Below are 72,089 nucleotides of genomic sequence, written 5' to 3'. Positions count from 1 at the left end.
AAGAAGGATGAGAAAGATGAAGAGAAAGAGGAGGAGGAGGAGGAGGAGGAGGAGGAGGAGGAGGAGGAGGAGGAGGAGGAGGAGGAGGAGGAGGAGGAGGAGGAGAGAAAGAAGAAAGAAAGAAAGAAAGAAAGAAAGAAAGAAAGAAAGAAAGAAAGAAAGAAAGAAAGAAAAGAAAAGAAAAGAAAAGAAGAGTCTGTGGCCCTGGATGGGTGGCTCAGTTGGTTGGAGCCTCGTCCTGTACACCAAACATTGATGTCTCTCCCTCTCTCTCTCTAAAATAAAAAATATATAACCTTGGGTGAGGATAAAAAAAAAATGAAGTCTGTGAATTAACGTTCTATGACCCTTTGCGTATTTCCTTAGTAGTTATGATCACACTCACTTTGTTCTTTAAGAAAACTGCCAGAGCAAAGAAATCCTAAATTGATCAGTCTAGTGGATTTTTTAGTGCTTTTCAATACACAGCAAAACCATGGCGTCCTATCAGAACGCTACATGTATCAACACGACTGCATGCATCTTTTCTGTTTTTTATTTTATTTTTAAATATGTTATTATTGATTTCAGAAAGGAAGGGGAGTGAGATAGAAACATCAATAATGAGAGAGAAATATTGATCGGCTACCTCCTGTATGGCCCTCCAGGGGATCGAGTGCAACCCGGGCATGTGCCCTGACCAGGAATTGAACCACGACCTCCTGGCTCCCTGATCCACACCCAACCACTGAGCCATGCTAGCTGGGCTGCGTGCATTTTTAACTTCACATGCTACCTCTCCTCGCAGAGAGCCAAGCACTGACAGAAATCCCGCCCCACCTGAGAAGCCCTAGCTGTGTGCAGCTGTGCGGAGGGGCGAGCGGGAGCTTCACCCCCTCTCCAGGGAACAGAAATGCCTCTGGAGCCTCCTGCCCATGCGCAGTCAGGAATGCTCTTCCCTGGAGAGATGAGTGAGATGTGCTCATGAGGCCACCCCTTTCTCTTCTCCAGGATGTGGCCATTGGTGGTTGGGGCCATAAGGAAGGAAGGAAGAGAGAAGTGGACAAAGGAAGCACCAGACAAGGACACTAAGCTTCCTTTCAGTCAAATCCCTAGAAACCATTTTTTTTAACAGCAGCCGAGGTCCCAGGACAGCCCACGAGATCTGCTTTATTCTAGGATGTATATCCCATACCAGTGTTTCCCAAACTGAGTTCCATGGAACCCAGTATCCTTCAAGCTGTTTATCAGTGATGAGCAATGTTATGCGAAAATAGACAAAAAGGAAAACAAATGGGAGGGGTGAGATTCTGTAGACAATTAAACTTTGCAACACCAACTTACATGGAGTTCAACAGGCTTATTTACTGCAGGCCCTCTCAGAGCCTTTAATATGATGATATACCTGTGAATCACCAAGACAAAGATCTAGTATTTGAAAGTTTCCAAAAAAAAAAAACCTTTATTTTTCAGAACACATAGTTGCAACAATGTTCTGCAGAACATGAAAGCAGAAACCTAATAATGTCATATTGATAAAACACTAGTCCTAATGACACTATTAGTATCATACTTTGGGTATTCTACATGTTGAAGAAGGTTTTTAAGCAGGTCTGAAACTAGTGTATGTCTATGTTTGTATATGTATCTTTTATGCATCATCCCCAGAATAAAGTTTCAAAAATACCATATATATATATAAATATATATATATATATATATATATATATATATATATATATATACACTTATTATTATGGACAATTTCAAACATATACAAAGGTGGGGAGCAGAGTATAACAATTCCCTGAGACTGACACTCAGCTTGGCAACCCTCAGTGCCTGCCAACTTTATTTCGTCTATCCTACTCTCTCTTTCCTCTCCCGCTCCCTACCAACTTTGAAGGAAACCTCAGCCATCTTCCCATTTCATCTGTAAATATTTGAGTGTGTGCGTCTCTAAACTGGATAAGGATTCTCTAAAAACATAGCCATAATATTATCATTACTCAAAAGTTTTGAAATAACCGAAATCATTTTCACTATTTCTTTTCAAGGAAAGTTATAAAACAGAGAACAGTCAAAAGTGTATTTATTGAGCACTTACTAGGTGCCAGTCACTGGGCCAAGAGCATATCGACTTCCTTTTTGTCTCACAGTCTCACAGTCTAACTCGGCAGTAGCTGCTTTAGGGCCTCATTTCACAAGCAAGGAAACTGCCGCTTAGATGCCCGCCCCGGCAGAGTGGTTAAACCTGGGCCATCTGTGCTCTGCGACTTAACCGGCTGTCTGACTTGGGGACAAGGTCACTTCAAGTCTCTTTAGTCTCCTTTTCCTCCATGTTAATGAGGCAAACAACTCTATTAAACACAAATTCATGTATAAGACCCTGAGGGGCACTGCTCTCCTCGGCATGGGCTGGGTACCAGGGGAAACATCTGAATTTCAGTCTGATCTACTGGAGTTAGTCCAATGTAATGGTTCAATCAGTCATCTGAGATCATGCCCAGTCTCCGTAGGTACAGGCGTTTATCTCTTTCATTTTCCTCCTGTCTTCCCCCAAAGACAGCCCCAGGCCACGTGGGGAAGAGGGGTGGCTTATCGTGCGGAAGGCCCACAGAAGTCAGGGGTTAAGCCAGGGCACTCTGAAGAATGGAAAAGAGAGCCAGAAACACATGCAGAAGGACAACAGGCATAAACTGGCACTGTTTCAAGCCAACCCCACCTGAATGGATATCTTCTCAGGCCTTGCCCTCTTCCCTGGCCTTGGTACTCAAAGGCTATGCCCTTGTCCTCACGGTGCCGTTCCCTCTGGTGGCTTAGTCACCCTCTTCGGTGGCTCTGTGCACCCCTGAGGTCTGGCTGTGTCTCCCCCACCCCATGTTCCCTGCCAAGAGGCCCACTCGTGGCCCAGAGCTATGTGACTGTTCTGACAAGGTCCCTAGCTAAACCTTCAATCACTATCTAATGTGTTCTATTTTATAGAATCTTTTGGGGTAGGCCTATTTTCATTCCCATGTCTTTGCTGTGGGTGACGGGTGGGGGTGGGGGGCATGGCAACATGTCCTTACTGATGTTTGCCCAACTCCTTGCATGCATACGGTTCATATAAGTGCTTCCTAAATATTTGTTGAGTGAATGGCTCAAATCCAGCCCTCTCTCTGTTAAGCCATGGATCACCAAGTATACTTCTAAACAGTTACTTCCAGGTTGGTGTGGGAGCAACCTGCTTCTCCCAGAATCCTCACTGAGAAGATAAATGACAAGTATTAGAAACACACTTATTTGATATAAGAAAAGGAAATCTGCTCAAACTAGCTCAAGTGGAAAGGTAGTTTGTTGGAGAACATGGAGGAATCCCACAGAACCCAACTTCTGGAGGTGTGCTGTGCTCAGCACAGCCAGGGGTGAACCTGAGGGGGGTGGTGAAGGATTAAAGAAGACAGACAAGAGAACAAAGTTTGGGCTGGGTAGGACACTGCTTTCGGATGGAGAGACAGTGCCACAGCCTGCAAGCCTAGTCTTTATTTTATAGCCAGATTCCACGAGGCAAAATAAGGGCGTGGTCAAGATGTTTACAATGTTCTCACGGGTTTTGAATCTACTCAATTACATGCACCTGAACTCTATCAAGCTTTGTTTTGGCAGCACTTCCCACAACCTATCACTTAGCCACCTGGGACCACAGGTTTGGACCATAGGGTCAAACTTACAACCATAGCCTTTGGCTATAATTGTGCTGGGAGGGCTTTGCCCTCCAAGCTGGGACTTGCATGTGGCTTTGCCTGAGAGGACCATACCCTCTCATTAGTCTGAGGCTTGAACCTGTCCAAATGCTGTAGCCACTCTCCACATGGAGGGACCGTCCGCCAAGCCACTTGGGAGCTTGAGGTGATCAGGCATCTACCCTCTCCAGCTCTCCCCACCTGGTCTGGCCAGGGAACTATCTGAGACAAGTGGAAGAAGTACGAGCTGGATTGCTTAGCTGCACATAGGTGTGGGTGTGAGGCACGGGGAAGCACCTAGGCTATGCACAGTGATGAAATATGAGAATTATATTTGAAAAAGACAACCTGGACAGCTGTTGGCCTTAGACTGGCTCTTTGGGGCTTTAATATTAGTGGTTCTAACCTAGATGAAGACATGATTCTTTTCATAAAACATGCTTTACTTTATCTTTAGGCATCTATTGGGATGTATCTACTTTTGTTCTGCCACAAAGCATACAGACAAATGTTCATTATGAAGCATACAGGCAGACGTTCATTATGAAGCATACAGACAGACGTTCATTGCCTCTCTCTGCCCGGGAATTCCAACTACTAATCAGCAGGAAAGGGCCCACAATCGTCCTTTAGCTGCTTTCAGAAACTGTGTCAAACACGTATTTGGTTTGGGGATGCTTTAGTGAAATTCATTTCATGGTAGGAATGACATCATGAGATAATACCCTCAGAACAGTGGGGAACAAGCATCAGTTTGGGTATGTTTTTACCAAAGAAGAATATGAACTGCGCCAAAAGCTACTATTTAAAAACTGATTTTGCCTGGCCGGTGTAGCTCAGTGGTTGAGCATTGATCCAGGAAGCAAGAGGTCACTGGTTAGCTTCCTGGTCAAGGCACATGCCCAGGTTGCAGGCTCAATCCCCTGTGGGGGGCATGCAGGAGGCAGCCAACCAATGATGTTTCTCTCTCATCCATGTTTCTATCTCGCTATCCCTCTCCTTTCCTCTTTCTCCAAAAAATCAATAAAAACATTAAAAAACAAACACCCTGCTTTTAAAAGATGCCTCCATACTCATAAAAACCTTTAAAATGGTATTTACATAAATCCAAAGTTAACTGCTTTAGTGTGCCTTTGCTCATTCTCTTGAATCATTATTAACTGAATTAGGGTCTGATTTATGAATTTGCACACTGTCATTATTTGGACAAGTGCCTTTAGAGGTTATGTGACAGCTCTAATAAGATGACAATTAATTCCTACTCTTTCTTTGGAGAAATCACATTTCATTTTGTTTACTTTTCTATCACTTCCAGAAAAGTCTCACTTTTTTGTAATATATTTTTTATTGATTAAGATATTACATATGTGTCCTTATCCCCACATTGCCCCCTACGCCCCCCCTCCCCGCTCATGCCCTCACCCCCCCCCCCCACCCCCCGTTGTCCGTGTCCATTGGTTAGGCCTATATGCTTGCATATAAGTCCTTTGGTTGATCTTTCCCCCTTACCCCCACCCTCCCCTACCTTCCCTCCAAGGCCCAACAGTCCAATCAATGCCTCTCTGTCTCTGGATCAGTCCTTGTTCATCAGTTTATGTTGTTCATTATATTCCACAAATGAGTGAGATCATGTGGTATTTATCCGCTCTCCAGTTCCATCCATGCTGTGGCAAATGGTAAGAGTTCCTTTTTCTTCTTCCTCTTCTTAAAGAATACCTTTCAGCATTTCATATAATGCTGGTTTGGTGGTGATGAACTCCTTTAGCTTTTTCTTATCTGTGAAGCTCTTTATCTGACCTTCTATTCTGAATGATAGCTTTGCTGGATAAAGTAATCTTGGTTGTAGGTTCTTGCTATTCATCACTTTGAATATTTCTTGCCACTCTCTTCTGGCCTGCATGGTTTCTGTTGAGAAATCAGCTGACAGTCGTATGGGTACTCCCTTGTAGGTAACTGACTGTCTTTCTCTTGCTGCTTTTAAGATTCTCTCTTTATCTTTTGCTCTTGGCATTTTAATTATGATGTGTCTTGGTGTGGTCCTCTTTGGGTTCCTTTTGTTTGGGGTTCTCTGCGCTTCCTGGATTTGTAAGTCTATTTCTTTGACCAGGTAGGGGAAGTTTTCTGTCATTATTTCTTCAAATAGGTTTTCAATATCTTTCCCTCTCTCTTCTTCTGGTACCCCTATAATTCTGATGTTGGTACGCTTGAAGTTGTCCCAGAGGCTCCTTACACTATCTTCATATTTTGGGGATCTTTTTTCTTTTTTCTTTTTCAGTTGGGTATTTTTTGTTTCTTCATATTTCAAATCTTTGACTTGATTCTTGGGATCCTCTTGTCTGCTGTTGGATCTCTGTATATTATTCTTTATTTCAGTCAGTGTATGCTTAATTTCTAGTTGGTCTTTTTTCATATCCTCCAGGGTCTCACTACATTTATAGGCAGTTTCCATAAAATTCTTGAAAAACCTTATAAACGTGGTTTTGAACTCTATATCCAGTCCTTTGCTTTCCTCCAGTTCTGTCATTTGTGACCTGTTTCTTTGCCTCCGCATTTTTTATGCTTCCCTGTGTTGGTAGCGTGGTTTTGTGTGCTAGGTGTCCTGTAGGGCCCAGTGGCTCAGCCTCCCCAGTTAACTGAGGTGGATACTCTTGGTGCACCCCCTTGTGGGCTTTGTGCACAGTCTTGTTGTAGTTATGCCTTGATTGTTGTAGGATCACTGGGAGGAATTGACCTCCAGTCCAGTTGGCAGTTGGAATCAGCTGTGTCTGCAGTGGGAGAACTTCTGTGCTGAAGACACCCTTCTGGGGCAAGTCTTGCTTCAGTGGGGCTTTGGTGCTCACTGAGTCTGCACCCTGAGTGTGTCCCTTATGGATCTGAGGAGTTGTAATCTGACCACTGGGTACACTGGCTCTTGGATCTAAGGAGGTGCTAATTTAGCCTCTGCCTGAGGTTACCCAGCAGGAGCTACGAAGAGAACTGCAGATTCCCCTTCCTTTTTTGGAGTTTGGAGGTGCCCAGATGAGGCCCAGCTGTGAAGCAATGCAAGCTGCTGTGGGGCCTTGGGCCTTCTCTTGGAAGTTCTGGATGCAAAAGGCCAGGACATTCATATGCAAAAGCCTCTGCCACAGTCTGGGTCGGGCGGGGTCTCAGGGAATCAAAGGGTGGAGCAAGCAGCTATGGCTGGTCCTCAGCCCTGCCCTAAGGGGCCGCGCGTCTCAGTGTCCTGATAATTGCTGCAAGCATCTCTGAGGGAAAGCCGCCCTCAAGTTCAGAGTTCTGCCTGCTGCCAGACAGTCCAGTTTCTCCCCGTATGAGTCCTGGGTCCCCAGAGACTTCCCGGAACCGAAGTTCAGAGCAGTCGGGAGCTTGCGACTCCCTCCCGATTCAGAAAGACAGCCGTGTCCTCAGGTACCAGCCCCTTTCAGCGTGCGCTCGAGCCTCCGTACCTTTGCACTTTACTTCCGCAGCTCCTCTGAGTCTCAGTGTGCTTTTCTCTTTTCTTCTAGTTGTAGAATTTACACTCAGCCAGCCTTCCTGTAGTTCTGGATGATGTCCGTTTTGTCTTTTCGTTGTATTTTTGAAGTTGTTGTGGGAGGCAGCAATTTCCCGGTGTTTACCTATGCTCCCATCTTAGTTTCCCAAAAGTCTCACTTTTAATGGAACAAAAGAGTTCAAACATGCGACTCTACAAGTGACAATTTCCAGGCATCCTGGGATGAGTGGAGGCTGCTCCCTTCTGTCCCCACATTTTCAGAGCTCCTCTGCAGATCAGACTGTGCATTCTTTCATTTGGATTTATATATTTTTGTGATTTTTTTCTGAGTATAGCTTCCATTAAAATCAAGTATAAAAGCTGAATTTAAGATCAGGTATTTTAAGCATATTCAGTAACAATGCTCACATTAGTAATTTTTAATGAAGTAAAAAATGATTTTGTACTGTTTTAGTAAATGCTGCTTTAAAATACTTTTGAAAATACTGTTTGTTGCACCACATGTGGAAGCCTTTCGTGTGACCTGTGCAAAAAGAGAAAAGGAAGCCTGTGGGCGTGGGAAGCAACCTCCGCAGGAAGGGCATGTCTCCCAAGGCTCCAAATCCTGGGTTTCAGACCCAAGAAATGGTAGAGATGTGCTCTGCATGGAGCCGGGTTTTCCAGTCCACACACACCTGCAGATGTGGTGTTCCCTCCCATTTCACCTAGAGCAGGAGCCAGATGCTCAGAGATGAACCTAGACCCAGGAAAACCTTAACATGTGACAGCCATTTGGAATCTCTCCAATGAGATTGTTTTGCTCTAGCACAGTTTGAAAGCCTCCATAGCTATTGGTTAAGAGCCCAATGATCTTACGGGCTTCTCCAGGTGAAAATGGAACATACAGTTCCATTGCAATGCTATAAATTGTAAATCTGTCCTTTGCAATGCTCTGTCCAGGAGAATGCTTACTATATTCTACATTCTCAGCTGAATGCATTGCACTCATTAGCTTTATTGTAAAATATGTCTATTGTCTGAAGGCATCTGGTACACCCACGGAAAGTGGATAATGGTAAGGATTGAGTAAAATTAAGCACCCCCAACCAGAAATGGTTTTGTACAAGGATACAGCACATCAGTGCCCTTTCAGAAGGTGAAATTAGGTTAATTGGATACTTTCCAGGACAATTAGCTTGAAGTGGGCCAAGTAACTCACTGATCAGTTAAAAGAGATATGTTCTCTGGCAGAGGGAGAAACATCTTTGAGTGCATGTGACACAAAGCATTGAAACTCTACTTGATAAATTAAGATTTCTTTCCCCTTATAAGGGTGTAGTGCATCAAAGGGAAGATGCTGGACCTGAGCTAGGGAGACTGGACTTTTCAGATACAAGAGAGCAAATACACAAAATGATGTTTTAAAATGTCAGTTGTAAACATTCTTTAAAAAGAAAATGGTTTTTATACCTAATTCCACTCAGCAGTCTATGTGGCTATATGCTCATCCCAAATGAAAGCCTTAATTATCTATATACATAAAAGCCTAAGCAACCATTCGACCATTCAACTGTTGAACCAGTAGCTATGACACACACTAACCACCAGGGGGCAGATACTCAATGCACAGGCATGGAAACATGGAACAGACCGATGAATCTCAGAGGGAAGGGGGAAGGGGGAGGGCAGGAACAGATTAACCAAAGATCTTATATGCATACTAGAGGCCTGGTGCATGGATTCATGCACCGGTGGGGTCCCTCGGCCTTTTCTAAGAAACTGAAGACTGTTTTTCAAAATCTGTTTTAGATTTTCTTAGATGTTGTCTCAGTCCCACTGCAGAGTATTCCAAATAAAGAGTTAAAAAGAGACTCTAGCAGTGGTCGGCAAACTGCAGCTCGCGAGCCACATGCGGCTCTTTGGCCCCTTGAGTGTGGCTTTTCCTAAGCCTTAGGAGTACCCTAATTAAGTTAATAACAATGTACCTATCTATATAGTTTAAGTTTAAAAAATTTGGCTCTCAAAAGAAATTTCAATCGTTGTACTGTTGATATTTGGCTCTGTTGACTAATGAGTTTGCCGATCATTGCTCTAGTGTGTGTATGACAAAGGGCACTTCATTAACATTTTCATCTTAATACTCCCTTAGAGTCCATTCCCAAGACACCAACTTGCAGCTCTCATTGGGAATTTGCCTGAAGAATGGGCCAGGCCAGAGGAGCTGGATTGAGAAGGGGCCCTGTGCTGCCTAATCTGTGACTAAACAGAGAAGGGAAAGGATATGGTCCCAAAGCATGTTTACAAAAGAAACAACAAAATACCCAATTCTCACTTCCTCCCCGTCCTCTGGGAATGGGGTCAATTCCAGATGCCACAGCAGTTCCTGTGCAGATGTTGAAATGCTGCTTCTCCCTTTGGCTGTCCTGGGCATATGAAGGGGAACCTCATTCCTGGTCCAAGTGATAATCTTACATGGATGAGGGGATTTCCATAACACTGACTTCCTTTTTAAAAATAACATTTACTCATGTTTTTCTGGTTATAAGAGTAATAATATATTCTCTTTTGAGAAAATGTGGGAATTAAAGAAAAGTGTATAAAAAGAAGAAAATAAATACCAACTATGGCCTCACATCCAGAGATACAGCCCTGTGTGTGGTTCATGTGCATGCTCATGCACACATGTGCACATGCGCACACGTGACCAGCAGGAGCCAGGGAGAAATCACGGTGACTTTGTGTCCGTGTCCCTTTGGACCTGCTCAGGGAGTGGTCCTTCCTTTGCCCTGAATAAGCATCTGAGCAAGCAGCATGACCTCTCCAGAAATCCTTGGTGACACAAAGGCCTGTTGTCACTAATTTACCAGTGTCAGTCTGTTGCTTAGAATGTCGTTTCACATTCTGAACTGGGTTTAAGGTGGAATCTTTTTCCATCTCCTCCGGTATGGTTTCTTGCCAGCAGAGAACGAGTTGTGAGCTTCTTTTTCCCTTCCTCACCCTGCTCCCCCCACCTCACTGGGGGTTGGTTAGACCCAGGAGGGGGAGGTAAAAGTAGCTGGAAAGTTCCTACTGCACAGCTTCCTGCTCTGGGTGCCAGGCAGACTCTTGTCTCCTGTTCCTTTGGCGGCTTCTTCCAAGTAGCCCATGGTAATGTTCTCCTATGCGTCCCTTGCCTTGGTGACTGACTCTTTCTGCAGCCCAACTGCCCATCCTGGGGCCCTGGTTAGGCAGAGTCTGGGTTCTCCCACACGTCAGCTCTTTCTCTCTCGTGGCCAACTTCCGGTCAGGGAAACTCCTCAGCCATTCTTAAATTTAGCAGACTATGGGTGTGCCGGCTAAAACCAGAGCAGTAGCCACTCTCCTCTGCTTGTCCACCAAGGCCACCAGCCAGCCCATCTCTCATCCACGTGGGCTCCTGTGCCACAGCCAGACACCACTTGTAAGGCCTCACAACAGGCCTCTAGTGGATCTGTGCATCACCTGCTCTAGGCCAGCCCACACCCTCTTCGAAGGAAAGAGGTTGGTCTTGCCATAAGAAAACCCTCACACTTCCTCTTCTCTCTTCCTACTTGTGGATGATTTGAGTTGAGGCCTTTTCAGAGTTTTAAAACCAAATATTAGCTAAATGCTTGAGGGTGGGAGCCCCCCCCCTCCACCACCATGTGTGTCTCAGTCAACTTTGCTGTCTGTTGTCTTCATGCCTCATCCTGCTGTAGAGATACTATGGAGATGGGTGGATTGAAAGATTGATGTATGGATGGATGTACAGACAAATGGGTGTGCAGAGACAGGTGGGTTGACAGACAGACAGACAGAGTGCAATATGGCACACTTTTTGACACCACTAAGCCTAGAATCAGACTAATCCTGGGCAAGTTATTTAATTTTTTGTGCCTCAACTTTGTCATCTGTATAATGAGAATATTCGTAATGTTAGCAGTACCTACATCATGAGATGCTTTTAAGAAATTAATAAGAAAGCACATATAAAATGAATTGAATAATCTTGGTGCATAGGAAGCATCCAAGAAATGTTAACGCTTATAGTTACACTAGAGGCCTGATTCACGAATTTCATGCAAGGGGCTCGCCCCCCACAGCCGTGGCGGCTGCCTCTGCCTCAGCCCCCGCCACCAAGGCTTCATCCAGTCTAATTAGCATATTATGCTTTTATTATTATGCTCATTTACACCTAGACTATCATAAACACTTTCACATTAAAATACTTTTCAATGCACATTGTATAATGGCTAAAAATATTATTTGGATATTCATCTAGCCATTGCCTTTATTGGAAATTTAGGTTGTTAGTAATTTTTCTCTATTATAAGTAACATTAATTTCATCTGCATCTGGTCATTGCCCTAGGTGAGACTCTAGACAATTGAAACCAATTCACACCCCTCATGATAGTTCTTGATATTCTTACCCAAATCCATAATATTATTAACCTAGAACACTTGTTGGATAAGAACTGCATTTAGCTGTCTCAACTTGCATTTACTGGGTGATTAGGGAAGGTAAGCACTTTCAAGTGTGTTTTGGTCACATGTGTATTGTGTGTATACAAAATATCACCAGACCACTTTCTATTGGTGGTTTTCCTATCGATTTATGTGAGTTCTCTCTCTCTAGATATATACATTTTTTACTTATTACATTTTTGGAGAGTAATCATCTCAGTTGGTTTTAAATTTTTAACTGTGATGTACCTGATCATAAAATGAAATCGTAGGCTACCCTGGGGTCGGAATTACTCAGTAAAAGAAGCTGTGCAGGTTGTCACACTGCCAGACAGCTAGACAATTCACTTCTGCTTCTCCCTCCAAAAACACCAGATTACTTCCCAGGGCCTTGACTCTAAGCCTGCTGCATACTTTATAATAATTCCATTAGATACCTACTATTTTAAACCTAGGAATATAGGGAAGGTTTTAAGTGATTTTCTTAAGAGGAGATGAAATTTTCAGAATCTGTTGTTGAAAGGAAGAATTTCTGGCTTTTAATTCTGCATTTAGACTTCACTGACTTTTTCTTTTCTCTCTTATCATTTATTTTTCTTCTGTACATTTTGGTTCTCCTTCCCTGAAGAAAGCTGTCAATTTGGCTCATGACCTTGATGTTTAATTGTGCGAGACTTGCCTTCGCTGTTTCTGCATTTGCCGCCCCACATCAGGTGTGACTGGCTCCCTGTGGGAGCCGTGGGGCCTGTAGCAGACAGGAGGGGTGTTTCATGGCCCTGTCAAATCCTGCTGCTCAGAAGCTAAGGAAAACAGGAAGAGGGATGCAGCAGAAACCAAGCGGAAGTGGAGGCTGAGTGATTATGGAGCGGACTGTGGGAAAATAGCAGAAATCATTACTTGACTGTTGGGACACTCTGCCTCCAAGCTCTATGTTTGCAGTGTCACACGCGCCAGGGTTTTCCCTTTCAACTGACATGCACTTGGACAGCATGCGTGCTGTGGCCTCTCATCAGTAGGAAAATGGAACAGACTTCTATTTTTTTTCATGTTTATTGACCCTGAACATAATATCAGTACTATTTAACAATGTGCATTAAATGATAACAGGGGATGAGAAGTTGAGTCAGAAGCAGCTGTGCTTTTCAGCCTTATAATTGCTTTTGCTAACAGAACCTGTGCAAGGAGCAAATTAGAGAAACAAATGAATAATAAAATGTGAAAATGACGCTCACATTGGAAAAAGAGGAAAACAGTAAAATGAGGGACACTCACATGATGGACTAGAATGCAGCTGTCAAAATTCCTGGCTTCAGAGAAATCGTAATGATGAAGGGAAGTGTTTATGGTTCAACGTGCAGGGAAGACAGTGGAAAGCAAGCCCGCAGACATGCTACTGTGTGATGTCAGTGACTTCATGTTACACCCATAGACTATGTACATGGACTGAGATTTTGATAAAAGACTGGAAGGGACTGCATCGAGGTTTAAATGGTAGTTTCCTCTAAGTGTTATGTTTTCTTCTTTATACTTCTCATCTTTTTTCAAATTTTATTTACATATATTTTCTTTATCATTGGAAAAGAGGAAATATAATTCAAACAGTGTAAGAGGAGAAATCGGAAGTTTTATTCCCAAATTTTGGAATTAAGACTTTAATCTGGCTCATTCTTTCAGCTCTTGTGCGTGGTTGTTCCTGGTCTTGGCCCCAGAGGCTGGGCACGAGAGGAGGTGCCAGGTAGGGTATTCAATTTTGTTTTATTTTAAATGTTTAAAACAAACATTGGGGGGGGGGTATCACAAAATAAGTGACCAAAATAGTGTAAAACTAAACAAACTATAAATATCAACTCTTATCAGAGAGTTCCCATAATTCAAATGGAAACCCTAGTGCCTAACAGGGGTCCTCAAACTTTTTAAACAGGGGGCCAGTTCACTGTCCCTCAGACCGTTGGAGGCCCGGACTATAGTTTAAAAAAACACTATGAACAAATTCCTATGCACACTGCACATATCTTATTTTGAAGTAAAGAAACAAAATGGGAACAAATACAATATTTGTATTTGCATGTGGCCCGTGGGCCGTAGTTTGAGGACCCCTGGCCTAAAATAACAGGTAATGCTAGAACCAAATATCAATGTCAATTTTTGAGGAATTTTGTTCAGACACAAAAATCACAATATATCTTTGTGTCTTAAACCTTAAATGTTTGGATATGTAAATGTCCAATTGTTGAAATATTTAAATAATTACACACATAGAATAACAGAGCTGTTTTCATTACTGTTTGAGCTAAATTTCCAAGTATTCATCTAATTAGCATACTTGAATTATATTTAGGAAACTAGGAATCCACGCTATATTTTTAACACCACAAGGAATTACGGTGTTACACTGTTATATGGCACATGTTGTTATAACTGTCACTCAGTTATTATTATTTTACAGGTTGTTGTTTTTTAATTAAGGAAAATCAGTAGAGATCAGGAAATCGGTGGGAAGAAATGGAAGCCAAGTTAGGGAAGGGGCCTGCCAGCCATGAAGGAGTGGGAGACGGTGGGAGAGTTTGCCAAACACTGAGCAGTAGCTCATTTGGGAAGATTGTGCTCCGCTGCTCTGAGCCTGGACGCGTGGCTGCAGGCTCGGCTCGGCAGAGCAGCCTGGGCTGCAGAGAGAGGCAGCGTCCTCGCGGGCTGCGGAGAACCGGCCCAGCCGCGGAGGGGCGCCGTGGTGGGCTTCACTTCACTTCAAAGGGGTGAAGGGCCGGCAGCAGCCGGAGGCTCTCCCTGGTGTGTCCCTCAGACCAGAGGCCCTAAGTCGGAACCGCAGGGTAGAGCGTCCACGGGCCGCTTCAAAGCTGATGCGTTCGAAATGGTATGAAACTGTCTGCCTACCAGAGTGGACAGGCTGTCATTAGCTTTCCCCAAAAACCGAGCCAATGACAACGCCTGGGGAAGAACCCCGAGTCTGTGTTGTGTGTTCTATCAAACATGTCGGTGGTTTGACATAATCTTTAAAGACAACCTTTATTCTTTAGGTATAAATAATTATGATGGAATCTGTATCAAGAAAAGTTCTTTCTTTTATGGCCAGTATTGCTACTTTCTGGATGAAAAAAGGTATTACAGGTTAGTTTCTATCCTTTAAGTATGTTGTTCATCAGTCACAGCCTTATTAATATTAGAACCGTTCCTATTGTTGCTGAATCTAACTGGCTGTTGGCTTTTCTGCCATTCATCCCCTTTCAGGAGGGAAAGACATGCATCACATCAACAGGCCTTTGACATGGGCAGAAATTCAGTGTCTAGTAATAGAACGTGCCAGGGAAATTCATTTCCTTAGATATTTTCCATCTTAATCCGTATCTCAATCACCAAATCCTGGTCTCTTGTCCCTCTCTTCTAGGTCTCCTTGTCCCTCTCTTCCCCATTAAGTGCAGGGGTTTCCCCCAGATCCAATCCCTGATAATCAATGGCTTTTCCTCCTGATTGGCCACAAGACATCTCGTCATTTGTTATCGCTCACCTATTGCTCGCTCCCATGGGTGGCTCCTCCTCTAAATGATGCTTCCTGGCCCTGACCCTCCCGCCCCCTGGGCATTCCTCTCTCACTCTCTATTGGACACTTCCATTCAGATGGCACACCGGTGCCTCATACTTAGTGTGTAAAAATCTAAATGTATCATCTTCGTCCAAATCAGCTCTGCCTCTTGCTTGCTTATCTCCGTCTATGGTATCAGCAGGTAGATGGTACAAAGTGTTACCCCAAAACTAGGCCAGCTCCCCTGGGTCACAAAGTGCTGTCAATTCTACCTTTTCAGCTCTGACTTACTCATTTTGGTTACCGATATTTCCTTTAAATTCCTGTCATCTTACATTGATGTTATTTCCATGGATCCCATGTAGCCTCCCTCTCCTCGGCCTCACCTCTCCCTACACATAGCCATAAGAATAATCTCCCTAAAATGCTACATTTTCTTTGTCTTTTCTCTGCTCAGAAATGCACAGCACTTGCCGCTCTGACCTCCTGCGGTAAAGACCACACTCCTCTATACACACAGCTGGTGCTAGCGCTCTGTTTCTTCCCGCTCCACCCCCCAGCACGCTGCCTCCTTCTTATCAATAGAAGCCATCAGTTTCAGCCATAAAATCTCTCTCTGATAGACCAAATGTGATGCCGTCTTTGCCTCCATCATCCTATCCTCCCATGATGTCATTCCTTCTTCCCTCTGTCTAATTGGACCTTCCTGAATCCTGCTCCTTCCCCCCAGACATACCTCAGGGGCCCCCTGCTCAGCGAACCACCCCAGCAATACCGGCTCTAGGAAAGGGGCCTCCTTCACCCTTTCACGCTGTCCACTGGCTGACTACACTGTAAGCATGGCCACGTAATTCAGAAACCATCCCTGAACCTTCATTTGGCAGAAATAGACCACATGTAGCCCAGCGGCCAGGGACATGCTTAGCTTTACTTGCAGCCCAGCACAATTAATTAGGGGCACCACCTTCACTCTCAAAAGCGTTCTAGTTTGGACAATAAATTATAACAAACTACATGGTCACCTTCTGAAGGTGCCTATGTGTGAGCAGCTGCTGAGGTGGAGCCACCAACGTAGATCAGACATGGGCCCTTCTCTCTGGTCGCTTAATAGCAGAGATCGACACACATTGAACTTGATACCCACTGCAATGTGATGGGTATAGAAGTGTACAAAAGGCCCTGAGAACTCCCAGAGCAGACGTCCTGGGCAGGGGCCAGGAAGGGCCTATGCGAGTCATGCTTTGAGCTAAGCTGTAAAGGGCAGTTTAGAATGTTGACAGGTGGAGGGTGGAGGGGAGAGAGGGCAGGGATGCAGAGGATGTCCACGCTCAGGGAGGAGTGTGAGCAGGACGAGGGACCGAGAAGGCAGCGGTGTCCTGCGGCGCGGGAGTGTGTGGAGGGAGCTGCAGCACAGGCTAAGCCTGGAAGGTGAGTTCAGAGGGCCTTGAATGCCAGGTGAGGGGCCGGGGTCTGGAAGCATTTGAGACTTCCTTTGAGAAATGGGGTGGTGTCACCATGGGAACCTCCACCAGGGCAGGAACCACAGAGTTTTACTTGTTCCTATCCCTGATGTTGCTGGAAGTACAGCGTGGGCACTGAAATAGTTGTTGGAGAACTGAGAAGTCCGAGTTCAGGTGTAAGAAGACCAGACTGAGAAGGAGAAAGTGAGGGCTGGCGGCTGCCCAGTTATTTAGATGAGAGCCTGAACCAAAAGGAGGCAGGTCGGAAAGAGCTCTTGATGCAGGGTCTTCATTGGCTGAGTCCGTGTCAGTAGAAGGAAACAGATGGCTCAGCCCAGCCTGTCCCACAAAAACCTCAACCTCAGCCTCAAAGAGTCACTATGTTCTGCTTCCACCAGCTCTTCCTCTTCCATCTCTTATTCATCCCTCAGTCACAAAGATGGGAAAATTACATAAACCAAAAGAGAGAAGCTGGGGAAGTAAGAGATTTATTTCAGTGACAACTTGTGCAATGTATTCTCTTCCTGGCTGACCCACACACTCCTGGAAGGCTGGGCCTGGAAGCAGCTCTTCATGTTTGTCTCCGAGCACCCATCGGCCGGTGGGCCAGCAGACGGTGTGGGTAGCCCTGCACACACAGCCACCAGAGTAAAGCAATTGACAAGGCTGCCACTCAGCAAGGAGGAGGCCATTAGCATCCTGAGGCCTCTGGGTTGATGTCACAGAAACAGGGCTGGAACTGGCCTTTGTGGGAAAATAGGCTTTATCCTTCGAGAGAAAGAGGAGGGCCAACAAAGATGAGGACACAGGTGTCATTGGCTTATTCATGAGATAAGCCCAGCAGCAAACACTTTACAAATACTCTGTGCTCAGCATGTATTTGATAATTGATAAAGTCTAAAGTCTTGGCCAATTAAGAAAAATTTTTAAAGTATCAAAATTTAAGGGTAACTTCCTTACCAATTCCACATTTTAAGAAATACTAAATATCTATTTTAGAAGGCAGAAACATAATAAGTGATATTCTGTTGTTAATCTATAAACTATACTAATGAAAATGTCTTCTATTTTATTATATACTAGAGGCCCAGTGCACAGTTCCTGCATCGGTGGGATCCCTCAACCTGGCTTGAGGGGATCTGGCTGAAACCAGCTCTCCGACATCCCCCAAGGGGTCCTGGATTGCAAGGGGGTGCAGGCCAGGCCGAGGGACCCCACCGGTGCACGATCGGGGCCAGGGAGGGACCGCAGGAGGGCTCCAGGGCATTGAACTCCTACAATAAGTCAGGCCCTGTTCTGGCTACTGGTGATGAAGCAGTAAACCAGATCGACAAGGCCACCCCTTCTGTCAGTTTTAGTGAAGGAAAAGACAATAAAAAAGAAGCGATACGGAGATTGGTCTGAACAAATTAAATGGAGTCCTGGGAAGGCTTCCCTGAGAAGATGCCTTCTGAGCAGAAAAAGTGAAACAAGGAGCTAGCCAGGTGACGATCTGGGGGAGCCCATTCTAGGCAAAGGAGAGAGCAAGTGCAAAGAGCCCGAGCCGGGTAAGTTCAAAGAGCAGCAAGGCCTGCTGAGGCGGGGTAGGGAGTGAGCAGGAGGATAGGAGGAAAGGAATGTGAAAACACAGGCAGGAAGCCTGCAAGTCTGAGGAAGGAGAAGGGATGCCATTTGGAGTGTGATGGGAGCCTGGGAGATGCATGCTGGGAGTGATGCCATCTGACTAGTCTGAGATGGAGGTCTCCAGGCCAGTCTGCTGGGACAGGGCTGGGAGAGGAGGCGGGCGACCAGCCAGGAGGCTGTGCAACAGCCCTGGCAAAAAGAGCCCACTGAGATTTCTTACTGACAAATATAATCCTCTCAAAAAGGCAGACAAAATATGCGATACTACACATGAATAAGAGCAGAGACTCAGACAAACTGCCTGCCTCTACTATCAGGAAGCTGTCTGACTTCTTTCACTTAGCATGATGCCCTCAAGGTCCATCCATGTTGTTGCAAATGACAATATCTCATTCTTTTTAATGGATAACTAATATTTCATGGTATATACATCGTAAGTCAAGGCCCCACTGTATGTGTAACCGGACAGTCAATGGGTCCATGCTGCCTGTCACTACTTGAGCCAATTCAGCAGAGACAGGGTCGAATCCTGTATGAGCGTTTATTCCAATCCTGCCGGCTGTGTGGGAGAGCAGCAGCTCATTCACAAACATCTGCTCTGCCTCCCATAAGCCAGCTGCTTATATGAGGTAGAAGGACAAGGATTACGTGGGGGAATAGGCAAAGGGGCAAATGTGCAGTCTACAGATATGCAAAAGGGCTGGGGTCTTCAGGGGGCTTAGTGATATGCAAGGGCTGGGGTCTTCAAAAGTCTGGCAGCTCTGGATTCTGGCTCAACAGGTTGCTAACCTTTCCCTGATAATAGGCAGCTCGAAATGGGGAGGATGGGCTGCATTTCCAGGTGAGCTCCCAGGTCCTGTGTGTAACTGCCAGCCAGCTTAGAGTGCGCCTTCTTTAATCAGAACAAATCCATCACGGTTCACAGAGCATGATTAATATTTCTTACAATTTCAGCTGGTTCCCCAACATTCTGTATCTGCCCCTATCATATGTGCCACAATTTCTTTATCCATTCATCTGCTGCAGTACACTTAGTTACTAGAATGGCTACTGTAAATATTGCTGCAATGAACACAGAGTGCATATATTTTTTAAGTTTTTTTCATTCCTTTTGTGTAAATACCCAGCAGTGGAATTGTTGGATCCTATGATAGTTCTATTTTTAATTTTTGAGGAAGTTCCAGACTGTTTTCCATGGTGGCTGCACCAGTTCATATTCCCACCAGCAGTGCGGGAGGGTTCCATTTTCTCCACATCTTTGCCAGTATTTGTTCTCTCTTGTTGTGTTTTAATAGCCACTCTAGCAGGTATGAAGTGATCTTTCACTGTGGTTTAGATTCGCATTTTCCAGATGATGAGTGATGTCGAGCATCCTTTCATGTGCTTGTCCATATGTCTTCTTTGGAAAAATTCTATTGAGATGTTCTGTTATTTATTTATTTATTTATTTATTTATTTATTTATTTATTTGGCTATTGAGCTGTAGAAGTTCTTTATATATTTTGGATATTAATCCCTTACATATGAATTGCAACTGTTTTCTCCCACTCAGTAGTTTTGCCTTTTTATTATATTGATGGTTTCCTTTGCTATGCAGAAGCTTTTTAGTTTGATGTTGTTCCACTTATTTATTTTTTATTTTGTTGCCTATGCTTTTGATGTTAAATCCAAAAAATCATTGTCAAAACCAGTATCAAGGAGCTTACTGCCTATATTTTCTTCTAGGACTTTTATGTGTTCAGGTCTTATATTTAAGTCTTAAAACATGTTGAATTAATTTATGTGGCTGGTGTAAGATAGTGACCCAGTTTCCTCCTTTTGTGTGAGGCTATCCAGTTTTCCCAGCACCATTAATGAGCCTCTGGCTGCAGTCCTCAGCAAGGCATCAGGTCCACAGGGTGGGGCAAGAGGTATACCAATAAGTGGAGCTATTGTTTTCCCACCAGGCTAATGCTACATGAATGGGAAAGCTCTGCCTGGGAAAGATGGCTTCTGCAATATGGGGGAATGACTCAGCACAGGGATCCAGGCAGGGAGGGGTCCTCTCAGCTCTCTCCCCAGAGCCATCAATCCCGGGCTTTCCTCACACAGATCTAGTACACTCTGCACTCCCTCTGCCAAGTCAGTGACTGCAAACAAAATTTTGTGTGTTGGCCCTTTAACACGTTAAGCGCCCAGCCTGTTTGGTCTTCCGGATGGAAAGTATAGTATGCTTACATTTCCAGCTATCTCTCCCTGGTGATAAGAAACCCGGCTGCTTTTCACAGCCAGATGTTATGTGGGCACCTTTCCCAGTTCTGCTGCTCTGGGCTAGCGAGCCTGGCTTGGGGTTTAGACCCAAGACTTATTAGGGGGAACCTCCAAGAGCTGAGATAGCCCACTGAAATTCAGCTCCTGCCTGGGGGAACCCCGCCAGCCGCTGGTACTTCCACCCTTCCTACAGTCTCAGTGTAGCCTCCTCTGTAAGGCCTCGGTTATAAGGCTTCTCTCCAGCTGGTCTTCAGCTGGTTATTCAGGATGAATTTTCCATGTTATACCTGTAATTCCAGTTTGGTCCTGGCAGAAGGTCAGTGTAGCTTCCACCGAATCCAACACCATCTTGGAATCTTGTTATTTTCTGTTGTATGCTGGGCATTTGGGTTATGATGTTAGGATACTTTCAATCCTATTTAAATCAATTTTAGCAGGCAGCCACCTTATTTAGACTTAGTATATAGGCTCTGATGTACTCTTGTGGGCTGTTGTGCCAATGGCAGTTTTGTTTTCCAAGCCCTTGACTGCTATTTTGGTCTGCTTCCTTGTTTTGGCACTGCCGAGACTTCTGATCCGTTCCTTACTGGTGCTACCTGCAGGGACTGAACCCATTCCTTGGGCCACCTTCAGGGAGTGGGGGGAGCCAGAGCAGCTGGGCCTGAGCCCCTTATGCCACTGGTGTAGGGCAGGGAAATACCAGGTTCTTCTGGCATTGCCCCTGTGAGTAGAATGCCTGCCTTTCTGTGTTCCAAGTGTATCTTGGGCATTGAGTTGGCCAGTGGCTTCCATGTGGGTAGACCAGCCCAACTGTTAGTGCCCCAGGTGTGCATTGGGGGAAAGGTGGGTCAGCCCATCAGGATTTTGAAGCTGCCACTGTGGGCAGATCGGGTTGCCAGCCCCATGGCCTGGTTGTGAAGCAAGGGTTGTAGCCCCTCTAGGTCTCCATTGGGCTTCCCTTTCCTAGTCCTTTGGCCACAGAGTGCAGACTTTTCTTGGGATTTATGTCTATGCCTGTTGGCAGTTCTGGAATAAAGGTTTCTGCAGTGCCCAGTGCAGACATATATGGGAGAGAAGAAGAAAACCCAGGAACTCACCATACTGTCACTCTAGAACTGTGTTCCCTCATCAGTCCACCTTCTTGTTTCCAGCATTCAGAGCCCTTTTACCATGGTCTCTGAGGCGTTTATTTGTATCAGAGGGCAGGAGCAAGGAAAAGTGAGTCTACACCATTTTGTTCCCTGTACGTAATTCAAACTGCCTCAGAAACTTCTGAAATCAGACCATACATATATTGTAAATCAGTGTTACCAGTGAGTGGAATGCTTAATTATATGACGGTGCCTAATAAATTTAAATATGATGAATTAAACTAAAATGGTGGTGACTTTTGTTTGTGACATGATGACATAGGCCCACTTCTTTCTGCTCCTCCCTGCTATGTACAACCCTAAACCCTGGAAACAATACAAAAGACAACCAAAGGAAAACTCTGAAAGGTTGTACAAGAAACGGGGCTGTTTGGCACAGGATGGCACAACCAGCACAGTGGCATCCTGGAGCCACCCTGCCCACCCAGGCCCAGTGTCTCCCATCCCTGGCCCAGCAGGAGAAGGCATCTCCGGTAGATTCATTCTTCCTTCAACACGCTCAGTGAGGGCATTCAATGGAGACTTGGTCAAAATAAACGGCCAGGAGAAGCACTCCTCTTCCTTGCTGGGTCTGAGATATCCCTGTTCCCCAGAGATCCCGAGTGTCAGCTAATCTGTCCAGTGAGGCCCAGCTACACTAAGTAACCCGGTCCCAGGACCTTCGTGTGTCCCCACCCCAGCCAAAGGCAGCAGACGGGCACCAGCAGAGGGCCCGCCCTGACAGAGTGGACAGTCCTCTAGTCCCTCAGGCAGCATCAGCAAGGAGCCCCAGGGGCACCAGAGAAGCCAGGCGGACCAAAATAATAGCTGCAGGCCCACGACTGACATGTCCTAACGAGATGTGTAAGGGCACACGGTTGGATCATAAGGGGAGAAAACACAGAGCCTGGGAGAATCCGCGTGCAGGCTGCCCATGCCCTCCCGCTTCCTCAGGGCCTCACAGCACCACCAGCCCCGGCAGCAAAAGTGCAGCAACAGGAGTGTGAGGTTTCTGCCCAGGGAAGCCCATTAGATCCACTTCCAAAGTTTTTATTGGGAGCCGGTCACATTAGTCCTAGCATGCGGCAAAACTACAGATTCCCCCGAAGAAAGCAGGTTATTCAGCATAAATGACTACATTGTTTGCACAAACACTCTAGGAGCAGTGAACCTCTCTTACCGGGGAACGTTGTGGGAACTGAGTTCCCGGAGGCCAGCCAAGGCCGGTCTGCAAGCAGGCTTATCTGCTCACAGCCATCTCAGCACTGCTCCGTCACCTCTTCTCTGCACAGCTGCACAACCCCGGGAATACACTAAGAAAACATTGAATTGCACTCTTTAAATGGGTGAATTGCATGATATGTGAATTGTCTTTCAATTATGTTTAAGAAAAAATCCCAACAAGGTGTTTTTTGTTGTTTGTTAGATATAGATAAGCTTATTATAAAAGGTATGTGGAAAGGCAAGGCCCTAAATAGCTCAATCAATCTTGACAAAGACGAACTAAGTGGGAAGAAACCCTGTCTGACGTGAAGTCTCCCTGTGTAGCTACAGTAATCAAGCTGTGGCTTTGGTGGAGGCACAGAGACATGCACTAATGGCGCAGAGTAGAGAATCCAGGAATATACCCACGCAAATATGCTCAACTGATGTTTCACAAAGATCCCAAAGTAATTCAATGGGACGAGGCTAGCTTCTTAGCAAAATGGCGCTGGGACGACTAGTGGTCCACAAGTAAAAAAAAATTAACCTCACAAATGAGCTTAACTTTAGAAAACAAACATATGGGGAAACCTTTGGTACACAGGGAAAGGCACAAAGTTCTGAGACTTGACACCAACATTACAGTTCATAAAAGGAAAAACTAATAAGCTAGGCCTGTTAATGTAAAAAAACATTCAAACCTGTAAATAATTTTTGTGAGTTTATTTGAGCCAACAATTGCCAGGAAGCAAAATCTCCATGTATTGGGGTAATGCTCCCAAGAATGGCAATTGTTCACCTTGTTTTATACATTCCAATCAAAGAAGACGACGTGAGGGGGTTACATGAAATCCACTGGTGATAGATTAAGGAGGCGGGAGAAAGCCGGGGGGGGGGGGCTCTGGGAATCTGTGCAGAGTGAAATGATAGACACATGCTTCTTTTCCTCAGGCGGGTGCAGGGTAGCTAACAGTCACCAATTAACAGGATGACAATGGCGATGAAGGAATTTGTGGTTTGCTCCGTGGCTCCCTTTGTTGTGCCCCGGGGGGTCCAGAGAAACAGGGAAGTTCCAAGTCACCCTGACCTCCCACAGGTGTGCTCTCTATGTGTGTGCCCCCTGGGGGGCTAATTGGATCTTGCTCGGATGTCTGAAGCTCACCGCTGGGAGTGCCTGTTGCGGGGCCTCCCTGAGATGCTGGTGCAAGTCAATGTCAAATGCTGCCTGTGACCGGCCCTGGGAGACCTGTTTGGAGCTACAGAGAGAACCACAGCTTGTGTCTGCCCCTGCTGGGCCTGGGTGTGCGTGGGTAGCACCTCACTGCAGCAAGGCTGGCTTCCACCAGCACAGCCCAGGGGCAGGTCAGCGCAAGGCCATGGCACCCTGGTCAGCCTTCGCCTGCTGGCTGCCTGTTTGTCTAAGTCACTGAGAGCCTCTGGCAGTACTGGAGTGGTAAGAGGCAGGTTCCAGTGAGTCACCAGGTAGGGGTGGATGGTGTTTACCTGACTAATACAGGTTCAAACGCGGTGACAGTGCTGGCTCTGAGGCCACTCAGCAAAAGTTCCAGGGTACACCAAGCCTAGCTGCCACCCACCCGCTATCCGCAGACCGTTGTGATGATGGCGGCAGCGGGTGAGGGAGGGTGTCAGAGAATTGCCAGGGTGAGGCCATCAGAGGTTATCAGGCCCAAACAGACTGAGCTGGGCCCTGTGAAAGGAGGGCTCTGCACCAGTCGGCAGGTGAGGAAACGGCTCCTCTCCTAGGGCCCCACCATTCAGTCTGACCTGGATTCTGCGGGGCCTCCTAGAGAGCCCGAGCTCGGCAGGGCAAGGCCACTGAGAATCTGGAGGCTGGGGCTGGTGGATCTCCCCTGAGGTGGAGGTGCCAGTCAGGTTCAGCCACACAACTTACTCTGCCCCCGATTCTGCCTGGGGCTCCTGGAGAGCCTGAGCTTGGCTTGGGGGGTGGGGGGTGGGGGCGGTGCTAAGAATCAGGAGGGCGGGGCTGCTGGGAGCTGGAGGGCAGGGCTAGTTCACCTCCCACGAAGGGGAGGCACCAGTCAGGCTCATGGGAAGGTGGGGGGAATGGCCTCCACCCCCAAGTCACACAACTCGGTCACTGGCACCCCCTTATTCTTCCCAGATCTCTACACGCCAGGCCCAGGCAGCTGACTCCTTCACAAGGCATGCGTGCCAAAGTGTGGTGGAACAGGGAGTCCATTGGGCGGGGCTTTTGCAGTTCCCTGGGCTGTGCTCCATACAAGAAAGATGGCATCTGCAGGGTGGGAAAGGGACTCAGCACAGGGATCCTAGGGACTGTCCCTTCAGCTCTCTCTCTGGAGCACAAAACCCAGACTCTTTTCACTCAACTTCAGTCAGCTCCATTTTCCCTCCGCCAGAGCCCAGGGTGAGTGGCTACAAATCAGTTCTTGTGTGCTTGCCCTTTGAAAGGGTGCCTGGGTCTCTAGCAGACTCCCGTCTCTCCCTGGAAGACAGAAACCCCACTGATTTCATAGCCAGATGTTATGTGGGCACCTTTTCCCAGCTCTGGTGCTCTAGGCTGGGGAGCCCGGTGTGGGGCTCAGACCCCAGAGACCTGGGCAGTTAAGATCTCCCCTGGATTGTCAGCCGCAGCACACAGGGGTGGGGCAGCCCATTTGGCTTCTCTCCCCTGCCCACCAGTCTCGATGTGGCTTCTGTAAATCCTGGGTTATAAGACTTCTGTTCAGCTGGTCTTCAGTTGGTTATTCAGGTTGGTTGTTCTATATTTTAGTTGTAATTCCAGTTTGGTCCTGGGAGGAGGTGAGTGTAACTTCCACCTACTCTGCTGCCATCTTGTTTGTCTTTTTTTTTTCTAGACTTTGTGTTAAGAAATGGAAACACCAGTAAGAGCACAGAGAGACCTGGTCTGGAACCAGGGTTGGTAGCAAAGAGGTGAATTTGAGGTACATTTGGAGACTTTGCTTCCTTATACCCACCAGCATGTATTCTAACTAAAATAAATTTAGTCTCAAGCTAAGCCCCTACCGCTCCCTACCTCCCCATATTGCCCCTCCTATACCCCATTAGTATAGAGTTTCTGTGCCGAGGTCTCTAACACCATCTACACCACCACCCTACCTCATGCCAGCAGGAGCAGGGAGGACATGGCCCTGAGCCAGGGACCAAGGTACTAATGATCTCCTTAAACTGGACACCTGCATAGGTGGCCATGGAGAAGATTGGGAGTCCTGCTGTCAACAGCTCATTTTCGCTGGGATGGGGTGGGTGTTATGGCGAATCAGTCTAAAAAGTGCTGAGGCAGTACCTGCCCTAAACCAAGGAGAAACCAAGGCTTGATTTTAAAACAAATGTAAAGCTTGAGGAATAAAAAAATAAAAAAAGGAAAACAACTCTGTGCAGGGTGCACCATATGACAAAGGCCCCTCACGAAATCCAGAATGCACTTGCCTCCCTGCTCCCCTCTGCAGGTAACATCGTTTCACGGGCACAACCCCCTCCCCGCGCCCCCCCCCCCCCCCCCGGATTCCAGCCTTGTGTAGCTGGCAGCCAGATTGAGATTTGGACCCTGGAATAACTGCTGACCTAGAAACTCACTGAGGAACTGAGGCCAAAGTAGAAAGTGCTTTATTATTGTCTGGGAGAAGGGGGAATGGAGAGAGAGAGAGAGAGAGAGAGAGAGAGAGAGAGAGAGAGAGAGAGACATCTGGAGTAGTTCTGCTGAACTCACTTTTATTCTCTACCTCTAGGCAAAATCCCTGCTTAATATGTTTCAAAGAAAACTTGTTTGTCATTTTCCATAGAGATGAATCCCCAGTCTGTCTAATGTAAATTCTGATATCAGTTGTACAGTCTTGTGTTTCTCTCAGGATACAAGGAAAGTAACCCTTACCCTCCTTCCTACCCGCCTCAACACACACACACACACACACACACACACACACACACACACACACACACAGCTTTATCAACTTAGCATATTCCAGGCCTTTAAAAAGCTTCTAAAATTGTGCCTTCAACATTCCTACTTTGTTCTTCTGTTCTTTGTTCTTTTGCCAGCTCATGAGCTCAGGGGGCTTCCTGGGCCTCTGGGGTGTGGGGATCCGGGGCTGCGAAACCAGCTGGCTGGCTGTGCCAACAGAAAGGCACAGGGTTCATCTGCCGGCCGCCCCCAGGGAGGAGAGGGCGACCACAGGGAGTGTCAGCCTGGCCGTGGTGGCCACTCCAGGCCTCCTGATGTCAGAGAGAGCACCAGCATTCCTTCGGAGGTGCTTGTCCACCCCAGGGTGAGTGGCTACAAACGCGTTCTCAGCGTGGGAAGTTAGGAAAGAGCTGCTTTTTCTTCTGTTTGTGCAGCCATGGCACCTGCTCCTTCTTGGGCCTCGGACCCCTGCAAAGGCTCGGATGAACCCCAAGGGGGCCTAACTCTCAGGTATTAGTCATATGTCCAAGTTGCAACCCACGTTTTGGCCCTGTCCACCCTATGTTTTTCAAGGCTTGTTAGAACTTGTTTAGGTTAAAATATATGCATTACTTGGTTGTTTTCTAGCAGCTCAAAAAGCATACGTGTGGAGAATTACACCCTGGACTGAACCCTTGCTTGGGAAAGGTTTAAAAAGCTGGTAACGCTCCTACGCTCCCTAAAACAGATGACCATTGCATTTGTTTAAAGCATCCCTCCCTTGCCTGTCACCCGCCCAGAGATGTCCACTGCGATGCACAGGCTGTTTGTGGTCTGCTGGTGAGCCCTGACTCCCAGTTGCTGAGTTTTGCCTCAAAAAGGTGAATGTGAATGAGTTTGATTTTCAACACTGGCAAAGGGTCCCCGTAGTTGTCATTTTGCAGTTAGGTTGTTCATAAAATTGAAAGGGTTAGGATAGAATTAAACAGTGTAAAAGCACCCACCACAGTGCAGAAAATGACTAATCCTCAATTCCTAGCAAACCAGATTTAAAAATAAGATTGCTCTATTCTATTTTGAGATTGAAAACTGTCTTCCTTTGCCCTTCTTTATACATTACCTTTTACCACAGGTGTGTATTTCACAGGACAAATTAGAGCGGATACTAGAGATCCAGCCATGGAGTCAGGACTGGGTTTCCAGATCCACAGATTCTGTTGTTCTTTTCTTATAGTGAAACTAGTGGCCCGGTGCATGGATTCATGCACATTGAAAGGATATTAATTAAGAGAACCAAGATGTCGGCATAGGTAAACACCGGAAATTGCTGCCTCCCACAACAACTTCAAAAATACAATTAAAGACAAAACGGACATCATCCAGAACTACAGGAAGGCTGGCTGAGTGGAAATTCTACAACTAGAAGGAAAGAGAAAAGTACACTGAGACTCAGAGGAGGTGCCGTGCGGAAGTAAAGTGCAGAGGTACGGAGGCATGCACGGCAAGGGCTGGCAACTGAGGACACGGTTGTCTTTTTGAATTGAGAGGGAGTCACAAGCTCCTGTCTGCTCTGAACTCCAGTTCTGGGAAGTCTCTGGGGACCCAGACTCATATGGGGAGAAACTGGACTGTCTGGCAGCGGGCAGAACTCGGAACTCAAGGGCGGCTTTCTCTTGCAGCGATTACCAGACACTGAGATGTGAAGCCTCTTAGGGCAGGGCTGAGGATCAGCCATAGCCACTTGCTCTGCCCTGTTGATTCCCTGAGACCCTGCCCCACCCAAGCTGCGGCAGAGGCTTTTACATATGAATGCCCTGGCCCTTTGCAATCTGAAAATTACCTAACAAACTGCAGCTGGGCCAGACAGACCCAGAACTTCCAAGAGAAGGCCCAAGGCCCCACAGCAGCTTGCATTGCTTCATAGCTGGGCCTCATCTGAGCACCTCCAAATCCCAAACAAGGAAGGGGAACCTGCAGATCTCTTCATAGCTCCTTCTGGGGAGCCTCAGGCAGAGGCTAAATTAGCACCTCCTTAGATCCAAGAGCCTGTGTACCCAGTGGTCAGAGGGGGACCATCCAGATTACAACTCCTCAGATCCATAAGGGACACATTCAGGGGGCAGACTCAGTGAGCACCAAAGCCCCACTGAAGCAAGTCTTGCCCCATAAGGGTGTCTTCAGCACAGAAGTTCTCCCACTGTAGACACAGCTGATTCTCACAGCCAAATGGCTTAGAGGTAAATTCCTCCCAGTGATACCTACAACAATAAAGGCTTAACTACAACAAGACTGTGCACAAAGCCCACAAAGGGGTGCACAAAGAGTGTCCACCTCAGGTAATTGGAGAGGCTGAGCCACTGGGCCCTATAGGACATTTAGCACACAAAGCCACTTTACCAACCCAGGGAAGCATAAAAAAATGTGGAGACAAAGAAACAGGTCACAAATGACAGAAATGGAGGAAAGCAAATGACTAGATATAGAGTTCAAAACCACAGTTTTAAGGTTTTTCAAGAATTTTCTAGGAACTGCCAATAAATTTAGTGAGACCCTGGAGGATATGAAAAAAGACCAACTAGAAATTAAGCATACACTGACTGAAATAAAGAATAATATACAGAAATCCTACAGCAGACAAGAGGATCTCAAGAATCAAGTCAAAGATTTGAAATACGAAGAAGCAAAAAATACCCAACCAGAAAAGCAAAAAGAAAAAAGAATCCAAAAATATGAAGATAGTGTAAGGAGCCTCTGGGACAACTTCAACCGCACCAACATCCGAATTATAGGGGTGCCAGAAGAAGAGAGCAAGATATTGAAAACGTATTTGAAGAAATAATGACAGAAAACTTCCCCTACCTGGTGAAAGAAATAGACTTACAAGTCCAGGATGCACAGAGAACCCCAAACAAAAGGAATCCAACGAGGACCACACCAAGATACATTATAATTAAAATGCCAAGGGCAAAAGACAAAGAGAGAATCTTAAAAGCGGCAAGAGAAAAACAGTCAGTCACCTACAAGGGAATACCCATACGACTCTCAGCTGATTTCTCAACAGAAACTATGCAGGCCAGAAGGAGTGGCAAGAAATATTCAAAGTGATGAATAGCAAGAACCTACAACCAAGATTACTTTATGCAGCAAAGCTATCATTCAGAATTGAAGGTCAGATAAAGAGCTTCACAGATAAGAAAAAGCTAAAGGAGTTCATCACCACCAAACCAGTATTATATGAAATGCTGAAAGGTATTCTTTAAGAAGAGGAAGAAGAAAAAGGTAACAATAAAAGTTATGAACAGCAAATATATATCAACAAGTGAAACTAAAAATCAAGTGAATAAAAAATCTGATGAACAGAGTAAACTGTTGAATATAATAGAACCAGGGGCATAGAAAGGGAGTGGACTGACAATTCTTGGGGGGAAAGGGGTGTGGGGTGCAGGAAGAGACTGGACAGAAATTGTACACCTATGGATGAGGACAGTGGGAGGGGTAAGGGCAGAGGGTGGGGTGGGAACTGGGTGGAGGAGAGCTATGGGGGGGAAAAAAGAGGAACAACTGTAATAATCTGAACAATAAAGATTTAATTTAAAAAAAAGAAAGGATATTAATTAGAAGGAATATTTTAATATTGCTACTCCCCCTTTCTCTATAATACAATTGTCAGAGATGAAAGAAAATTAGTAAAATGTATATGAAAATAATATATAAATTGATTAATAAAGAATAACAACATGATAGAACAACAACAAAAACATGATATAAAAACAACATTGATAATAACAATGACTGATAAATTGATTAAACTTATTCTAATATCTCCCTGTATACCACAAAGACAGGTCAAAACACACATGTGCGATTGGTGCCAGTGAGAGCTTTATATGTATTGCGCATGCGAGAGTCAACATTTATTTTTAAATTGCCAGTGCGTGTTGGATGTACAGCCAGTCACTTAGTCTTTTATATATACAGATAGATAGGGGTCCCAGAATGCAAGAGGGCACTCTGCAAAGTTGCTGTCACACAGGTTGTGGAACGCAAATGCAAGTGTGCATTAAACCAGATTCAGGGCCCACAGTGCCCCAGCAACAACATAACCCACGGCCGAAGGTGAAATTGCTTGGCCCTGAGAGGAATCGGGCCCCCTCCTCTCTGGTTCTGGGGTGTGTCACCTGAGAAACACCACTGCCAAGTCACCGTAGCTCGGCAGCTCCTGTGTTGAGCGTCTTCCCCCTGGTGGTGAGTGCGTGTCAAATGTACCAGATGATTGAACAGTTGGATGGTCACTTAGTCTTTTATATATATACTAGAGGCCCGGTGCATGAAATTCATGCAAGGGGTTCGGCCCTCCCAACCACAGCAGCTTGCCTTAGCCCTTGCAGCCACGGCTTCATCTGGAAAGTCGTCCAGAAGGATGTCCAGAAGGTCATTTGGCTGTTGGTCTAATTAGCATATTATGCTTTTATTATTATAGACTAGAGGCCGGGTGCACAAAAATTCATGCACTCAGGAGGGGGTCTCTCAGCCCACCCTGCACTCTCTCACAATCCAGGACCCCTCAAGTAGGGTCCAGTCCCATTGCAGCATGGCTCTGGTTCCCCAGTCCTGCAGGCAGGGGGGTAGGGACCAAGAGGCCAGTCTGATGGCAGCATGGCTCTGGTTCCCTGGAGCCTGCGGGCAGGGGGAGGGACCTAGAGACCAGTCTGATGGCAGCATGGCTCTGTTCCCACAGCTCCCTCCCACTGCCATGCCGTGGGCGGCCGGGGCCCACAGCTCCCTCCTGCCGCTGTGCCACGGGACGCTGGGACCCAAGACCGACTCCTGCTGCGCCGGCTGGGACCCAGGACTGACTTCCGTCTTGCCGCCGGGACCCTTGCCTGGTGTTCGGCCATCCATCTGGATGTTTCGGTTGTGATGGACCCTGGCTCTTTATATATGAGGACTAGAGGCACGATGCATGAAATTCATGCAAGAGTAGGCCTTCCTTCCCCCAGCTTCCCTCTGGCACCTGGGACCCGGGCTTCGCTCCGGCCACTGGCAGGTACCCGGGACCCGGGCTTCCCTCAGGCCCCGGCTTCATCCAGAAGGACGTCCGGTCTAATTAGCATATTACCCTTTATTATTATAGATAGATGGGGATAATAACAAATTACTACCTACCTACTTAATGGGTTATTGTGAGAACTAAGATAATCCAAGTAAAACTTTAGCAATGAGTTAGTGCTCAATATATTTTAGTGATTAGTACTAGTATAATCAAGATGATATTAAATACAGTGTTTTGCAATCACAACAACACAGGCCCTTATATGAATACATATATTTACTATTTTAACTTCAGTTATAAAAGTATTCATTAAATTAAGGATATCTTCTCCTATTCAAAACCAAAATAATTAGTGTGGCTTGAGTTAATATTGAAATGAGATTCTTTAATGATTAAAAGACGAAGCACCTTTGTCCTGCAGTCTGACATTTTAAACAAGCCTGGTCCATGAACTAGGTTTTATTACATTTTTATCCTCTTACCTTTATAATTGCTTCAAGTTGTCTCACTGTTGTTAGAGTGAGTTGAGAGGGCAAAATGCAATGCCAAAATGATGTAAATGAAAGTCTGGATTAATGACAAATGATGTCAAAACCTGAGAATGTGAATGCAAATTGTAGTTAGACTAAAACAAAGTTAAATGCCAAATAGCATATCAAGCTAACACCACATTTAAAAGATTTTATGGGGCTCAGCTGGCATGGCTCATTGATTGAGCGTCAACCTATGAACCAGAAGGTCAGGGTTGGATTCCTGGTCAGGGCACATGCCCGGGTTGCAGGCTCGATCCCCAGCATGGGGTGTGCAGGAGGCAGCCGATCAATTATTTTCTCTCATCATTGATGTTTCTAGCTCTCTCTCCCTGTCCATTCCTCTCTAAAATCAGTTTAAAAAAATAAAAAAGATTTTATTGGGTGAAAAAGATGAGTTGTGTGCCATAAAATCATTTTTCAGTTCTCTTTACACTGGACCTTTTTAGCCAAATTGATCATAACACTAATTAAAGTGAGATGTGGCTGTCAGGCTGCCAGCACTGCGCCCAGTGAAGGTCCATTTGCAAGGCTCCTGAAGGAAGGTCTCTGCACCCTCCCTGTGCAAAGCCCAGAAAGCATCTTCCAACCATCATTTAAGCCCTGCAGGGCACTGGAGGCCACCTGTTCACAGGGGACAGGTTCTGCAAGTTAGAAAGTGTCTCAGGAGTCCTTACACCCCACTCCCTCCCTTTAGAGGGATGGAAAACGGGGCCCTCAAAGCCCAGGCAATGTGTGTAAGGCTATATAGCAAAGGAGTGGGGGAGCTGAACAAGGAAGCCTGTTCTGTTCTGGGCCTTTCTTCCCTTTGCCCCTGGGGCTACTCTGCCTCTGCCTTCCTCCCTCCCCCCACTCCCCTGGCCCTTTCTGGAACCTCTGAGCCCATTCCCTTCCTCCCAGTAGTTGAAGCTTAACATCCCCTGCCTGCCTGGCTTGGGCTCTGTGCAGATGCTGAGGGGACAACTCACCTGGAGCCAAGGGACCCTCCGTGCTGACTTGCCTCAAGTCGCGCTGCCCTCTGCCCTGGGCCTTTTCTCTGTCATCATGATTCACACCTTAAAGCACCTCAGGCCCTCAGAGGACCGTGGAGGAAGACTTCTCTTTGGCCTGGAAGTCCTCTGTTCACAGCAAGGCCGATTCTGGATGTTTGCTGTGCTTTTATTAAAGCCGTATTTTAGTAATGACTGCTTTTGATCCTAACTGAATAAATGTTCCATAGGAATGAATCAGAACCACATACGGAAACAACACAGAGGCAGTGACCCCAGAACACGAGGCCATCCTGGCTGGTACCCTGAGAGCTGAAACTGTCACCTCCAGTACTGCTTTGGCCTCCTCACCCTCACTGACCCTCCTCTTGGGGGGTAGTCCCCGGTGTGCAGAAGGGGGCACACTGCCTGCATAGTTCACTTTCTCCCCCAGCCACGCCGTGCCTGCAAGATTAAAGCACAGCCATTGCCTAAAGTGTTCATTCGACCTAGTTGGTCAGAACCTCTAAGAGCTGATGCCTTTAACTTGGCACTTCACAGTCACCCTTTTGCCTGAGGCTGGTCTCCAGCACTGATTCACTGATTCACTGATTCTCTGCTCATCTGCTTTGTAGCCATTGTCTAATATTGCCTCTCACTCACCTTTTAATCATGCATATCTTCATGGAGCTTTGCTTGCATATGTTCTGTAAGACTAGATAATTTTTAAAATAAATAAATAGGCTATCACCAAACCTATATGTTGACCCATGTGATAATCAATTCATTTTAATTAGGGCATTCCAGATGTCATGGCCTGGGCAGGTAGTGATGAGGACCATTTTACAGGTCTCATCTCTCCATGGGGTTGATAAATATTCCTTTTTCCATTATAGTTGTTTCAATGCATAAAATCCCTATGTAGCATTGAAACAACAACTATTGAAACTACAAAAATGACATAGCTCCCCAGTGACTATATTAGGATGGTGCCCCCTTGTCTGCCACACATAGGCCTAATTTCCCTCTCAGTTTTCCTTATAACAGCGAAAGGTTGACACCACTCTCCTTTCAATGGCGATTGAATCAAACTCATTCTGCATTGAACACATGGCAGAAACATGGGAGTTTCATTTAAAAACCCAAAATACGTGATAGCATCACTCAGGCGACTGGCCTCCAAAGCTACCAGGGTCAGGGTTGGGAGGGAGAGGGAAGTGATAGGTGAGGTCTTCCCATGTCATTTATTTAATCAAAAACTAGAACTTCCAGCTTTCCGACTCCTGTTTCTGGGTACAACGGCATGTCTCCTGAAGATTATTGTCAGGGAAAGAGTTTAAGAAGTGCTGTCCAGAGATGGTGTTGTGTAATGTTCCAACCAAAGCACACTAGTTAATCACAAGTGAAGCTCTCTTGAGCTTATCCAGCTGCTAGTTTACAGGGATGTAAACTGTCGAACTAACAAGAGAATAGGATGGTCCCTGAACATATGTTGCCCAAAAACCTATATTTCATCTGTCAAAACCTTCCCTCAATCTCTTTGAAATTATTTGTGTAACATCTTTCCTCCTCTTAAGCTATAACTTCTGTAAGAAGAGACCTTATCTGCCACAGCTATTCCCACTAGGTCTCTAGACAGCGGTTCTCAACCTTCTGGCCCTTTAAATACAGTTCCTCATGTTGTGACCCAACCATAAAATTATTTTCGTTGCTACTGCATAACTGTAATGTTGCTACTGTTATGAATCATAATGTAAATATCTGATATGCAGGATGGTCTTAGGAGACCCCTGTGAAAGGGTCGTTCGACCACCAAGGGGTTCGCGACCCACAGGTTGAGAACCGCTGGTCTAGAACAAAGCCTAACATAGAGTAGGCATTTGATGAATGAATAAGAAATGGACAGTTGGATGAGTGGTTGGATAGATGGATGGGTGGATGGATGCAATTGAATATATTCATTTTCTAAAGAAAACTTATTAGGAATAGCATGTTAACATGTGGAATGATAGAGAAATTGCCCTACTTCCAATTTAGTTGAAGAAAATCTCAAGTGATTTTTAAGACGTCTCTTAAAGGTTGATGACTGCCCTTTATTCAGTTAACTTTCATTTCTGACATTTTCTTCTGTCTTCTTTCATTCAAGATTTTATTAATTGTTTTATTGTTTGTTGTTCTTATTGATATAACGTCCTAGAATCTGTGTGGCAATGGGCTGTTTATAAATTTTACCAAGAGAAACTCCACCATTGTCCATATTTACCCAAGAAGATACCATTGAGACACAAAAAGTAGAATTCTAAAACATTTTAAATTCTTAACCTTGGCTCTCCTTGCATCATCCTATGTGTAGATATATAGTTGATTCAAGCTATATGGGATTCATTTATATGTAGATTTTTCAATTGACCTGCTCAGTTCAATTGACTCACTAAATTAAATTGAAACAGTTCAATTGACCTGAGCAATTCAAGCCCAGTTGTTCAAGGGTCAACTGGTGGTTGGAAAGTCATGTATTCAAAGGGCCAGCTTAAGTTATATACAGATTTTCAACTTCACAGATGTTGGGCAACCAACCCCCACCCCAAATATTTATATATATTCCTTCCAGTTTGAACAATGTCCTGAAACTTTCTTGCCATTGAGCAGTCCAAAGATCAATTCCTGTTGTGATAACAACTTTTATTAAATGATAAAATGGGAGTGACTTTTTAGTGTATTTGCTTCCAGACCCTGGATCTATCTTCCGTATTTTAAATAGAGTGTTACACGGAAACATTGACCAGATGGGTGTCAAGTATTCAGCCCAGTTTTCCATGAGTTGAGTTGGACAATGAACTAACACAAACCTTCAGGAGAGAGCTCCTGGGGCTTTGGAGAGACTGGGAGGGGATGTAGGACCTTTATATGTGAGATAAAAGCTGTTTCCTTTCACCTCCTCTCTGACTCTCACCCACCTCCCAAGCCACCTCTGCCTTGAAGACATTGCTTCCAAAAGTAGTGTTAGTCTGGTGGCTTCCTCTTCTCTTTGTGTGTTTAGGTAGAGTCAGAACAATCAAGTGGGAGGAAATGTGTTGGAGTGGACAGAGCTGCCACAGCTCTGAAGATAGTGAGGAAACTATCTTCTGGCATCTGAAGAATGCACATTCCCTGTGAAAAGTTGAGGTTCCTTTGCTCCCAGTTTCTCAAATGCCCACTATTAAAGGGAAAATGTACCACACCACATGGGTAAAACTGAGTTTGTTCTCCATGACATATACATGTTTCCAGTATAATATATGAATCCAAGAGGCATGGTGAAATGGAACTTAGACTCTCATTTTCCTTGTTCTGTGAAGGTGCTCTGTTATATCCATCAATTCAGAGGGTATCATTGTTTCTGAATTGATCATTTTAAACCTCATGTCAGAAAGTATAAGACTTCATATCCATAATAATTTTTCTTTTCTCACAGGAGTGAGCTCTACCCATAATGACATAATATCCTCCTTCTGTAGTGAATAAACCATTAATATTAATATGTAGTTGTCCCAGTTATAGAAATGGATTTTTTTAATAACTGCAATCAGGAGATAATCACCAGTTTTGGATATAAACTTCAAGAATGGTTTTGAAATAAAAGTTATTCCCCATACAAATTACCTCACTGCAAAAGAAACTTTATTCCTATGCTCAGAAATAAGTGTCTTACTAAAATTATTACTCTGTTATCTGTTCTGTCACAGTGGAGACGTCATTGCCTTTGAAAAATCTACTAATTATGGCAGCATTATCCAACAAGACGGAACTGTGAGTGCTGAATAAAATATATTTTACTATAACAGACCCAGAAATATTCAGTAATTCCTTAATTAGATACATATATTTTCCTGTGTATAATGTTCTTATGTGTAGTCTTAACCACTCATCAATTCAACCAGATTGTTGAGTGTCCACAAAATGTGTCCACACATTATGTGGGGACAGATGAAGTCCTGTCTTCAAGGACCATACTGTGTGGCTGCCCATCTGCTGTTTAATGTTTCTTTCACTGTAATTAAAAAGGTTGTATATTTTGTGAATGATAAATCTGTGTTGGAGTGTTTCTATATTACAATGATAGCTCTTTAAATTGGGACACCAGAGTTATTAATAGCTATGACACCACGAGTTGAATTTTACTTTAGTTGTCCAAAACAACATGATAGCTCTTTGATGCTATCTTGTTGACAATTGTTATTGAATGGACAACTTTTTGAAAACATATTCTGTGACTAGCACTCTTGAAGGCTGATTGAGATATTAAAGAAAACAAAAAATACAAATAAAAAAGCTATACTCTCTATATTTGAATAGAATACAGTTTTGGATACTTCTGGTCAAGATGGCAGCATAGGTAAATGTGGTACTCAAATCATCCCACAACCACATCAAAATTACAACTAATTTATAAAACAAACACCATTCAGAACCACCTGAAATCTAGCTGAATGGAAGTTCTACAACTTGGGATTTAAAGAAGAAGCCACACTGAGACTGCATTGACTTCTACATGGAAGCTCCTCTGCTGTAGTCTCAGCCAGTCCTCACAGCTGATTGGCCTGAGAGTCAATCTCTTTCAGTGATGCCAACAACAATCAACTACAACAAGACAGTGCACACAGTCCACACAGGGGCACACCTGGAGTGCCCAGCTCCCGTGACTGGGGAAGCTGTACCACTGGGCCCCACAGGACACCCATTACACAAGGAGACTCTACCAAGTCAGGGAGATGTAGCAGTTTTACCTAATACATAGAAATAAACACAGGGAAGCAGCCAAAGTGCAGAGACAAAGAAACTAGTTCCAAAGGAATGAACAGGCGAAATCTTCAGAAAAAGAACTAAATGAAATGGAGGCAAGCAAACTATACGATAGAGTTCACAAGAATAGTTATAAGGATGTTCAAAGAACTTAGTGAGAACTTCAACAGCATGAAAAAGAACATAGAAACCAAAAAAAGAACCAGTCAGAAATGAAAGATACACTAATGGAAATGAAGAATAATTTACAGGGAGTTAAGAGTAGAGTAGATGATGCTGAAAATCAAGTCAGTGATTTGGAATATAAAAAACAACAACAGAGAAGAACCAAGATGGCAGCATAGGTAAACACCTGTACTCACTGCTCCCACAAGCAAATCAAAATTACAACTATAATACAGAGCAGCCATCATTAAGAACTGCCTGAAACCTGGCTGAATGGAATTCCTACCACTAGAGAAGTAAAGAAGAAAGCACATTGAGACTGGTAGAAGGGGAGGAGGCACTGAACAGGCTGGTCTAGCACCCATGTGCATTGTTTTTTTGGGTTTTTTTTTTAAGTCAAGAAGGATGTCTTCAAGGCCTCCCATGAGAAGCTGGGAGTCCCAGCCTCACACCAGACCCCCAGCCCAGGGTTCCAGAGCTGGGAAGAGAAGTCCCCACAACTTTGGGCTGTAAAAACTAGCAAGGATTGTGGCTGAGTAATGCAGAGACTGCTGGAGTCCCAGGTGTTCCTCTTAAAGGGCTCACACATGAACTTACACAGTCTTGCTTCCTCTGAGCTCCAGTGCTGGGCGGTGGCTTTGAGGTAATCCATGGACATTTGAAGAGGAGCTGTACTCCCTGGAATTGGGGTGGAAATTCAGGGGCAGCTTTGTCCCACACAGGGGTGCTCTGGGGGCCATTGTTCCTGTACTAGCACCTCCTCCACTGTAGAGATGACTGGCATCCATATCTGAGTTTCCATCAGAGTGACCCACACTGTTCACTCCACCCTGGTGATTTCCTGAGATCTTGCACCATCCAATTTGCAGCCCCACCCAAGCTGTTGGCAGCTGCTTTTAAATATGAATGGCATGTCCTGGATCAGGCTTCAAAGTTTTCTAAAATCTCTCAAACAAGCTGCAGCTGGTGACAGCATGCCCCAAACCTATCAATAAAAGGCCCAAGATCCAGCACTAGCACCAGTCTGCCTTACTTCACAGCTGGGCCTCACCTTGGCACTTCCTAGCCCAATAGAAGTATCAACTATTAGAGATCTCTTTGTAGCTCCTGCCAGGTGGCCCCAGTTAGTGGCTGACTTTGTACCTCCTGGGAGGCCCTAGAGCCAGTGCACCAGTGAACAACTTCAGACCATATCAAAATACAACTCTATGCATCCACAAATGACACTCAAGGGGAAGACTCTGTGAGCACCAAAGCCCCACTGAAGCAAGTCCTCCACCATAAGGGTGTCTCCTGCACAGCAGCTCTCCCACTGTAGTCGCAGCTGGTCCTCACAGCCAGTTGGCTTGGAGGTCAATTCCTCTTAGAGATGCCATTAGCAATCAAGGCTCAACAAAAGACTGCACACAGCCCACACAGATTTATAGTTGGAGAGCTGAGATAGACATGAAACAAATGTGTTCAATAGGCAATGCAAGCCATCAGTGGGGTGGGAACTCCAAGATGGGAGGGAGGAAAAAGGTTGTGGTGGGCTTTCCCAGAAAAGGTAGCCTGTGTTCATTTCCTATTGTTGCTGTAATAAATTAGCACAAATTTGGTGGCTTAAAACAATACAAATTTATTATCTTGTAGTTCTATAGGTCACAAGACCAACACAGTTTCTCCTCTTGTTTAAACTAAGATCAAAGGGTTCACAGGGCTGTGTTCATTCTGGGGGACTTAGGAGAGAACCAATTCTTTGACTTTTCCAGCTTCTAGAGGCTGTCCCAGCCATGGGCAAACTACAGCCCGCGGGCCGGATCCGGCCCGTTTGAAATGAATAAAACTAAAAAAATAAAAAAAAAGACCGTACCCTTTTATGTACTGATGTTTACTTTGAATTTATATTAGTTCACACAAACACTCCATCCATGCTTTTGTTCCGGCCCTCCGGTCCAGTTTAAGAACCCATTGTGGCCCTCGAGTCAAAAAGTTTGCCCACCCCTGGGCTGTCCTGTTCCTTGGCTTGTGGCTCTTCCTAAGTCTTGAAAGCCAGCAAAGTCAGGCTGAGTCCTTCTCCATGCTGCCGTCTCTACAATTTTCTGCATCTGGGAAAGGTTCTTTGCTTTTAAGGACTCTTTTGGTTACATTAGGGGTCATCTGGATGATCCAGGATAATCTCCTCATCTCAAGGTCCTTAGCCTTAATCACACCTGCAATGTCCCTTTTGCCAGGTAGGGTTCCAGGGATTGGGATATAGACATCTTTGGGAGCTTTTATTCTGCTTGCAACACTGCCCTTGAGCTGGTTCTGGAAGGGTCACAAGGGTCCTTCTTTAGGCGACATTTTTCTTGAGGGTATAACTTGCACTTGTGCTGAGATGTATGTGGGCAGTGAGGAGCCAGAAGTGAGAATGTTGGGGAGCAGGAGACGCTGCGTGAGGTCCAGACAGTGGGCAGCTTGTCAATGCCAGGGTGAGGAATTTGGATTTTGCCCAAAAGACTGTCAGAAACCAGTGAGGCATCTTCAGAAGGAGAGTGACAGGATGCATTTACTTTGGGAGTGATAATTCTGGCAGTTGTATCTTCAAGGATGCCAGAAGAATAAAGACATTGAGGAGAACTGATGGAGTAGCTCAGGGGAGGCAGATGTTGCCTAGAGGGAAGGGCCATGACAGGAAGGAAGGCTCCCCCATTGTATCTCTAGGGGTTGCCACATGGTATGTGTGCACTGAGGGTTGGTGGAATAAGTGAATGACTAATTCTAATAATATTTCTTGGATCTGTTGAAAATCCCAAATTGCATTTAATATGCCTATGAAATCTAAATAGAATTTCTCACTTTTTCTTTGTTTTTATGCTGAATGACCTCCCGAATGAGAATCCCTCTGGTTCTCTCCTGAAGGCCTTCTTCTGCAGAATTCAAATTTGAGTTCTGGACTATACCTTTTTAGATTTCTGATTGTTTATATTGTGAAGATTAGCTTTCAGTTCATGATTTAAACGTGTTTTTTTTGTTTTGTTTTTTTTTTACTGCAATATCAGTTCTTTTCACAGGAAAAGGCCTGAGGGAATTGACTTCAGAAACACATAAATTTACTTTTATTATTTTATTTTGTAATAGCTGACTCTCATATTCTCCTTGTTAATAATTTCTTATATTACTACAATACTGTATTTTCAGATAACTTCTTCTGACCAGGTGAAAGTATGATGCATTTGCCATGTTCCAATGTAGAGATTTATGCGGAGTTGGAAAAAGAATAGTCTGCCTAGAGCTGATACTTTCAACTTGAGTGTACATGTGGCTCACTGGGAATCTAGTTACAATGACAGATTTCTGTCCTCGCCCCCAGGGATTGTAATATAGATGGTTTCAGGACCACACTCAAGAAATATTGGCTTTGATCATTAATGGTTACCTTTTTTTTCTCCTTGATAGAAAGTTTACCTTTCTGTAAATTGCTCTTCTAAAGAAAAGTCCACACCCTTCCTTTTCCTTGTTATTTAGGGCCCAAGATTTCTGATACAACTAGCTATTTTTATAATACATATATGGTGACTCAAGGAGGGACAATTAGGTGGACAAGGGCTGTAAAAATGTATTTGTGGCATTAATTAATGTATAGATAATATTTTTATTGTACATTACTATATAGCACTTGTAATATATGTCCACATGAGCGATACATTTGGGTAATATATTAAGTTCTAACTCTTTCTTGATGACCATAATTCATAGAATTATAAAGGAAGGTTAGTATCTTTTGAAATGAAATGAGGGGTAAAGTTGCTGGGGTCAGTAATGTGTGCAGAGGTATGGATAAAAGATTATATAGAAGTGATGTGATTATTATAAGGCTTATATGTGAGAAAATGCATTTTCTTTTAAAGAAATAAAGTCTGTAAATGGTATCCTAGTGTGAAAATCATTCACTAATAATAGACCAGATTGGATCACCTTTGTCTGAATTCAGGAGATGTCCATTCTGGGAGCAAGAACGGGCAAGGAAGTACTACAAAATGGTAGGTTTGCACGCCGCGGGGAGACTAACTTTTTACACCTTTGATACCTCAGACAGTGCATGTCTTCTTTTTTTCCTGTTAACTTTGTTGTACTAGATGGAGTAATATTTGCTTTCTCCAAGGCCCATGAGGGCCAACACTTCCTCCTGCACTTGGTGGTGGTTAGGAGAGTTAGGTCTTCCGCTCTTGTCCTACAAAAGGGCTGCACCTGGGACCACTCTGTCATCTTCTAGAGTGAGGGCTTTCCATGACTAAGAAGGGAAACAGATATGTGGATTTCTAGAAGCTGGGACTAGGGAAAATGGAGGGAGAAAATTGAGGTTTAGGGAGAAAGATGTCAATGGTTGGTGACCTTTATAAAGGTTGGTACAGACATCAAAATTGAAGCTACATCAATTGTAGGCCAATAAAGTATGCATTACTCCACAGAAGGAAGCACTCAGTTTCTGTCAGATCAGAAGTGCAAGGACCTCAGAAAGGCCTCTGAGGAGAAGTTAATTCTTAAAGTAGCCTGCAGAATGAAATAATTTCCCATCTCCTTCCTAGGTGGCCTTTCTTGCTGATGAATACTGCAACTATTGTCAAGACATTCTACAAAGTGTGAGGAACCAAGAACTTGAGCGGGTAGGATTTTATCTATAAAACACAAGAATTTATGACTCACTGTTCAACATTTTACTTGAAAAGACCCCTCAAGGGACGTCTAATACACTAAAGGGTTTAGAATTCAGCTATTTTATAATGAGTGAGTTATTGAGGGTGATATTTTTATTGTTTAATCATTTGAGACTTTCCAAGGTGCTAATATAACTATCTTTATGCTTTATATATAATTCATAGCCTGGCCAGGTAGTTCAGCTGGTTAAAGTGCCATTCTGATACACCAAGGCTGTGGTTTCAATCCTTGGTCAGGGGCACATACAAGAAGCAACCAATCAATGCATGGATAAGTAGAACAGCAAATGAATGTTTCTCTTACTCCCTCCCGCCCTCCCTTCCTCTCACTCTAAAATCAATTTAAAAAAATAAAAATAAATAAATAAATATACTTCAGTTATGTTTAGACTCTAATTTCAGCTGATTTTGAATAGGGTGTTGATAATATTATTCACCTTGAATTTTTAATAATGTTAAAGAATCATTTTATTGATACACTAGAGGCCCGGTGCATGAAATTTGTGTGTGTGGGGGGGTCCCCTCATCCCAGCCTGCACCCTCTCCAATCTGGGACCCTTTGGGGGATGTCTAACTGCCGCTTTAGGCCTGATCCCGGGGATCGGGCCTAAACCAGCAGTCAGACATCCCTCTCACAATCTGGGACCACTGGCTCCTAACTGCTCACCTGCCTGCCTGCCTGATCACCCCAAACTGCCTCTGCCCATCTGATCTCCCCTAACTGGCCCCCCTGCTGGCCTGGTCACCCCCAATTGTCCCCCTGCCAGCCTGGTCACCCCCAACTGCCCCCCCACCACCAGCCTGGTTGCCCCAAACTGCCCCCCTGCCGACCTGGCCACCCCATGCAGTCTGCTGTTCAGTCATTTGGTCGTCCCTCACTAACCCCCCTGCCGGTCTGGTTACCCCACGCAGCCTGCTGTTTGGTCGTTACTGTTACTGTGAAGGCATCCCAGAATATTTGCATATTCCTCTATTATTAGTATAGATGCCAACTGAAAAAGAAGCAAGACTTTGAAGCAGGGTGATTTGACATGGATATTGTAATGATTGGATTGTGGAAAACATGAATAAATCTTTTAACCATTCTGAGTTTTATCTTTTGCAATGGAAATCTAGGGAAACTAGTACACAGTTAAATAAAAAGCTTTTCTGATGCTTTAGTGTTCTAAGTACTTCAACTTTGGGTGATAATATTCATTCAGCATAAGTACATTTAGTACTTAGTGTAAAGCATGATAGTAAGATAGAGACCACGATGTCTTCAGAATGGCACCTGTTTTATTAATGTAATGTTTATTAATAGATATCCACATTAGATATCTATTTCTCCTTTTCTTTATTCACTCATTAATCTTAACTTAATTCTTACCTTGTAACCAGTACCATTTCTGGAACTAGGAAGGTATTCTCCATAAGGTTTGATAGGCTGATAGTCTGGTACTAAAAGGAGCAATATAAGCCAATAAATATGATACAATATGGCAAGTCCTAGAATAACAGTATGATTAGACTGTTCTGGGTGCCCAGAGGAAGAGTTAACAGAGATAAGTAGATAGTGTTCCCAAGAGGAGGCCATGTAGCTGGACTCTAGTGGAAAAGCTGAGGTTCAACAGACAAAATGGAGTAGGAAAGGTATTCCAGGTAGAACAGTGGGTGCAGACACAGGCAGCAGGAAGTTCACAGGCATGTGACGAAAGGTCGTTTTGACTAGATTTCATTGTAATTAAAGGAGAGAAGCAGCAGGGAGGGATGTGGGAGAGGGCTGGAGTGAGAGAGGGCCTTGCCTGCCCTGTGATGAGTTCTGCCTCATGGAGAAGGCTGTGGGAGCAGTGACCCAGACTGCCATAGCGGAGCAGCGTGGGTGGTCAGGAGGTTTTGTCATAGGCAGGTAGGAAGTGAGGAGGGTCATCAAATCTGGAGCAGTGACAATGACATCAGAGAGAAACGTTTCTGAAGCTGTTGCAGCAGTGTTTGATGACTCTGGACATGGGTGATAACAGAATTAGCAGAGATGAGCCCATGGCTGCTGTCTCATTCAAACCCACTAACTCCGAAAGGTCATGTTTCAAACTTACCCACCTGAGAAGAATAGGATTAATATATCCCGCTCATCCCATTACTGTATTTTTTGTTGACTGTCTGAGAGTCTCTATGGAGATGTCTTCTCTAGAATTCATGCACCTGACAGCAGAGGTTCATCATCAGGCAGCTCAGAAGTTGGCCCTAACTTCCTTGACTGAGGTCACTGGTAGGTCTGTGTCAGGGCTGGGATGCCCCAGAACACTTGGGCCTGCAGAAATCACTAGTAGTCAAGAGTATTGACTGGCAACTCAGATTGGCCAATCATGGGATCTGAAAAGTCAACATGGGGGAAACTAACGAAAAGGAAGGGAGCTGCCGTTGTCTTCCTTAAGAAGGCTCCTGTGTAGAAAGACTCCAGGCCTCTTTTGCCTGGATAATCCTTAGGTGACTTGTGCCTCGGTGTCAAGGAGGAAGCTGCTCTGGTTACATAGTATCACCCTCTTTCAGAGCTGAGCCACACTGAGGGGCAGTCATCAATGAACATTCATTCTAAACTCTGGTTTGTGCCCTCTGGCCATTTCCTCATCCTGTATCATAGGACTTATGATAACCAACAGGGGCCCCCTGGTGGTTAAAACAGCTTTCCTTCCAGAAAACTGCCATGAAAATATGTTCCACGTTATTCCATCCAACTAGAAAAGCTGCCAGGTTAAGCTTTACATTAATTGGAATGAAATTCATCCCATTCTCACTTGGGGCTGGTTAAGTATATATGGGGGTTAGTCTCACCAGGCACAAACTGAGATTGTGGAGATCTGTTCCATGCCTTACTTCAGGTGGAGGACTTGCTCACTTCCTTCTGGAAAGCTCTGCCACAGGACACAGTCATGCTCATGGCATTGCCTGAAGTGTGCCAGCTCTTTAAATGCTACGACGTACAGATGTACAAGGTAGGAAGACGCTTGGCTGGTGGCTGTGCAGAGCCTGGGGTAGAGCCTCCTCTCTGCAGGTCCCTGGCTGCAGGCCTCTGAGGAGCCAACAGTGGGGTGGATGGATCACAAGCTGTAATCTTTCCCTAAAGCTCAGCCTTTCTTTTGAAACCCGTGAGAGTCCGAGTTACCTCATGTAAAGAAAAAGCCAATGTACATGGTAAGCTGTGGTTTCAGTGACCAGGGAACTCCAAACTGAGTCTAGACTGACTGTTATAATTTCAGGGTGGTTACATTTTCACTACAGTTTCTATGGTGAAAATATGTTGTTGTTTTTAAGCTGGTCATGAACCTTTTTCTTTTTTAATCTTCACCTGAGGATATGTTTTTACTAATTTTTAGAGAGAGAGAGAGACAAACATCAATGTGAGAGAATCATTGACCGGTTGCCTCCCATACAAGCCCAGCTGGGGATCGAACCCGCAACCTTTGGGTGTGTGGGACCATGCTCCAACCAACTGAACCACCTGGCTAGGGCTACTTTTTATTTTTTTATTTTCTGGGAGACAATTTTGTGCTTCTAAGTTTTTCACACAAAGGATGAAAGCCAGCACCTGGGTTCAGCCATGAGAATATTTTGGTCTGACCCGCCTAGTATGGCCTGTGTGGTGCTTCTTACAACCGTGGATCAGCTATCAGCATTTTAAGCTCCGAAAAAATTCAAATTCTGCTCCTGCGCCACTAGTGAGCTGCGGCAAGGGCTCAGGCGGGTCTTCTCTCTGGGTCTGTGGCGTAGTTCACCTTAGGCCGCCTGTAACCAGCGGACACCTGCACTGGCCGGCACGCTGTCTCTACTCTTCTGTTGCAGGGAATTGAGGATGTCCTCCTTGACGATTTTCTGGAAGACGTTTCTATTCAGTACCTGAAGTCTGTCCGGTTATTTAGTAAGAAATTGAAGCTGTGGCTCCTTAATGCTTTGGAAGGTTTCCCAGCCCGCTTACAGATCTCCAAACTCAAAGGTAGGTTTCAGTGGGAAAATAAATTCTGTGAGAGTACATTCAGAATCTGACTTTCAGATGGGGCAGGACTCTCAGCTGTGTAATGCCTGCCCCCACCCCCACCCCCGCCCCCCGCTCCCCTACCCGCGGTCACGCAGGCATACAACCCTGTTCAGACCTCCCGGCTTGCATTTTAGTGCCAGTGGTGTATCCCTGTGCTGATCCACCACACCCTTTACCAGTTCCCCTGATGAATAATAACATGGAGTTTGGACAGGTCAAGGTGCTAGAGGCGTAGAAAAGCTGTCTGACTGTCAAAAGGTGGGGAGAACCTGCTGCTGCCTCCAGGCAGCGCTGCTCACCTTTCTTGAGCCAGCACCTTGGGGCAGCCTGTGGTCCTCACCGCTTGTGCCTTGAGCAGGGCTGGCCAGGGCTCAGGCACCAACATCCTTCCACCTCTTTGTGCGTTCTGTCCTCTCAGAGGGGCTCCAAAGAGCACAGGTTCTCCTTAGAACACCCCCATCTGCCTAAGTTTCTCACCCTGTGGGCCACCAAGGCATTCACAGCTTTGTAGTCTCCTCTCCCTGCTGGCTTTCTAGAATACTTTTTCTTTCCGTCTGGCTGCCAGGTTCTGGTCTCTGACACACCTTTCACCAGGCCACCTGTCTGTTCAAGGCCAGCCACGGATTCCTTTAAACACTAGCACACGCCTGTGTGGGTGCCATGTTTCTGGTCCTGGAAACAGCCATGTCCCCCTACTGCCGTGTGACGCGTTTCCATCGTTGCCTCGCGCTGTCTCCAGCGGCCAGTCCCCACCCAGTCCTGTTTCTCTTGGGCCCTCTCAGGCCGCTCGCATCACCCAGCCCTCCCATCTTCTCACTCTCTTTTCTAACTTTGCACATTGTTTGCTGGCTCGTCAGAGGGCCCACAGAGTAGGACGGTGTCTAACTTTTACCCACCACCCCTGCAGCTGGCTGTGTTCATATTCATATCGGCAATCTTATCCCAGTCTGACCCACTTGGAAGCTTTCACCTGGCCAAGCTGGTGTCAGCCAAAAAGGCAGCAGGGTGGACACTGCAGAGAGCAAGTGCAGTCTGGCTGTGATGAAAGGTGAAAAGAAGCGTTTCCCGGGGGTCACCTTACCACCTGCCTGACCCCCTCGCGGTCTCTGTCCCTCTCTAGCCTACTCAGAGCTTCCGAGTGACTTCACCATCCTGCCTCCAACCTCAGTCACCGCCCCTCTAGACCCAATGATTATTTTAAAACAGAGATTTGATCAATTAAATGTCTTTCATAGGCCCCGCCCCCTCAGGGTCCACTCTCCTTCACTCACTGTGCAAGTCATTCACTGCTTGGCCTCTGGTCCCCATTCCCCAAGGAACCCCGACCGGTGCTCCCCAGCCACACAAGACTGGGTATCCCCCGGAAGGCCTTTCCTGCCACTCTTCCTGCCGAGACTGCCTCTCCACCCCCCTCCCCGGGTCACTCCGACCCTACATGTTCAAGCCCTGCTTGAATGGCACCTTCTAGGTGAATTGGTCTCTGAGACTATCTTCAGACAAGGTCTATCCCTCCCCTGAGCCCCTCGCTGGCTTCCTCTCTGGCCGCAGAGTGCCAGGGAGCAAGTCATTGCATACCTGGCGACCCATTCTCAGAGGCGGAGCCCCTGAAGGTGGAAGCTGCCCTCCTTTCACCCAACAATTCAGCTAAGAGCCGGCGACCATCCCCGGGGCAAAACCTGAATACATTCAGGAGGGAGCGCGCTCCTCTCTGTCTGTTTTCTCTTTTGTCCTTTCCTGTCCTTGGTCACTTCGGAGGCGGGCACTGTAGAAGTGAGAGCGTTTGGGGACTCGGGGTTTCCAGGCAAAAATCCCGAACTCCTTTAAGCAGGCACGACAGATGCTGGGATTACCTAATTTTCCTGGGCTGGATGGGGAGTGTTTGGGTCAAGTCGCCCCTGCCAAGACCTCCCAGCCATTTGGGAAAGAGCTACGCACAGTGGAAAGACCGGGCTGTGTGGAGGCCTCCTGGGCGGGAGGCAGCCTAGGCACGGGCTTGCATTCCGCGCTGTCCTCTGGAAGGGCATGGCGCTATGGGATCAGTGATGGTCGCGTGTATTGTTCTTAACAGAAGTCACTGTGTTTGTCAAAAGACTAAGAAGAAAGACATACCTCTCCAACATGGCAAAGGTAGGTTCTGCCAACCAGACAGGAGGGAACAAAGCAGTTTTCTGAAGTGAAAGCTGCAAGTCTGTCCTCAGAGCAAGGGGGGTGCTCCCTCCACCCAGAGGGCAGACAGGAGGACCTTTCCCGCCACGGACTGGCAGGCCTGCTGGGCGCAGAAGCCCACCCTCGCCTCCCTCCTCAGCAGAAGGGCCCCCGTCGCCAGCTCTCTCCTTGGGCAGAAGCAGGGTGCGCAGGCCACCATTCTAAAGTTTCCAAGGGAGACCTCGGGAGGGCCAGCCGGGCAGCGGATGTGTGATGGGCCCTGCAGCAGAGGAGGGCCAGCCTGGCAGCGGATGGGGGTGATGGGCCCTGCAGCAGAGGAGGGTCAGCCAGGCAGCAGGATGGGGGTGACAGGCCCTGCAGCAGAGGAGGGTCAGCCAGGCAGCAGGATGGGGGTGACAGGCCCTGCAGCAGAGGAGGGTCAGCCGGGCAGCAGATGGGGGTGACGGGCCCCGCAGCAGGCCCTGGGACAGGTGACCGAGCCCTTCCTCCTGCAGGTGGCCCTGTGGGCTGGTGTGTCCTGGCTGCCAGGCGCCTGGACTCCAACCTTCTCTCCTTGGTTGATTATGCCACTGGTGGTAGAGGAAAGAGAGAGGAGGCTATCGATGCTGGAAGTGGCCACCCAGAATCCGCTTGGAGATCCCGTGGGTGCCGCCAGGACAGAGTCAAGGGCTGCCCCTTGGTCCCAGTCAGCCTCAGCTCAGGGTGCTCCGCTGGGCCTCGGGCTTCTGTCTCCTTTCCTGGCTCGCTCAGCTGCTGACGGCTCTGCAGCGGCACCTCCATCCAGCCCAGCTCGGTGGCCAGCTCGGGCCCATCTTTATACTGCCTGTCACTTGGGGAAATTCACTGCACGCCCGCCAGTGCCCTTGCTTTTCTCCTCTGCAAAATGAGGGGACATTAGTGGTGTGCGGACAACCTACAGACCCTAAGAAAGTAGGGACCTGGATTGTTCCCACTGGATAGCTGAGGAAACCAGCTCCCAGGGTCTAAATTCATTGCCCAGGGGTGGAGAGCAGGGAGCAGAGTGAAGGGAGAGGAGAGCAGGGAGGGGAGAGCAGGGAGGGGAGAGCAGGGAGGGGGAGCAGGGAGGGGAGAGCAGGGAGGGGAGAGCAGGGAGGGGGAGCAGGGAGGGGAGAGCAGGGAGGGGAGAGCAGGGAGGGGAGAGCAGGGAGGGGAGAGCAGGGAGGGGGAGCAGGGAGGGGAGAGCAGGGAGGGGAGAGCAGGGAGGGGGAGCAGGGAGGGGAGAGCAGGGAGGGGAGAGCAGGGAGGGGAGAGCAGGGAGGGGGAGCAGGGAGGGGAGAGCAGGGAGGGCAGTGAAGGGAGAAGAGAGCAGGGAGAGGAGAGCAGGGAGGGGAGAGCAGGGAGGGGAGAGCAGGGAGGGGAGGGCAGGGAGAGGAGAGCAAGGAGGGGAGAGCAAGGAGGGGAGAGCAGGGAGAGGAGAGCAGGGAGGGGAGAGCAGGGAGGGGAGAGGAGAGCACGGAGGGGAGAGCAGGGAGGGGAGAGCAGGGAGGGGAGTGCAGGGAGGGGAGAGCAGGGAGGGGAGAGCAGGGAGGGGAGAGCAGGGAGGGGAGGGCAGGGAGAGGAGAGCAAGGAGGGGAGAGCAAGGAGGGGAGAGCAGGGAGAGGAGAGCAGGGAGGGGAGAGCAGGGAGGGGAGAGCAGGGAGGGGAGAGCAGGGAGGGGAGGGCAGGGAGAGGAGAGCAAGGAGGGGAGAGCAAGGAGGGGAGAGCAGGGAGGGGAGAGCAGGGAGGGGAGTGCAGGGAGGGCAGTGAAGGGAGAAGAGAGCAGGGAGAGGAGAGCAGGGAGGGGAGAGCAGGGAGGGGAGAGCAGGGAGAGGAGAGCAGGGAGGGGAGAGCAGGCAGGGGAGAGCAGGGAGGGGAGTGCAGGGAGGGCAGTGAAGGGAGAAAAGAGCAGGGAGAGGAGAGCAGGGAGCAGAGTGAAGGGAGAGGAGAGCAGGGAGGGGAGAGCAGGGAGGGGAGAACAGGGAGGGGAGAGCAGGGAGGGGAGAGCAGGGAGAGGAGAGCAAGGAGGGGAGAGCAAGGAGGGGAGAGCAGGGAGGGGAGAGCAGGGAGGGGAGAGCAGGGAGGGGAGAGCAGAGAGAGGAGAGCAAGGAGGGGAGAGCAAGGAGGGGAGAGCAGGGAGGGAGAGCAGGGAGGGGAGAGCAGGGAGAGGAGAGCAGGGAGGGGAGGGCAGGGAGGGGAGGGCAGGGAGAGGAAGAGCTTCCGGGTCCTCAGAGCCTTAATCAGTCTGCTCTGAGGAGCGGCACTCTAAGTGCTGTTTTTCAAAAAAGCAGCTCTAGGGTGTGAATGGGAACATTTCACTGTGGCTGAGGATTCTATTTTAGTGGGTAAGACCCAAATGCACTTTTTTCTCTGCTCAATAACAATACCTCTTGCTAAACTGGATGGGGGATTAGGCCAAAGGACCACATCAGTGAGGCCTGCTTCCCATGTGCTTAGACGATGAGAATGGTATTGGAAAATCGCCGGAGAGTCAGCCTCCTGAAGTCAGACCTGCAGGGCATCATGGGGGTTTCGCAGGGAGCCCTGACAAGGACGCGGAGGGGATCGGAGGACCTGGAGAGCATGGAGGTGAAATGTAAGCTTCCTTCTTCCTGTCATTGCAACGTGTGGCATGTATTTGGGGCCGGCACAGCCTGCAGTGCTCTAGGAGTTTCTTAGCAGAGGTGAACACAGGTTACTCATTGCTATTGTAATTTACCTCCCCTGCAGGGGCAAGGAATGCCCCAGAGAATGCTCTTCCCGGGGTCCCCCTGTCCATCCAGCAGTCAGTGCTGGCACGTGTTTGTTCAGTGAATAAATGAGCAGATGAGTGGTGCTGCTTGACAACGACTGTTTCTGGAAATCCACCTGGAGCGTCACTTTGGGGGGAAAGGCGGCATCCGTCTGGTGCACGCACAGGCCTCTCTCTCCTGTCGGAATGGGAGTGCGTCAGCCTCTGCCCCGCCGGACCTGCTGGCACAGCTGTTAGGATTACTTTTAACAATGCGAACCATTGTGCTTTTACTGTATTTCACTACTTTGCAGACCAGTGATATGAAGCATGTGGATATTCTTGCCCTTTACTATCTGATAATTGTCATCATTTTTCAACAACAACAAAAAGTATTTCTTCCACAAAGAGCTCTGCGAGCTGCTAACAGTGTTCCCCTGGGAGGAGCCTGGACCGAGAGAAGGTGCTCTCCCCACTCCCACGCGGGAGCTGGGGCAGACACGGAGAGCTGCTTCAGGAGGGAACTGCAGAACACTGGCGCCCCTCCCCAGCCTCCGGGCCAATCTAGGCCTTTGTCTGAGGGTTGCTGCCAGGGGGCTGTGGGGACTACTCTCCCTTTTCTGCCCTTTGCAGATATGCCTGCCAGATGCCCCAGGAAGGTCTAGCGGCTTCTTCCCTGTGGGCGGAATCTCAACCCGTTACACCCAGCTCTGCCCAAACTGCCTCCCGGTGCCTGTGAGCTCCTTCAGGGGTCAGTGGTCCCTTATGCATCGTGTCCACCTGACACCTGGGAGCACTTCAGTATTTCATGAGCTGACGGACAGGGATTCACAAGGCATGCAAAGCACCACAGTTATCCTGTCCTCTTTCTTTGACCCTGAAATAGGGCTGACTTTGGTAGGATTGTACCAGTTAGTGAAATACTGGACTAGGTCCATTCTTGTTGGTAAGCAGCCTCTGCTCATGCACCCCAGCCTCCCCTCCCTTGATGATCTCCCCTGCTCTGTCACTGTCCCAAATCCTAGCTCCTCCCCTAGGTATTCCCCTATGGACCAAACCAGTAACTAAAAGGTGGACACCTGCCCTAGCCTGTTTTACTCAGTGGTTAGAGCATCAGCCTGTGGACTGAGGGGTCACGGGTTCCATTCTGGTCAAGGGCTCATGCCTCAGTTGTAGGTTTGATCCCTAGCCCTGGTTGGGGTGTGTGTGGGAGGTAACCAATAGATGTGTCTCTCTCACATTGATGTTTCTCTCTGTCTCTCCCTTTCCCATCCACTCTCTCACTAAAAAACAACAACAATAACAACAACAAAAAACCACACCTAAGCCAGCAAGTTTTAAAGCTGTGGAGGGTAATGCTGATTAGTAGGAACTCAAAGGGTCCCCTCCTGGGCTACTGGCTCCCCCAGAAATCTCAGGGGGTTACTCAAACCCTGTTCTTGCCCCTAGGAAGCCCCAGGAAGACACAAGGCCTCTCTCCTAGGTGCCTGCCGAGATGCCTGCAGCCTGCCCCGGGCTCCTGTGTGCCTGTTGGCATCCTTGGGTGTCCTTCCACAAGGACACAGAGCCAGCAGGGAGCCTGGCATGCTGGTAGCCACTGGCAGGCAAATGCTCGAGGTCTGCCTGGAAGATCTGTCAGGTGAACCCTGACCAAGCCTCAGCCAGGGCCAGGGCAACCCAGTGGGTTTTCTAAACTCTGCTTGGTACCCAACAGCACCCAGAAGGTGGGAGAGCCAAAGGCTGGCTCATTGGGCTCAGTGCTGCCCATGCAGGTGACGGACTCAAGTCCCCACGTGACACATGCTCAGGCTCCACCCCTCGTGTCTGCACTGAGCCTGTAGCCAGCAAGGCACTGAGCATCCCTCAGTGAAAGGACATGAGTAGACTACTACTTTAATGAAATGACACGAATAGGCGAGGTCATGACTGCATAATGCAATGAGCTCATCTGGAGCCAGGTCTGTGGAATTAATTACAAGGTGTAATTATTATTTCGAAATATTTCTTTCCAATTCAACAAGTGGCAGCGGCGGTTCCTAAGAGGCAAGACCATATAACTCTGAACTGTATGACCACAGATGTGACAAATCTGGACTGAGAATGTATCCTTTGTGTTCAAATTGGGTGCGAAGCCGCAGGGGTGCTTTTGAACTATTGTTCAGATGGTGTCCCTGGGTTACCTAGCCTACAAATACCTACAGCAAAATTCTGCTGCGTTGCTAGAAACCTTTTTATTTTTTTTAAATTTTACAACAGTATGAACGGCCTTTATTGGTGGCAATGGGAAGTGGAAAAGGAGGGGATACAACAGCTCTGGCTCCTGGGTGGCTTCACAGACTCTGTGGCTGCCCTTCGGAAGGCTAGCAATCTTTCTGTTTGTTTTGTGTCTTTACAGGTTTAAGCAGTTTAATTTCTTTGCTGGGAACATCGACAGACCTCCACGTATTCCTGAATTGTCTATCTTCAAATCTCCAAACATTTGTCTTCCAGGTACAAAACCACAGTTTTTTAAAGGGAAGGGGTGGGTGTTGATCATTCTAGCTACATAAGAGCACCAAGTGCCCATGACCTAGTGGAATGAAAAAGATGTTTCTCCGGCCACAGCGTGTCCAGGCCGGTGTGGGCGCTGAGGACAGAAAAGCAGTGTCTCCCTCCTGCGGCGGCCGGGAGTAGAAGCTGGTAGTCAGGCAGGTGTGTGTGCAGGTGCGCACTCACGCTGGCTCAGGTGTGTGCTGTGTGTGTGCAATGGGCCTGTGTATGCAGGTGAGCTGAATGAGCGTGTGTGCAGCGGCCATGGGTGAGTGTGAGTGCACCAGGCGAGGGCGTATAGGAGGAGTGGTTTTCTCTGTTTAGGGAGAACAGTACTTGTCTGGGTATTTTGCAGAAATATCCCAGTAAAGCATCAGGCTTGATTTTAAAGATCAAAGAAGCATTGGTGTTGAATGTGGGTGAATTTGGTCTTTCCGGATGACCAAACTGGGAGTTACTTCAACAGGGTCCTTGTTGGGCTCCATCATCGGCACCGTCTGCATCAGCAGTCAGCAATCACAATTCCTGAGCTGAAAGTGTGATCAGAGAAAGCCCAGCACCCTTGGCCCAGTGGGAGCATAAGGGTGGGTGGGTGGGGACCTGGGGCTGTGCATTAGTTTGGAGACCAAAATAAGGTCGCCGGGGGCCTCCCGCCTGAGGCATTGCCCTCTGCAGGCTGAGCAGTTATGAAAGGTCTTGGTGAAGGAGGTGGGTTTAAATTGGGACAAGAAGGGCAATGGGATGAAAATAACATAAAAAGACACCACTCCCGAGAGAAGGACGTGGGCCTGGGCACAGTGAGCATTGGACGTGGAGGGCCTGATGGGGAAGAAGAGGACCCCCGGGCAGGCACGGGAGGCGTGGCCCTGGGACTGGGCTGTGGGAGCGCTCTCCTCTAAGCCTCCGTTACATTTCTTTCTCTCCCTTTCCCTCCCGACCTGGCCTTGCCATATCCCTTTGTCCCGACCCGCGGGACAACAACGGGGGAACGAAGAGACACCCTAGGAGAATGAAACAAACAAGGGACACGAAAGAATGGAGGCAAGACAAGTTCTGATCAAGCCTCAAACTTTATTCTCACAGCGGCAGGATATATACTGTTTTAGGAATGGGGGGTGGGCAAAGGGGTCTATGGGCAGTAACCTATTACTAGAGATTTATTAGGCTCCTGATGGCTGTGCTTATCAGTGGAGATGTGTGATTTAGCGGCTGTGTGAGGGTAGTTTATCTTTAACTGCTGGCCAATTGCAAGACACAGGTGGTTTCTGGTAATTAGGAGTTTCTGGAGGAACCAGAAACTTATAGTTCTTAAGATGGCTTTGTCTAAGCCAATATCTTTAATGGCTCCCAACATCCCTTCCTCCCAGTGGATGAGAAAGGGCAGAGGTGATAACGGGCATCATTCATAAAGACTGCAGGGGGCACTGGGGTTGAAAACCTCATTGAGAGGAACCAGAATGTTCTACAGGAAAGCTGGGCAGGTGTCTGTGTCCATGCCTTGCTTCTTGAAAACCGTCAAGCAGATTCTGAATGGTACTCATGGTCCTTGGTGATCTCCGGCAGGGCTCCTTTGTCGCAGTGGTGACATGTCTGGAGTTGCATTGCTGCCGAGACGTTCTCTCATTGGCTGGGTTGTCACTGATCAAACCTTCCATTCCTCTTGCTCAGCCTCTTTCCCTGAGCTGAGCCCCTGAGCCCCGGAAGAGCACCCCTACCTCCAAGCAGCCCACGGGCTCGGGCTCCATCTAAACCATGTAACACCACGTGTCTCCCAGCCTTCATCATGTGTTCAGCCTCACACGGAGGCGTGTTAGCAAGGCGGCGTGCTGTACCTGCGTGCCTGCGAAGAGCTTGCTCCTGTAAAACAGCCTGGCTGATAAAACAAAGCAAAGCACTGCTGCCAGGAAAATACTCAAACGGCTACAATGTAAATCTTCGGGCTTGTCAGGGGTGACGAATGGCTCCGGCCGTTCAATGTGTCACGTGCTCCCTCCTCCTGGGTCTCCCATGGTTGGGCCCAAGAGAATTTCTAAATGTAGGACCCGGAGATGCCACACGGGTGCGGGCAGAAAAGCACTCAAGGCAGAGTGCCCACCACCAGAGCTGCTTCTCACGGTGCTTTGTAAAGTGTCCTTGTGTTTGTTGATCCCACGGTTCCTTCCAGGAGCCCTGTGTCAGGTGATCAGAAACACCAGCCCAGGTGTCAGAGTCACGTGGGGAGGATGCTGCTACTGAAGGAAGCCCACGTGCACCCAAAGCCCAGGACAACCCTTCATTCAACACATGGCGGGGGGTATAGTGGGGGCTGATGGGAAGATGAGAAAGGGGGTGTCCTCATGTCTACCCAGTCTCTCCATCTCTTCTTCAGAGACTTGGGTTGAGCCAGTGGGTGGCTCACATTCTTATAATGAGCCTTAGGGGGGCTTCAGGGCCACTCATCCCAACATGTGCCTGTGAAATTAATGTGACTCCATTGCTTGTAATGCATTGAAAGTGTGGCCCAAGGCTACTCGCCATCTACATCAGCGGTTCTCAACCTGTGGGTCGCGACCCCTTTGGCGGTCGAACAACCCTTTCACAGGGGTCGCCTAAGACCATCCCGCATATCAGATATTTACATTACGATTCATAACAGTAGCAACATTACAGTTATGAAGTAGCAGTGAAAATAATGTTATGGTTGGGTCACAACATGAGGACTGTATTTAAAGGGCCAGAAGGTTGAGAACCACTGCTCTACATGAAGAGTTTCTTTGTCTGCATGCAGAAGCATGTCACTGGTGCCCAGTTTAGTGCCACTTGAGCTGTCAGATGGCCTCGGGTCCACTAGATGCACAGGTGAGAACTTCCAGTCCTCAGATAATTTACACAGCGCAGTGGTTAGTTCTGTGCTTTCCAAAGTCAGCACCGCTACTGTTCATGTTTACGGGACTCTGCCACTTTTTCACAATATCAGACTTGGCAAGGACAAAATGTCCACCGATCCTCTGGATAGCAGCTGCCAAGTGGATTGTGGTGAGGCTGTCCCTGAGGTATTTCTTTGAGACGATTCACAAGTGAACTCATTTTAAAACTTGTGTATAATTTTTTAAGGAAGAAAAAGAGGCCAGTTTTTCACCTCCTTCCTTCTCTCCACAACATCAGGGGTTCTGCCCTGGAACCATTTCTGAGGATTTGGATCAAAATAAGAAAAAGGCTGGTGGGTCACTGCTCCCTTCTCACCTTATTTCTTCCTCTTCTCATCAGACCACTTGAAATGTCAGTACCTGACAAATGTGTGCATTTGAAAACGTGTTCTCCTTCATTTGTCATAAAACCTGGAATGTTTTTCTTCCAAAAATGTAACAGCCAAGCAGAAGCAAAGAGGAGTTCATCAGATTGGCTGCCGGCTTCCAGCTGCGCTGGAATTTCGTGCTCACCACAGTGAGCAAAGCCATGACTCTTCGCCACAGGAACAGTTTTGGTGAGTCAGAGAATGCAAAACGCTGTTCTACCTTTAAGAATGTTCTATTGCCGTGTAGAATACAGCCATTTTGTTCTTATGTAAAATACATCATAGACACAGAAAACTACAAAACTATAACAGCTTTTAAAAATAGCAGCAGGAGAATAGTTGCCACCAAACAGTCTGGCCACACTTTGCTTCCCATTCCTCGTTGTTGGATGGGCAGGAAGCACCCCCTTGCTTTTGAATAGTGTGCTTTGGGACATTTTGAGAAAAGCACCAAGGCAGGTAAGTGAGATGGAGAAAAATTAGTGATCGGGGGCACCCATATTTAACTTTAAGGAAGAAACATTGGTAAGGCCACCGATGTTTGCAGTGGTGGAAAGGGTGAAGTGGTATCCGTTTTGCAAACTTTCCGGTCAAATAGATGATCGTTCTCTGTCAGAGCTCACATCTGTCACCTCCATGGCTCAGATGCAGAACAGCAGAGTTGTAGGAAGGGAACCTCACCGCAGAGCCCTCCAGCCCCATGAAAAGGGTTAACGTAAAAACATTCAAAGCTGTAAAGAATTTTTGTGAGTTTACTTGAGCCAAACTGTCAACAATTGCTGGGAAGCAGAGCCTCAACGGATTGGATTGGGATAATGCTCAGGAAAATGGTGGTGGCTCACCTTGTTTTATACTTTACATCAAGGGAGGAGACGTAAGTGGGTGACATGAAATCCACTGGTGATAGATTAGGGGGGCGGGAGAAAGCAAAGCGGTGGGTGGGGTGGGGGGAGGGGCCTCTGGGATTGGATAAAAAGTAAAATGATAGACACATTGCTTAAGTGGATACAGGATAGTTAACATCAACAATTAACATGATGACAATGAAGGAATTTATGGTCTCCCTCCTGATGCCCAGGCTCATTTGGTTGGGTTTGGGGTATAGGGGGGTGAGGGGGGAGAGAGAAGGAGGGAAGTTACAAGTTACTCTGACATTTCATAGGTATGTTATCTTAGTTGCAAAAAGACAATAGGCTCAGTTAAGATAAAAATTAACCTTGTCAGGGAAAATACCAGCCTAGGACATGACTACCCACCTTTAATGTTTACTTTCAGACCATCCTTTGTGGTTACTGTAGGTCTCTCAGTTTGTAAGGCTGCCATACAGGCCTCCCCTGAGCTTGTGAGGCAGCATGTGGCCTTTGGTCCACAGAAGGATCATTCATCTCAATAGATACTTACTGTGTCCCCTAAAAAGTCCCAGGCACCTGGCTGGGCACTGGGCATAGAGCAGTGAAAGACAGGTGGTCTTTGCCCTGTGAGCTCGCACACTCATCCCGGGAGGAGCCCTGCTCCACAGGCTGCCGATGCCCTCACAGCGGGCAGGTAAGTGAGAAGCCGGGAAGACAAGGCCAGTGCTACTCTGGGTCAGTCTTGCAAACACTCTGGAGCTCTGTCCAGGGTGGTGGCTGTGAGCTGCCCTGTAGGTGACCACCCTTTGCGTGAGGCCCTCCCTTTCAATGGTGCCCAACATGACTCTGCTTTATGCCAATGCTCCTCTGCACTGAAGTGACAGCGACTCCTATGCAGTCATGGGAAGAAACGCAGTCTGTGTTTGTTGCTTTGCCCCCCTACCTTCTCTGGACCTCTCCACGAAGTAAAGTGTTAGCACCAGTGGCTTTTCCTCATCACATGGGCCGTGATTTCCAAGTAAACAGGTTAGTTGGGCTCATTCCAGACCAGGTCATGCCGTCCCACCAAGCCAGTATCGTTCACCACAGGGCCATCCGGGAGTAATCAGCAGTAAAGCAGCGGTCGCCAACCTTTCAGACCTCACGGACCATCAGTGGTCCGAGGACCACCGGTTGGCGACCGCTGCAGTAAAGGGCTTTGAAATGGGCAAAAAGGCTTAGCGTCCCTTCTGAGTGTCTCCACCTTTCACTGTCTTAGCTATTTTCCAACTCTGTACCCTTATCAACTGATAACGTTAGAAATGCTCGCCAGCGGTGTCTCCGGAATGAGACAAACACTCGAAACTGGATGGGCAAGGCAAAATCTACATCTGGAGAAGGGTGCATCTGCCGCTGAAAATCATGGGCCAAGCGCAGCAAACGGGAAGTCCATTCGGGTTTTATTCCCTGACCTGGTCTGCCCTGCCCCTCACTCTGACTCTGACTCTGATTTGACTGGTCAGAGCTCAGAGCTCTGATTCACATTATTGTGCAATTGGCTAATTCAGAGGAAGGGGAAGGGGAAGGCGGGGCCTAAGATGGGGGCCCCCTGAAAGTCTGAAGGTCATAATCAAAATGGCAAAAGCTAAGATGGCAGTGAGCTCCTTTCTTTGACAGAAAAGATTGCTGGTTCCCTCTCACAATTATAATGCAAATAGTAGTCTGCCCAGAACTGCAAGCTGGTGCCAGTGGCTGCCACTGATGGCCACCCCAGGGACGGATCCCTTTGCATGTCTCTGTAACTCTCTGCTGCCCACCTCTGCTTTGTACTTCAAGTTCTCTTTCGAACCAGTTGCAACAACTTACCAGTTCCTTCATCCACTCATGAGTTACATAGAACCTTTGACACAAGTCCATTTGATATCTGTGTAAGATTTGTGCTTTTACCTGAATTAAAAATTAACTTAAGAAATTTCCATCGGCCAGATCTCCCCTCTGCTTCTCAGCTGGGCATTTCTTATTCTTGTCTCCTGGCTGGCCGAATGCCTTTGGGTTGAGAGCAGTCGGTGGAGTCAGCGCACCTGTCTCCTCGGCCAGTCCCTGCAGGCCCCGGAGGGAGAATGTCTCTCCCTGTGGAGCACCCGCTGCCATCCCTCACCCACGGCCCGGCAGGAGATGCGGCCACGCAGACTGCAACGGGCATGGGCTGCATGTTGGTCCCCACAGATGGCAGCAGGGCCCCTCTGCACCCTGCCCGCACCTCCCCTTCCACCCTCTCCCTCGCTTCCCTGTGTGCCAACTGTGGGAGGCTGAGGGGCACATCCTCCTGCTCAGAGAGTGGCACCCCTTTTTCTGTAGGAATTGCTTTCCCCGTCTCCTAGCAGATGGGGCTTACCTCCCTTTCCTGGCTCAGGCTAGTGAACTCTGTGCTTCCTGTCAGAGGTCACCGTGCTGGGGCTCTCTGGACCTGGAGCGCCACGTGGTGGTGGGCCCGCCCAGGACCCTCAGGGTCAGTGGTAGGGGAAGCTCCAGCCACAGGAGTGAAAACCCCAGAAAAGTTGTTAGTTTCACAGCGAATGTCATTTGTCCATTGAGTTATTCACTTTGGTTGTTATTTAAATGTAGGGTCCTGGCACCTGTTTCATTTGCTGCTTTTGGAATATGTGACTCATATCCTGCAGTCATGCTTAGAAGAGGAAGTGGAGAATGATGGAGGAAATCTCAAGGAGATGCCACCAGATGACCAGTCTCCTGTCCAGCCTGACCAGGCACCTTGCCAGCCTCCAGATTCTTCACTATTTCAGGAGGATGAAAGCCCGTGTATGGCTCCGCCCTGGGTGGTGCTGGAGCACGTGAGCCAGAGCCAGTGTCCTGTGGGAGTGAGCAGCGTGGCTCTCAGGGTCCTGGGCTTCCTGGTGGACACTGCCACAGGAAATAAGGTACCGAGGCCGGGCGCCAACTCCTGGTCAGTTTTTTCAAGGGCAGTAAGAACCACCAGGTGGTTAGGAAACCCATAAAGACCCCATTGTCCAAACAAACAATGACATAGACTCTAGAGTGATCTTTGCTTTGGGTGACTTTGCCAGGAGTGATTACAATAGCTTATCTGTTGATCACTGTTTGGCTCAGTTTGGGGTGCATTAATATGAGCCTGGCACGATTATGGTGTGGAATATGTGGATGGCCTGGGTCTTGCCTTCCCAGAGTTTCCCTGACCTGGTCAGGCTAACTGAAAAATAGATCACCACTGGCCACTGCGCTGAGTGGTATGCACTGAAAATGCCTCTGGCATCAAGGAAGGAAACATCAGGTGGTCTAAACAGAAAGGATTTGAAAAGATGGAATTGAAAGACATAAAATTAAGGATTCTATTTATCCAACACCTACTATACACCCTTTATATACATTATCTTCAAGCCATACAATACTACAGAGTGTCTATTCTGATCACTTTCATGTCATGAATGAGAAAACTGTGGTTCAGAGAAGCTAGGTGACTTGCACAAAGTCATACAGTAAGCAAATTGGGACACAGAGATTGGAGCCCTGGCCTGCCTGATCTCAAGTCCATTCTTCTCTCACAATACTAGGAGCATGATTCATGCCCTGAGAAGAGTAGAACACAGGTTACTGAGGTCAGAGATCTGGCCTGGAATGCCAAAATGAGGAGCCATACTGATGCAGGAAGCAACTGAAGCACTTCCGCTGATTCAGGGGAGTGGCTAGTTTACAAAATCTTGACAACAATTGTCTTGGTACTAATTTCTAAAACTTCTATGCCTGTGTTTGGAAATTTAGCCAGTTTACATCGTATCTCTTCTGCACCCATTGAGTTCCTCTTTTGCGTAGATGAGAGGTGCTTAGTAGGAGACCATTAAAGGCAGGGCATTGCCCTTGACCTGGGTTAATTGTGGTCCTGGCTAAGGGATGAGTCACAGCCTGAAAGTGTTCATGTCCTACAGTCCTCAAAATAACTGGAAGCTTCCAGGGCCCTCTCCTTCCAGAACAAAGCCTCTTCCCAAGTTCTCCAGAGTGCAAATAACCTGTAAAGCTGCTATGGAGCACTGCTCAAAAAGGACTCTGTGCTAGACAAAAACACTATGACAGGAGCGAAGGAAATGCATCTCTCAGTTTTATTAATTCTCTGTCTATATTTGGCCTTATTTCCCAATGGCTAATTCATGTATCCAGCTGTCTTCAATGACCGTGGTGCAGTAGATTCAGACATGTGTCTGTAAATAAGAAACTCACCTCTTTTGTGAGTGTGTGTGTAAAGCAGACATACTAATGAGGCTTGAAATAGTGAAATACTGACCCCAAATCATGGACCCAGTGGCAAAAGGATGGGGATGGGAGGAACTGGGCCTCCTTAGAAGAGGAATAGCTGGAGCAGGCAGGTAAGGCACCACTCACCAGTTGGTGTTTCAAGGCTCTTGGCAGAGAAAAGGTCCAGTTAAATCTTAAGAAGGGACTAGTTGGCTGTGCTGTGCCCAGGAGAATGTCTCTCCCTGCTCCCTGACTCTATGGAGAATGTATCTCTTCCTGGAAACAGGGCCCTGCAAGTGCTGGCCAGTGGGAAGCTCAACTAAATACAGTGGGGCCTTGACTTACGAGTGTCCCGACTAACGAGTTTTTTGAGATACCAGCTGTCTCTCAGCCAATTTTTTGCATTGAGTTGATAGAGTAATTTAAGTTAACGAGCTCGGTCTCAGAACGAATTGAACTCGTAAGTCAAGGCCCCACTGTACACTGAAACATCCTGTACAGCCTTAACAAGACAAGCATGTGTGCTTGGCATTCAGCTCCAACAGTGCCAATCTCTCTTATCACTGGCTGGAGCAAGAGCTAGGATGGTAGACAATTTAGTCACCAAGGTAACTGGGAATAAACTTTTACCTCTGGGGCGTAGTTGGAAGTGGCTGGAGAGCAGACACTGAAGGGCTCCCTGTATTGGGCATTTCAATGCATCATTTCAGCAACCCAACAAGATGGTGTTATCATTGCTCCCATTTCTCAGATAGCAAAACTGAAGCTCCTGGGGATGAGTAATGCTCCCAAGGTTACTTCGCCAATAATAGGCAGAACAGGGATTCAAATCTCCATAAATCTTCTTCTGAGACTATCCTTTTCTAGCACCTTCTCTATCTCAAAGGGTATGCCCATGTGTTTTCATTCCAAGATCAGTGAGTTGGGAGTAAATGAAAAATAACTTCAAGTCTGATGATTTGGGGAAATAAGTAGCATTTCTGGTACATAAATTCCTGTGTTTAAACTCTTCATCCTCCACTGAGAACCTTGGAAAAGTCACCCAATCTATCTGGGCCTCAGTCTCCTCATCTACAAAACAGTAATAATAATTTCTAAGTCCATGAGGCCAGTATGAGGTTTAAATAAGTTAATCATCATTCTTAGAACATGAAACTTGTAGAGCATAGTAAGTAATCATTGTTATTATTTCTCCAACAAAACCTCCTAACACGCTCTACCTAACACTCTCTACCCAACCCACTAGCAACTCTGAAATTCATTGTATTGGGGTTTGACCTACATCATGTGCCACATAACATTTTGGTCAACAATGGACTGTATGTACAACAGTGGTCCTATAAGATTAGAATGGAGTGGAAAAACTACTCTCACCTAGTAACATCATAGCACAACACATGCATTACTCACATGTTTGTGGTGATGCTGATGTAAACATACCTACTGCACCTCCAGTTGTAGAAAAGCATAGCATATGCATTATGTATAGTATATAATACTTATAATGATAATAAACAATTGTTATTGGCTTATACATTTACCACACTATATCTTTCATCATTACTTTAGAGTGTACTCTTTCTACTTATAAAAAAACATTTGCTAGAAAGCGGCATGCCATGTCATGCTGGCTACAGTCTCACACAGAGTCTCCATTGCATCATTTTCTCTTGCACTTGATTTAACCTCATGTTGTTTTGTACATTAACACGCTGTGCAGCTCTGTCGCCTGGGAGCAATAGGCTAACTGCACAACCTAGCTGTGTAGGAGGCTACCACCTAGCTGCACTTCATGAGGTTCACATAATGATGAACTTGCCCAATGACAAAGTTCTCAGAATGTATCCCTGTAGTTAAGAGGCGCATGTATGGCAGAAACCTTAGAGAAGGTATTAAAGCATTAAAAGCAGATGAGTGTCACATAATCCAAGGTAATATGCATTAGAGATTAATTAAACCTGCTTCTCTTGGTGAATGCGCACTGAACTAGCGATAGTGACTTAATTTAATGCCAAAAAGTTATGCTCATTCAATTTTCATTGCACTCATTATTTAGCATTGCACCCATCATCAACAAAAAAGTACACTCTCTGTGCCTCATCTGCACTCATCTGCCATGACTAACGCCCATTCAGTTGCACATCTGTGTCAGCTGCATCCACTGAACAGTTAGCATTGCCCTGCACCTGCGTGAGAACCCAGGCCAGCACTCAGATTTCCATCGCCATCTGTCACTCTTCTACCTTCTAGCAACGTTCAAAATAGAAAGACATCAAGGCGTCTTAAGAATACTGTAAAGAATTACACTGATATGAGGTGGTATTAGAATATTTTTTTGTAAATTCTTACAGTTTTTGCTTTAGGCCATGTGACTCAAGGATTAAAGCATAGCAAAAGTATTAAAAATAATAAGTGACTCTTCAGCTGTAGGGTAAAGGTGAAGGCAACGTTTTTTAGAAAAGGAAAACATCTTTGCATTGGGTGGTGATGGTTATTATCAAATTTACAGAGCAAGGGTAAGAAATATTCTTTCATGAACCTTGCATTTGAAGTTATCTTGTACACATCTTTGTCCAAATATAGTAGCTTATTGGGGGCTTATTAATGGAATCAGACCAAGAAAATATGTCACTGCTGGTTTGTAAAATAATCACGTGCAAGGATTTGCCAGTCCTCCCTCTGAGCTAAGGGGAGGATGGCATTTTATCCTTGTCCTTCTGATGGGAAGACCCGCTCAGGCAAGTCAGATGGCTTATGTGAGAGCTGGCACTTCAGTTCATATCAGAGTCTATGAACCTCTCAAATCTATCACTACGACATTGAGTGCCATTATCTACTGGTATATTTGACGGATGGTGGAAGGAGGGTCTATGTGAGAACTTGACCCAATTATGTTAGCCCAGAACTGGCAAGAATGCAGGATTGGTAGCCATCTGGAAGCAGGCAAAGTGATGTGTGCTACAGCCACGGGGAAGCCCATGGGTATTTCACAGCTTCCTCGTGAGTCTCTTCAATGGGAGAGTGTGGTTTTTTAAACAGTGTCTCACAAACAATGGCAGGCACTTGCCCACCTGCTCCCACTCCCTGGCCTCTCTCACACCATCTCTGGTGGAGATTCCTTCCATGAAGTCCTCACTGACCCTGATCATTCCCCTGAGAAATTAGTATCTCCTGTAGCAGAATAAATCCACAAGCTTCCCAATGTGGGGGTGAGGGTGTGGTGGAAGAATTCAAATGGTGGGCCCTGCATTATTTTACCTTTTGCTTTTAAACATTTCCCTCTTTCAGCTCGTCCAGGTATTGTTGGAAGACACGGCCACCAAAAGCACCGTCAAACTCAGCCTCCCTGTGGGACAAGAGGCCCTCATCACCCTCAACGATGGACAAAAGTTTGTGATTCACATATCAGATGTACCCCAAAGCTCTGAAAATATTCATTTCAGGGAAAGCAGTGCTAATAAGTAAGACTATTTATTTGAATAGGACAGGAAGAAAACATAGATTTTCATTCTTAAAAATATATGATATGCTAAAACTTTTGTATTGATAAGAAAAAAGATTATATGTACATAATAGAGTGTAGTATTGTCTATTTTATGTTTATGTGTATGTGTATTTCAAGGAGTTGGTTTTGATGAAACATATAAACTGATTTGGAGAATAATATTGGTAGCTGTTTGCCTCTCCTTTGGGCTTTCCAAGCGTTTCTATTTGGTGACTTCGCAGAAGAGAAATCTTGTTGGGAGAACAGAAATTGATATATTGTGGGCCATTGGAAGGGCACCAGGTGCTAGGTTGGTGGGGTCAGACTGGACCTGGGTTTAGCAACCTTGGTACTTAGGTTCTGGCTAGGAAAGAATTCAGAGCCAAGATTCAAACTATAAGAGAAGATTTATTTAGAAAATCATAGAGGTGGAAGGAACAATTCTTAGAAAAAATGGGCCAAGGAAACAAGTCATAGAGGCAAAGGAAGGGCCCTAGAAGCTTGGGAGTGAAAAAGAGAATGGTAACTTGCCTATGGAGAGACGGGAGGGGAAGGTGCCAGTGTGCTCCTGGGAGGGAGAGGCGCTGGGTCCTCCGTCCTATGGGCTTTAGGGGGAGGATTTAGGGGAGGTCCCAGGGAAGATCTCAATAGAACAGTGAGCAGCTTTTTCCAGGTGTGTCCTTTCAGGGTCATGGTCTCCTCGATGGTCAGCACCAGGGCAGGGGGTCATTACCCAATGCAGCTGGGCCCAAAGTCAGCTGTGGGGTCACTTGTCTGGTTTTGTGGCTTCTCTGGGCCTGAAGCTGAAGTACAACTGAGGCCTACATGTTACCTCTAGGGAGGAAAGGTCAGGGGTCCAAACAGTAAGACCAGCGATATGCTGGGGAGGAAAGCCCACCCTGGGGATGAGGTCCCACCCTACAGCTGTCTGCTAGGCGCCTGGGGCTGTCCACCCTGATGACCTTCTGTACCTGGCCCAACATCCTTGCCCTGCTCATGTCTGTCTAACTGCCCACCACAGATACATTTCCAGAGAAAGATAAAGTTTGAAGAATGCAAACTGTTACAAGCAGTAAATGGCCAATGGTAAAATTATTTTCCTTCACCTTGGTAGTGCTCCAATTGAAATAGAATTTGTAGAAAGATCTTCTCAGGCAGTGAAGAATAAAAAAATTTGATAGCACTGTTAGACTTACTCACTGGTCCATTAACCCATCCCAACGTTCTTCGGTTCACCATCACCGCTTCCTTAAAGTGAGATACAATTTTGAATCTAATAACATCTGCAACAAATGAGGATGCCCTATTTTGAATCACTTTTTATTCCTCTCTTTGTCACAAAATCCTAAAAAATGTTGAAACTAAGAACAGACCATTATTTTTTTTTTAATTTGTAATGTTATTCTTTTTTTTTTTAATTGCTTAAAGTATTACAAAGAGTATTACATATGTCTCCTTTTTTTTTCCCCGCCCTCGACAATCCCCTGGCCTCCCCTACCCCCCCCAGAGTCTTATGCCCATTGGTTATGCTTATATGCATGCATACAAGTCCTTCGGTTGATCTCTTACCCACCCCCCCCACTCCTGCCCCCCACCCTCCCTGGCCTTCCTGCTGTAGTTTGACAGTCTAAGAACAGACCATTATTAAACCAGATCCATTTTTAAGTAACTGGTTATAACATTTAAAAGAAACTTAACAATTCATGCTTAACATGATTTCTGGTATAAATAAAAATAAGGAGAGGACACTGATCTCATATTCTATAACAAATTAAATTTCCCTAAATGCTTGGAAATTTTAAAGAAACATAAGAACCATATGTCACTAGATTCATTAAGAATGATTTGTCTTGCCCTAGCCGGTTTGGCTCAGTGGATAGAGCGTCGCCCTGCAGACTGAAGGGTCCCGGGTTCAATTCCGGCCAGACCCGGGTTGCGGGGTCGATCCCCAGTAGGGGGCGTGCAGGAGGCAGCCAATAGATGATTCTCTCTTATCATTGATGCTTCTATCTCTCTCGCCCTCTTCCTTCCTCTCTGAAATCAATAAAGAAATATTTTTTTTTAAAAAAAGAATGATTTATCTTTATGGCTTAAAAAGTAATATTTTAGGCCTTTTACCACTACATTTAATATGGTATCTCATTTCTTAAGCTATCTGGGAGTAGTTATTTGTCAAAGAATAACTCAGAGATATTCCTTTGCTCACTGTTCTGTGTCTTTGCATATCACTGGTTGCTCACAGGTAAGTAGACAGGTGGTGGACTGAGGCAAGGAACAAAGACAACAATGAGACTTACCAATTTGGGAACAGTGAAATATTTTTTGGCATATTTTGGGGTAAACTGATTACCTGAGAGCTAGCAGAGGGCACTCTACCCTTGAAAGGCCAACCAGGTTTATCAAGGAAAATTTAATTGTTTACCTGTGGGGTTAGGAGTTAGGAGAGGAGATGAGGCTGCGGAGTAACAGGAGAAGGTGGGCTTCTGGGGCCCTCGCGGGCTCCAGCTCTTTATCTGGGGGTGGTCATACAGTGTGTTCATCTTGTGAAAATGTCTCACAAAGAAAACAACATGACTTGATTGCCTTTCTGCAATGTTATGTATTTAAGGTGTATTTTTTAAAGTAGAAAGAGTTGCACACATCGTGGGGACTGTAGTGGAGGCTGCTGGTGGAAGAAGGGCTGGAAAACACACAGGTTCCAAGAGAAAGTGAGCTGGGTTGATGGGCCGCGAGGGCCAACGCGCGTTGGTGCGAGGCTGGCACTGTCACCTGTGTTTTGTTTGCCTCCCATCTCATGAGTGGAGGCGGAGGCCTGGCAAACACAGGCTCAAGCCCTAGCACTCTTTCCACCCAGGAGAAGAGAGAAGAATTCATCTTTAATAAAGTTTGACATTTTTATTTTTACACTGGGCTGGGGATTCTAATTACTAACAGAGAAGCTTTTATGATTGAAAGTAGCTGGTAGTCTTCTATTATTTAAAAATGAACATTAATGTGAATAGGAACTTCCTCTAGCCCCTCCCCCAAACTTGGATTTTTAGCCAAGAGCCATAAATAACACACAAAGCAGGTGCAAGGATTGCTTTCTGCTTGTACCATCTATCAGTTCACAGTAACGGCATTACAAATTCATCTTTAATGACTTAAAACAGCCACAGTTTACTTTATTATTTCTTATCAGCCCACGGGTTGCTTGGACAGTTCTGGTGACCTGGACTGGACTTGGTTAGCCTCGTCTGGGTTTGCTCCACCATCTGCTGCCCCTGCCAAGCTTGTTGGGGCTGGATGGTCTAGGATGGCCTCCACTAGAATGACCCGGCTCGTCCCTGTGTGACCCCCACACCCCTCCAGCAGGCTAGCCTGTGCCTGTTCCTATGGCAGAGGTGGGACCCAAGAGAGAGAGAGTGGAAACACACAAGCACGTTTTCATGCTTCCGCTTGTGACAGTGTGTTCCTGTCGCATTGGCCAAAGCAAAGTAGAGAGGGTGTGAACATAATAAATGGCATGGACACAAGGAGGTGTCAAACAACCGCAGTCACTGATTTCAATCCAACTAATCAAGTTCAACTCAATATAATGTTGCAAAATTATTTGTCGTGTATTTATTAGTTTATTGAATAGTCTTAAAGCACTGAGGATCACCAATCAACAATTGGGCAAATCCATGCCCTTTGGCAGTTTATATTCCAAGTGGGAGGCTGACACTGAGCCCATGGACAAATAAAAGCCTAATATCTTAGGTGGTAATTACTAAGTGTAATAGTAAAAAACAAAACAAAAAACAAACAAAAACACAATGAGGGAGCTAGAAAGTGAAGGTGATGCTGGCTTTAAAGCATGGTCTCTCTCACAAGGCGCAATTTGAAAAGAGATCTGAAAAAAATGAGAAGGTGGGAGAACAAATTAGAGAAGTGGAGCAGCACTACCCGGCAGCCCCATAACCACTTGATGTTAATGGCCATGACTTTGAAATGACTAAGGGATTTAAATCCCTGGTTTGCAGGAATGTGGCAAGCTCATTTATTTGAACCAATTCATCAGGTGAAAACAATTATACATCTTGGCGAAAATATATAAAATGTCTTATTAAAAGCATCAAAAAGCTGAAAAGATAGAAAAATCTCCAGCTCAAAATCTAATATAGCCAGCTAAACTAAGCACCAAGGCTACCTTTTCTGATCCACACAATTTTGGGCTTCGAGTGTGATGACTTCTCCTAATGTTAGGGCAATAGTCAAATACCACACCCATCAAGGCTGGGGGTTCTCATGGACACCCAAAGGGCTGAACATTTCAGGTAAGGGTGATCAGAAGTAAGGTGCGCCTGCCCTCCCCACCCCCCGGGAATAACGAAGTTGCTGAGCACATCAGAGTAGGAGAACTGTCACTGTCTCAGTTCCTGGCATCCACTTCTGTTACTGACAAATGACATCCTATTGTATGGGTATACCACTTTTTATTTACTTATTCATCATTTGATGGACCATTAGGTTGTTTTCACATAATGGGAAAAATGACTATTGTCATTTCCGCTTGAGTGGTGTCTATATAAACATTTGTGACAAGGTTTTGTGTGAATGTATGTTTTCTGTTCTCTATGGTATATACCCCTAGGAGTGAAGTTGATGGTTCATATGGTAACCCTATGTTTAACCTTTTCAAAAATTGCCAAACTGTTTTCCAAAGTGGCTGCACCATTTTATATTTCCATCAGGAAAAAAACTCTTGATGAACTTTAAGGGAGAGATTGACACAATATAGTCATAGTAGTAGACTTTAACACCTCACTGACATCACTGGGTAGGTCTTCCAGACAAAAGATTAACAAGGAAACAGAGGCCTTAAATACACTACATCAGATGGCTCTAACCAATATTTACAGAACATTTCACCCCAAAGCATCAAAATATACATTCCTTTCAACTGCACATAGAACATTCTCAAAGATAGACTACATGTTAGGGCAAAAATCAAGTCTATTGATATAATACCAAGCATTTTCTCAGATCAGAATGACATGAAGTTAGAAATCAACTACAATAAAAAACTCAAAAACACTCAAATACATGAAGGCTACATAGTATGTTATTAAACAATGAATGGGTTACCAATGAGATCAAGCAAGAAATTAAAAACTTCCTGGAAACAAATGAAAATGAACACACAACCACACAAAACCTATGGGATACCATGAAAGCAGTCCTGAGAGGGAAGTTCATAGCACTACAGGTCTACCTCAAGAAACAAGAAAAAGGGCTAATCAACCATCTAACCCTAACACTAAATGAACTAGAAAGAGAACAGCAAAAGCCCAGAGGAAGTAGAAGGAAGGAAATAATAAAGATCAGAGTTGAAATAAATGACACAAAGACTAAAAAACAGTACAAATATCAATAAATCTAAGAGCTGGTTCTTTGAAAAGATAAATAAGATAGATGAACCCCTAGCCAGACTCATCAAGAAACAAAGAGAGGGGACCCAAATAAATAAAATCAGAAATGAAAGAGGCTATATAGCAATGGACACCACAGAAATACAAATGATTGTACGCAAATACTATGAACAACTGTATGCCAACAAACTAGACAACCTGGATGAAATGGACAAATTCCTAGAAACATACAATCTTCCAAAACTCAATCAGGAAAAATCAGAAAACCTGAGTAGGTCAATAACAACTGATGAAATTGAAGCAGTAATTTAAAAACTTCCAGCAAAGAAAAGTCCTGGACCAGATAGATTTACAGGTAAATTTTACCAAACATTCAAAAAGGAACTAGCACCTATCCTCCACAAACTATTCCAAAAAATTCAAAAGGATGGAACACTCCAAGCTCTTTTTATGAACCCAGCATTATCCTAATTCCAAAACCAGATA

General features: G+C 46.3%; 1 protein-coding gene across 1 annotated transcript; it reads left to right on the top strand.

Annotated features, from left to right (window-relative positions):
• Positions 1-13,307: 13,307 nt before the first annotated feature.
• On the top strand, positions 13,308-66,358 carry RFX8 (regulatory factor X8; the record flags this gene model as incomplete). The annotated part of the gene is given in 14 exon segments (XM_036355476.1): positions 13,308-13,341; positions 13,344-13,376; positions 14,681-14,765; positions 37,021-37,084; positions 42,142-42,246; positions 42,793-42,846; positions 45,780-45,893; positions 46,741-46,891; positions 49,002-49,060; positions 51,554-51,692; positions 54,223-54,317; positions 57,705-57,819; positions 61,086-61,399; positions 66,015-66,358. Coding segments are annotated over 14 exon segments (1,539 nt in total), but the record flags the coding sequence as incomplete, so codon positions are not given.
• Positions 66,359-72,089: the final 5,731 nt, after the last annotated feature.

This window comes from Myotis myotis, unplaced genomic scaffold, assembly GCF_014108235.1.
Source record: "Myotis myotis isolate mMyoMyo1 unplaced genomic scaffold, mMyoMyo1.p scaffold_m19_p_22, whole genome shotgun sequence".
NCBI lineage: Eukaryota > Metazoa > Chordata > Mammalia > Chiroptera > Vespertilionidae > Myotis > Myotis myotis.
Note: the sequence above shows the minus strand (reverse complement) of the source record. Positions and strands in the feature narration are given on the sequence as shown.